General features: G+C 33.8%; 2 protein-coding genes and 1 long non-coding RNA gene across 4 annotated transcripts; all 3 read right to left on the bottom strand.

The window, feature by feature from the left end:
• Positions 1 to 18,071: 18,071 nt before the first annotated feature.
• On the bottom strand, positions 18,072 to 30,965 carry LOC128243829 (ecdysone-inducible protein E75-like). Its single transcript, XM_052961799.1, has 6 exons — positions 30,816 to 30,965; positions 28,853 to 28,938; positions 22,385 to 22,529; positions 21,791 to 21,939; positions 21,122 to 21,476; positions 18,072 to 20,935 (listed from the first exon to the last, which is right to left on the bottom strand). Exons 1-6 carry the CDS (start codon positions 30,829 to 30,831, stop codon positions 20,739 to 20,741), a joined length of 948 nt encoding a protein of 315 aa, XP_052817759.1. The 5' UTR covers positions 30,832 to 30,965; the 3' UTR covers positions 18,072 to 20,738.
• A 6,106-nt stretch (positions 30,966 to 37,071) lies between these two features.
• LOC128243881 (ecdysone-inducible protein E75-like) lies at positions 37,072 to 66,081 on the bottom strand. 2 transcript variants are annotated; one of them, XM_052961869.1, is made up of 6 exons: positions 65,944 to 66,081; positions 56,695 to 56,780; positions 40,808 to 40,952; positions 38,581 to 38,729; positions 37,935 to 38,289; positions 37,072 to 37,745 (listed from the first exon to the last, which is right to left on the bottom strand). In XM_052961869.1, the coding sequence occupies exons 1-6, from the start codon at positions 65,957 to 65,959 to the stop codon at positions 37,549 to 37,551; spliced, it is 948 nt and encodes a 315-aa protein (XP_052817829.1). In that variant the 5' UTR covers positions 65,960 to 66,081; the 3' UTR covers positions 37,072 to 37,548. The 2 variants fall into 2 exon arrangements, with proteins under 2 accessions (XP_052817829.1, XP_052817836.1); XM_052961876.1 differs by lacking the exon at positions 65,944 to 66,081 and adding an exon at positions 64,878 to 64,948.
• On the bottom strand, positions 42,110 to 51,551 carry LOC128243891 (uncharacterized). Its single transcript, XR_008262931.1, has 4 exons — positions 49,202 to 51,551; positions 48,490 to 48,618; positions 48,069 to 48,183; positions 42,110 to 44,893 (listed from the first exon to the last, which is right to left on the bottom strand). It is a non-coding gene; the product is annotated as an uncharacterized LOC128243891 (long non-coding RNA).
• Positions 66,082 to 67,075: the final 994 nt, after the last annotated feature.

Below are 67,075 nucleotides of genomic sequence, written 5' to 3'. Positions count from 1 at the left end.
ATACTTTACATATTAGTAATAGAAAGAAAAAGCAATCTGTTTTTTTATTCGTGGAAATCCTTTTTATTTCTTAATATTTAAACCAAATTGTGTATGTTAACTTTCTTTACAGTGTGATTTAAAATGCAAATAAAACCTAGCTAAATACACTAAAAATATGTATTCAAGCGTTTTAATTGCTATCAAATAACTTTTTTTTTCAAGTTGTTCCCAAAATTCTAAATCAATTTAATTTACAAGAGAATATGATTATAACAGAGATTTTTTTTAAAATTCTTAACCACGTAAGTGGTAAAAAAAGTTATTAAGTAATAACATAAATATTTTCGAGTAAATTGAGCCTGCCGAGCTCTATTTTGATGTACAGAGTACATTAAGACTTAGACAACAACATTAAAGTATTGTTCTTTATTTTCTTTTTGGATAGAAGCATTTAACGATGCCTACAAATGACTAAACTGTGATTAATAGCACAAATTGTAAACAAATTGTTAAAAAACATAGAATACAATGTATAATAATTTTGCTTAAAAATGTATAACCTATTCAATGATCTTTTCCACAAATTTTCTCACATTGTTCCAAAGTCCATTAAAAAAATTAACGTTTTGATTGAACGTTTCGATAACTAAAAAAATCACAACACCAAAAACTAACCCGTGATAAATCTACTAATAGTAAGTCACTGTAACCCCACTGGAATATTTATATGGCTACCTACCACGGGACAAACAATATTTCACTAATGAAACTCAGGGGTGTTCGAAATCTTGAAAGTTTGTGCCCAAGCACCGAAAATCGCTAGACGAAGCCAGGTTGGTACACACATTTCAAGTATTTGCTCAAACTTTTTAAATATTGAAAGTGATTAACGCCTTTAAATCATCGCTAACTAGTGTACATAAGAGATTTTATCCGTAATTTAAGTGTTTAAAATGTCTCTTAATCCCTGATTGTTTGATAGTTAAACAAAAGACGAAGCTGCAAATTTCAGCTTGGAGGAGCTTCCTATAGTGTTCGTTGGTACGGGCATTATCATGTTTCCCCTCGTATGTGTCTCAATATCACCTCAAGTGCCCGAACCCCTACCACCCATGCTATACAGAGGTATAAGTAGCCCTCCACGAGTCTTAACTGTATTTGCTTCTCCTAATCCGTTTGCAAAAGAGCTCAAATTAGCTTACTTTTTTCCAAGTGAAGTCCCTCGTCCAGTGTATTGCTTTAGTTCTTAAATTTTAGCAAGTACACACAGCCGTATGAAAATTTCCACTTAAGCATATTTCGCAAGGATAAGTTACGAGTAATGACCATTTTAACACATTCTTATTCTATATTAAGTGATCATTATAAAAATGAGCATACGCTACATAAGGAACGGCTTTTATAAATACTTGTTCCAATATTAAACCCATTTAAAACTATATGTTTTTATTTCCCTGTCACCGGCTCATTGTTATATTTGGATATGTTATGTTTGTTATTCATGTCGGAAAATAGCACATTAAGCTAATGTTTCTTGTTATCATGTACACGACTTTAAATAAAAATTATTGCATTTCTGTCTTGTATCTTGTATTGGGATGGCACAAGCTATGTTTTCTTCAATTTAAAGCGTTTTTAAGAAATTGCAAAATGAGATGGCATATAAAAGTGACACTCGTATTTAAAATCAATGCATACATAATACATATGTATACCAAACATAATTTTTTAGTAATAAACCTTTAACTACTTATTAAATAATGCATTTATGGAACATATTAATTACTGATAACAAGATTGTAACCGTGTATTTAATAGCTGAAACCGCACAAATATTAAATGACTGGTGGGTCCTAAAATATTTACAGTGATCAACTATCTTCTTATAAGGTAGGAATACCGTGTTTTCTGCACATTTCTTTCAAATTAAACACGACATCGTTCATAACAACCATTGTTTTCGATATGTGTTCATCCTTTTCGGTAAATAAAAACACTTGTATTATTAGTGGTCAAGAGTGCATCTTTAAACAGTCACATCTATGGCATAAATAAAATGTTTTGTTTCATCAATCCCGACCTACCTTATTTTCTTTGTCCCGACCCTCAACCTTTCTAATGCCTTCAGAAATATTTTTATCACTCGTTGGATTTTTTTCTTTCAAATATTTAGTACAAACATGAAGTGGTTTTTTTTTTTTTTTTTTTCTTAACATTTCCAGTGATACTAGTACTGATTATAAGCATACAATTTATAGTTTTTGGAAACTGAAAAGTCTCAAGAAACAATTCTCATTATGAAATAAGATTTTCCGACCTAGCTTCCCTATTTTTGGGGCATGTCACCGAAAACAAACATAATATTTTGTTACGCCTTATCCATCATTGTTTCAAAAAGTACTACTAGACTATGAATAGTAGTAACTACTAGATTTTGTTAAATAAAAAAAAATGTCTTCAATTAACCCAATCCTATTTCGTACACGCTGTCAAATAAGAACATTATGTTCCTTTTAATATGTATGTGTTCTAAAATGCTTTGAAAAATAAATAATTATAAAAACATTTTGTAAAGTTTTGTCAATATTCAAAATTATAAGCAATATGTTAGCCCATCTTTGCGAAAGTTTTTAATTCTTAAGAGTCATTCATATTAATAAAGAAGAGTCTTCAAGAAAATTGAATTCGGTTAATGTGTACTTCAATTGCTAGTAGAACTAATTCTTGATATATCTCCTACTTACAAATAATGATTATATATTTTTTATTCCTCCATTTCTGAATAGTTTAACATACAATATATACACATATACACATACATTAAAATTCCATTATACTAATAAATATCACTTATTTACAATTTTCTGACATAAGCTACATTCTAAACATGTGACAAATAGACTTGTGGTTATTTTGCCAGTAAAAACAATATATATTAATTTTTCTTTTGAGTGAATATTCTCTAGGTTAGAAAATGCTAATAAAGGATGCCATGTAAAGACCCAACTTGAACAGATTTGACAAAGATATATATCACGTTGTGATTGTTTCTACGGCATAGATGAAATAAATTTTAATTCCATATCTTTAGACAACATAGGGTCGACCTTGCACGAAAACGAAAACACAAAACATATGCGGTGGAATACAAGGCATTTCTATTACGTTATTATATATATAATAAATAAACATATATAATATTACTTTGTGAATATATGTCTATTTGCTATTATATGTGTTTTTGAACTTATTATATATTATCAAAATAAATACCAAGAAAATAGAAATCGTACCTACCCTTTTTTATGATGAAGGTGTTTTCCTCTATCAATTTTATTATGACACTGCAGGGCCATGAAATATTGTATTTATGATTTGTTTGTGGAAAATAACCGCCTTCAATGAGGCCCTGCAAGTGGCTGCGAATAATTATGATACCTGTCTTAAAGAAATTTACGATAACATATCATTAATTCGATTGGTATGCATTTGTTCTTATAAGTATGTATTCTTTAAACCACCATATGTATTGGTATATCAAATTGGTATGTCTTTGTAAAATGAGAATGCTTTTCTTGAATTAATTAAAAGTTAACATGAACATAATAAGTTCTTCTCATGCAAATTTGAACCACAAATATTGTTACTGCTGTACAAATAAAATTTTATCCTCTGCAATGTTAAATCTTGATGCCTGGTGGCCTTGTAAAATAGTTTGATGACATGAAGTAATATCTTAATGATTAAGAATGGGCAAAGTGAGCGTAGCGAACGAGCCCTTTCTTAATCATTTAAATATTTCTTCAGGTCATCTAACTATCTTAGAATACAACCCCTATTGCCTGACATATTGTCACCGCAAAATCTGACGCAGGGAGTGAGTATCGGATTAGTGGCAGTGGGCGGACCCTTAAACACCCGCGAAAGTTGAAATTCTTAATGATTAAGCCTAATACTTAATGTTGCCTATCTGCAATTTCACTGGCTGAAAATGTAGGTTGTATTCTAAATAATGTTGGTATTATTCGATATGGTATTTCTCACTGACCACTTACATGTTATATGTAAAACAAATGACCAAATATACGATATATCTCAAGTCCGAATTCAGACTCAAGTGGCAAAACTGTAAATCTTCATTTCAATGAAACTTTCCTTCTAATGAATTATTGATGATGGAATTTGCTGAATTTTACTACTACATGTATTTGAAACTGAGATTTATTATGGTAGAGGAATGAAACAAAAATAATTCTTTGTATTTTAATAAAAGTTCTTTGTTGAGTCTGGGTCAAGACTTGCGTTTGAGCTTAATACTGTTCGTAATCATTAACCCTGGAAACACAGGTTTGATATTTCGTTATAAAAATAATAAGATTATTTAGTTTAAATATATTATTCCAATAAAAATATGATTATTATAGAGCTCTATCTATGTCTTTAAGTTTAATTTTATATCATCAATTGTAGTAGAAAATTAAATCCCATCTACTAGAGTTCCAACGCGTATTTCTTGTAACCCCAGCTAAATAATACCTTTAATGCGGATTCAAATAGCTATTAAAAAGATATAAAAAGTAATGTTAAATTATTAGATAAAATAATCGCCAAGTTCAATAGTGATTTCAGGCACCTCTTCCTGGCCTCCGCTTAGACGCCATGCACTTGCAGTCTCAGATTATGACATATCTTCAATGTGAAGAGGCCCCTTAATCCGCCTGATTGTATACTTGACGAAGCCTCAGTCATACACAACGATTACCGAGCGCACTGCTCTATTTATTGTTACTTTTTTGAAAAATAAACTCTATAATGCCGGGATATTCTTAGCCGTCTTGAAATGCTCGCTAAGATGGCTGGATTCCGACGACGCCAGGTTTTATGTGTGTACTGCCCGTGCATTTGGCTTAGGAAAAATCAGGATTAAGTGGTAGATTAGTGCATTGTGACATGTTTACACAATACCCATTAGTTTGGGCAAAAATCAAATTCATTTTGACAAAATCAAGAAGAGTGTTGTACAACACTACTGCTCTTAACTTAATGGACACTCTTCTTCTAAAATATAGGGCCTTGAACGTAGTTCCTTTAAATATTCCATCGGACGTATTTCCTTGGTCTTGTATATGCAGATTTAAGTGATTCACTTTTCAATCTTCGCTTAAAATGTTTTTACTATAATGCAATAGAAACCACAGTGGCGAGCATATATAATATCTGTCATGTGTTTCCGGTCCGGATTAATAATATCTGTCATGTGTTTCCGGTCCGGTTAATAATATCTGACATGTGTTTCCGGTCCTGTTAATTATATTTGTCATATGTTTCCGGTCCGGACCCGAGGGCATCTGCGTTGTCAGGTAACGAGGCTTGCCGAGTTTCCGACTAGGCAGCGTGCCCGAGGGTCGGATTTTTATCCGGACCGGACACAGGTTATTGATATATTTTCTAGCATACCTTTACCTTCTTTTTTTGTAAAAAAATACATTGAAAAACGCCCTTTTTGTAAATTTTAGCGCGTGCGATGATGTTTACTGACGTCATGGCGCGCATTTTTTTTTATTCAGTGCATACGTTAAGTAGTTCTTTCAATATAATGTATTTTTAAGGGTTATTTTGATTTGTTTTGAAGCTATATCATGTTTTTGTAAATGTAAAGTTATGCTTACATAAAGTGTAAAATAAAAGAAATAAAAAGTATTACGTCACAGCGCGTGACTCATTGCATGGGAGTGCCAGATGAATTCACCGGAAATTCCTATCCGGTGCGCTAGGAATAGCTGTCTTGACAAAACGGCCGGTCGAACTATCTGTTTGACTTTGCTTAAAGCTGCACTCTCACAGATTTAAAGTTTTGACAACTTTTTTTGTCTTGGAACAAGCCAATTTATGCGAAAATGCAAGTAAACATTGTTTATTTTATTCTCGAAATCTTATGCTCAGACAATTCTCTATTGTAATGGTTAATAGTATATGCATCGTCATCTTGCTGAGCAGAAATAATATTTGCCAGCATATATCCCGTGCTTCAAATGACGTAACCGCTCTCAAATGTCCAAAGTTTGCCTCGACAAAGCAATTGTTACCGAACGATTTACATACATTTGCCTGCCGGGGTACTATTAAGGTATGATGCGATGTAGTAACAGACCCGTATTTAATATGTTTATTTATATATAATGTCGAAACTCGCTATGTCGAATCCTATTATCTCGATGTTACGGTTATGTCGAACGTTTTAATGAAATATTTTTTATTTAGTTAGGCATGTTTGGTATTTCGGTTAAAACGAACGCTCGTTATCTCGAAGTATTTCCCGAGATCCCAATGACTTCGACATATCGAGTTTTGACTGTTAGTATATTGGTATTTTATTGTTTTATAAAAAGCTGAAATGTCTTAAATAATAACCTTAATTCGAAAGAATGGCAAAAACGTTCTGATTGGCATATAGCAAAGAAGCATATTTCGCTGTTCTCTTTCGACTCCTGATTGAACTTTGTAGCAAACTTGACTCGGACCTCTACGTGGCCAGGACAAGCGCCCACATTCCTTTCTCCATGCAAATGAGAAAAGTCTTTATTTGAACTGCCCGCGAGTTTGTCTTCTTACACCATTTAAGACGATTCATCGGCGGACTTCATATCAATTTTTGGATTATCGACAGTCGAATCCTTGATTTCTCCCACTTAATCCTTTTGAAATAATGTATCCTTTTAAGTGCCAGTATTTTCCCAAACAAATCAAATTTAAATAAGCATTTTTATCCATTAATTGCGCTGAACGTAAATAACGATAAGCGCTCAAAATCTTTTCAATAACATGCTATTTAAAATTTATTTTGATAAAATCAAAATAATTTGTTTGTGTACACGTAAACTACCTGACCTTAAACTTGCTGTTAAGAGTTAAGTATATTGCCTCCGTAGGCACTATTAATCGACGGACAAAATAAGATTAAAACCTCTTTTCACTATCTTTTACTGCCATATCTAAACCCGTTCGTCGTTAGCATACTACACCGTCATCATCGTCATAATCATCATCCGCAACACCTACTTCGTCCTCCTCCTCCTCCTCATCTTCACCATCACCATCACCACCACCACCACCACCACCACCATCAACACCATCATCATCAGCAGCAGCAGCATCAGTAGCAGAAGCAACAGACGCAGAACCTGTGGCAGCAGCAGCTGCATCATCATCATGTATAACAATATATCTTTCACGAGAACATTTTGAACACAGAAAGAAACGTCCGAATTTGAAGTTGTCAGCATTATACATAACGCCAGTGGCGTAGCTACATGTAGGCCTGGGCCTACAACTTTTTAAAAAAATGATAAAATTTAAATAACCAAAATATGCAATAAAAACTAATAGCTACCCAAACACTTTGTGTTATTTTAACCTTGACAAGTTTGGTGTTTATCCAAACTACGTGTCGATTGTATTACTGGGTTACTGCGTTCTTCGGGGGGGGGGGGGGGGTTGTCTCACCCCTTCAATATAGAAGAAGTTGGATTTACTTATTTACGTTTCGTTAAAAGGTGTGAATATGATATGCAAAATGAATCCCCAGAGCCGGAGTTCCAAACGATGGAAAATGGCATAATAAAGAAAATTAGTGGTACCATTGTTTTCAAATTAACTGTTCATAGTAATTGGGTTTTTTTCTAAAACGTATCAAGGTCTGTTCATAAGTAAATTTTTATATTCGCATCTGATTTAATATCTGTATGATAAAATTTCGTGTTTACATATTCATGAACCGGTCGACCTTTCGTGACTGTAGGCGGAGTTTCGCAAAAAAGACCTGGATAATGAATATGTAAAACACGAATTAAAATATCTCGATATATCAAAACAAACAAAATACTAATTCCCACAAAAATGAAAGTAATGAAAAGGGGGAATGTAATATATGATTTAATTCTTCTTTTTCTTGCGTTCATGCAGAATGAACGCTCTGTCGCAAATTTTCCAAGCGTGCTTCATGGAATCGTAAAATCGCGGTCGAGCGTGTTTACTGTTTGAACGCATGCAAAACCAATACCAAAAGCAATTTCAATTTTACATTTACAGCCGGTATTCTACTTCAGTTTAAAGTCGTTTTTCATTCGCGGGTATATTTCGCACCTTTCATTGAAATGCCCAAACGTGCTAAAGCATTGGTATGAAAATAAACAATTTATTAATAGAACATTTATTAATAATTCATTTGAAGTAGACTGATGAAATAACCGAAAGACAGAAAAACATAAAAAAAAGTCCCTTATATATGATAATTAACAGAATTTTAGGTACTCATGATTATGGAATAAAAAGTTAAAATTATAATAGTAAACTATGTATTATTTTGTATTACTACGCTACATATTTGAATTTTCTTATTTCCACGGAAAGTGATAAAAAATAGTATGTTAATACTCAAAAGTTTTATTTTATGGCAAATAAAATCCTAAGATTTTCAAATCTTTGGAATATTTTCACGGAAACTAGCGGTGCTGGTTTTCGAGCCCGGCTCTCAGAGCCACCGCTCGTACGTGTGGTCGTGCATGGTACGAGATCTGTCTTCTCTTTTCTGTCTTTCCCCTTTGCACCCAGAGCCACTATCATCCATGTGTATGTGGTCGCACATGAAATGAACACTGTCCTATCTACGTTTCATAATACTATAAACAATCGCCTTTTCTCACCCCTCTCCACTTCTCTCTATCTCCCATCTCTCTCTCCCCTCTCTCTATCTCCCATCTCTTTCTCCGCCTCTCTATCTCCCATCTCTCTCTATCTCTCTCTATCTCTCTCCATCTCCCATCTCTTTCTCCGCCTCTCTATCTCCCATCTCTCCCAACCTATCTCCATCTCTCGCTCTCTCTACCCTAGCTCTACTTCTCTCTATCGCCAATATCTCTCCCCGCCTCTCTATCTCCCATCTCTCTCTCTATCTCCCATCTCTCTCTCTACCTCTTTCTCTACTTATCTCTCATCTCTCTTTCCGCCTCTCTATCCCCATCTCTCTCTTCCCCTCTCTCTCCCCTCTCTATATCTCCCATCTCTCTCTACCTCCCATCTTTATCTTCTCTATCTTCCATTTCTCTCTCTATCTCCAATCTCTATTCCATTTTCTACCTCCCATCTTCCTCTCTCTCTACCCCTCTTTCTACTTTTCTCTATCTCCCATCTCTATCCATCTCCCATCACTATCTATCTCCCATCTCTATCTATCTCACCTCTCTCCAATTTCCATATCACTTCCACCCCACCCCCTCTCTCTCTCCCATCTCTATCTTCCCTTCTCTCTCTCTCTCGAACCTCTCTTTTCTACTTCTATCTATCTCCCATCTCTCTCCCCTCTCTATATTTCTACCCCCCTCTCTCTCACTACTTCTGTCTATCTCCAATCTCTCTCCCCTCTCTATTTCCCATCCCTCTCCCCCTCTCTATCTCCCATCTCTCTTCCCTTCTCTCTTTCCCCCTCTCTATCTCCCACCTTTCTAGCTGTTTCTGCCTCTCTCTGTCCAATTTTTCACTCTCGATAATAACATTTCTGAGCACTTCTACATTAGTAATTACGATATAAGCGTACTTGTGTAAATTAGCCTATTATACTAACAATTTATATAATATATTATGTAATAAATGTTACTCATCCGAAAGTCAAGTTTATTTTTCGAATGTATTCTCCCGACAATTTTCAACATAGACACTAAAGGCCAAAAAAATGTGTTAAGAACTTTGCGTACATGAAAGCTGCATTCTAACAAATTGAGCGATTTGGCATAGTTGTAATTTTATCGTAGAATATGTTGGTCAATATTTTAAGGGGAAATATTCTACAGCCAAAATTGATATCATTGTTTTATGCTCTAGAATAATTTTTCTTTGAAATATTGACATCTTTTTATCAACACATTCCATAAAGTATAAAAACAAAATTTTGATTCATACTGTGCTTTTATATGAGATTGTCAATTTGTCAACTGTATTCAAGAAAATATGCAAAGTCGAGAGAGTAGAGACTGGGTAATTTTAACATGCTGAATAACTTGACAGTGTCATTTCAAATGCATCAATCACTTAAGGAAACTTTCAAATACTTCAAATTACAGAAAAAAAATAATTATAATGAATAGTTATCACAAAACAGAAAAGGAAAAGAACCAGACATAGAACAAGTCATGATACATCATGATGATTGAAAACAATCTAAGGGTTAGAATTGTACCGTTAGCAACATGTACAATGTACATCTTGAGTATAGAATAATAAGAATTACAAAAAACACACACAAGTAAAATGTTTCATATTATTTTTTGCCAAAAATACTAAGTTTTTGAATATGAGACGTATTTTTGGTATAAAAAATGTTCTTTAAGCTTTTTTTGTGTGATATTGTGGCCAGGCATACACGCTCCTGAATAAGGAAGTCAAAACTAGTATAAGTTAGACCACATTAAATCATTGTAACAACCCATTTTTAACCATGCATCTGCACCCCCTCTCTCTGCTAGGTATATGTATCAAACTCCATTGATTTAAACATTTTTATTGCATTTTTTCTTTCAACATGATCGGTATTTACAACAATGATATAGAGTATACAAAAAGCAAATGGGTTGGACACAAGTTCTAACAACATTTATTAGTAACATTTCCCTCCATGTTCTGCTGTCGCGCAAATCGCGTGATGCTTTAAAAAAATCGATTGACTTTTTTATAAATCTGAAACTGCCTTTGTTAGAAATAAATTTCAATGTTCACTATATCTAAATACTAAACAAATATTCCATTTTGAACACATTGCAGTAAAATACAATTTATAAAATTGTGCTAACATGCTTGCCAAAAGTGTGACACTGAGCCTCCACTGGAAGTGAATCGTTGCATTATGCAACCCGAACAATAGTTATGGTCTCCCAATTTACCGGGACTGGCCGCTTCTCTCTTCTCGTTTGGTAAGGATGGTTGTAATGCACTAGACAATTGTAACAACGGCCCCCAGGTCCGAGAGTATACCGGGTAAAGCCGGGGAAATGGGCCGTGTTTTTACCTTCCAGGTGGCCCCGCAGTGCCGGGTGAATGCGGTGGTTTTGTCTTCGCGCCAAAAATACCGGGGGGTGGGCCTTACCTAGGGTCCCTGTGGCGCGGGGGCATTTGGCGGGATTTTACCAACAGTTCGTCCCCGCATGGCGGGTATTTTACCCGGGCTTGGCTGGACGGAAAGTCCCGCTATTCCCCGGACCTGGGGGCCGTGGTTACAATTAACTGCTGCATAACACAACCTTCTTAGGCTCTTAATTATTCTCTACAGCTTAGTATCTCATCGAAGGTGAATTATTTCTCCTCTAGAGGATTCTTAATTTCGCTTTATTATCACACGAAGGTTGCGGTGAAGTAAGCCATAACACAACAGGTTGGCGCAGGCGTACCTTGAAAGAGATACTCCTATTTCAAATGTCGCTTTATTACCACACGAAGGTTGCGGTGGAGTAAGCCATAACACAATAAATGGGCGCAGGCATACCTTTAAAGCGATACTTCTATTTCAAATCTATACATACACATGTATAACAAACATACATTTTGAGTGATAAACCTTGAACTACGAACGAAATAATGCATTTATGGAAAGTATTAATTACTGATACCAAGATTGTAACCTTGTATTTAATAGCTGAAAACGCACAAATATTAAATGACTGGTGGGTTCTAAAAGATGTACAGCGATCAACTATCGTCTCATGAGGTGGAAATTCCATGAAATACCGTGTTTTCTGCACCTATTTTTCAAATTAAACATGGTATCCTTCATAAGAACCATTGTTTTCGATATTTATTTATCCTTTTCGGTAAATTAAAACAATTATTTTAATTGTGGTACTTCTTATTTGGGAGTAAGACTGCATCTTTAAAACTATAAAGAGAAAGGGAGAAAACATGAAGAGACTGAAGAATGGATTGCGGGTATTTTACCCGCTTCTTATTTTGGAGTAAGACTGCATCTTTAAAACTATAAAGAGAAAAGGAGAAAACATGAAGAGGCTGAAGAATGGATTGCGGGTATTTTACCTACGTAGATATAGTCTCTGCTCGTTATCGGAGATCATTGCTTCGAACAAAAGTTTTAAATTTGACTATGCTGCATACGATCAAATTTAGAAATTGGTGTTAGAGGGGGCTTAACTCAGGAGCCTAAACTTTTGACATTTGCCTCTCCCGCAGAACCAAAATTTCAATGGTTTTATAAGATTCTACCCCATGCAAACTTTAAAATTTCTAGCCCGAAATTGTGCATTTTGAGCGTTTTTTCCCACCCAAAATACACGTCATATCGTATCCATTAACAATAAGTTTCATATTCAGACATCTTAAATTCAGTTTTGTCCACTTAACGATAAATCGTATATCAGAGTTTAACTATACACGTCAAACATGTTGATACTTTTCTAAGCTTCATAAGTATATACAAATATGATAAATACTATAGCACTTTATCGTTGCAATTTGATATCAATTCAATATAATGGAGATATGAAACAATTCCATAATGTACAAATATAAATAAAATTAAAGAAATCAAGAATCCCCACTTTTTACATGTTTAACCTACCTCACTTCCAATCTACAGAATAAAAGGGAAAGTAATAGTAGCATAATGATACTATTTGTTAAAGATTTGTTCCCCTTTACGTGTCGCACTTACAATCAAACATATATCGATGGATAGGTTCAGGAAAAAAGCTCAACCGCCTCGTAATCAGTGTGTACAGACCACGTGGTACATGACGTCAGAGCTGCTAATTTGTTCTCGGTGAACATCTTTACACGAAGGTAACTTTTAAAGCTGCACTCTCACAGATTTACCATTTTTACAACTTTTTTTTATTCTTTGTCTTGGAAAGAGCAAATATATGCGTAAATATCTGCCAACCAATAATATGAGATTGCTGATAAAAAATCAGATCGTAGATTTTCATATTTCCGTTCGAAAATGTTTTATGGCCTAACCCGTTACTAAAAAAAACTTGTTTCTTAAAGAAAAATGCATAAAACATCAACTTTTAAACTTAAATATAAAAAATCTGCGATCTGCAAAACGTTGAACTGGACGAATTAGAAGAAGTATATCTTTCATGCTGCTAAGATGGACGAATATTTTAGTTTGATTTGGACGTGATCTATTTTCCAGTTGTATGGAAATGATTATATATTTCTGATACATAAGGTATTTTTTTTTGTCGCTGCTTTTTAGAAGCCATTGACGACATGAAATGAACGTTCGACCTGCTGCGACATCGCATAAGTTAAATGTATAGTGAAATCAATATACTTTTACACTCATTTACAATTTCAAAATATGAAATTACAATAACGAGTTGCAATGTTGTTTTCTACCTTAACTTTACAAAACATGTTTTTAGCAGTAGTAATGTGTTAAGTAATGGGTTACAATAAAAAAATGCTTAATTAATTTAAATATGTTGAAAACACTGGCACCGGATTTTCAAACTTAATAAAAAAAAAAAAAATCTTAAAATTCCAAACTAAAAATATATATTTTTTTTTTAAAAAATGCATGTTTAAAACAATAGTTTTCAATATTTTGTTCACATTTTTTTATATATTAAGTTTTAATTTGGAATTATTAGATTATTTTTTTTATTTAAAAAAAAATGATTTAGTTTGAAAATCCGGTGACAGTGGTCGAAGATGTAAAAAAAACCCAACTCACTGAAACAATCATCTTCTGTAAACTACATGAACAAATACACAATATGCAATATCAAAATGGATGTTCATGTTTATTGTGAATCAAAACAATCGTTCAGAATTGGACATATTCGTGCATTATATCCTTAATATCTCTCTTTGCTTTCATTGATATTAGAAGTTCATCAAATCTATGCTTCTTGTTGTCTCATAACCATAATCTTTATGTTCAACATACTTTCGCATTATTTTGTCTGTTTGTCTGTGCAGTTCATTTTCAACTTTATTTAATAAACAACGATAGGGACAAATAAAAGCATAGGTAGGCATAACTTTTTTCTTTTTTCAATTGTAGAACATTTTAAATAAAAAATGGTTACATTTTAATATGTGCACTTAACAAATGTACAATATTTAAGGAAATTACGAAAAAGAATCCACATAACGGCAAAAGTGTAATGTCGGGAAGAAAAAAGGGTTTCTCGGGGTAGTTGTTTTTACGCCTTTTGAAGAAGTTAAATAATTTATGCTATGCCATTCTCTTTGGCACGATGATGCCGGAGGGTCTCGTATGGTCTTGTAGGGGAGACTTGAATGAAACGGCGAAAGATCACTGGGCTGGCTTGGTGACCACCACCAAAACTCATTAACTCCGGAGACACCTTGGTGAGAAGCGAGTGTAAAAACCCCTGCGCTTACCGAACAACCTTGATTGTTGTTCCGTTTTACTATTAAGATACATTGTGCGAAGATGTATCTCCCATCTCTCTCCCTCTTCTCTATCTCCCAACTCTCTCTCTCTCTCTCTCTCTCTCTCTCTCTCTCTCTCTCTCCCATCTCTATCTCCCCCTCTCTATCTCCCATCTCTCACCCCCTCTCTATCTCACACTGTTTCTCCCCCTCTCTATCTCCCCCTCTCTCTCTCTCTCCCACTCTTTATCTCTATCTCTCCCTCTTTATATCTCCTAACTCTCTCTTCCCCTATCTATCCCCATCTCTCTCTCCCTCTCTATCTCTCATCTCTCTCCCCCTCTCTATCTCCCATCTGTCTTCCCCTCTCTATCTTCCATCTCTCTCCCCCCTATCACCCCCACTCACCTTTACTTTCCTTCCCACCTTTCTGCTTCCATCTTTCAACCAGTCCCCTCCACTCACTCAGCCTCTCTCTGTCCAATTTTTCACTCCTAATAGTCACATTTCTGAACGCTTTTACATTGTTGTTAATCCAATTCGTATTAGTAAATACGATATTAGCGTACATGTGTAAATTAGTATATTATAATAACAATTTATATAATAGATTATATTTTAAATGTTACTCATTCGAAAGTCAAGTTTTTTCTTCGAATGTACCTCCCGACAATTTTCAACATAAACACCAAAAGCCAAAAAATGTGTTCAGAACTTTGCGTACCTTAAAGCTGCCTTCTAACAAATTGAGCGATTTGACATTGTTTCCATAGTTTTGGCGTCAGAATCAGCTGATTTTGGGATCCGTGTTTTCAAATCAGCCATATAGGATATCACACAATAGAACAGATCTCAATTGTCTGGAAAACCGCCGAAATGTTCATATTCTCTTAAAGCGTTACTAACGCTTATAGCCATAAAACATCAATTTTCGAGCGTAAATATTAAAAACTGCGATCTGATCTTTTATCAGTAGTCGTATATCACTGGTTTACAGACATTTACGCAAAATTTGGCTCATTCCTAGAGAAAAAAATAAAATGTTGTATTTTTATCGTAGAATATGTCGGTCAATATTTCAAGGGGAAATATTATTAAGCCAAAAGTAGAATTCATTGTTTTCTGCTGTAGAATAAGTTTTTTTGAAATATTGACATCTTTTTATCAACACATTCCATAAAGTATATAAGCAAGATTTTGATTCATACTGTGCTTTTATGTAGAAATTTTAATTGAGATTGTCAATTTGTCATCTTTGTCAACTGTATTAAAGATGCACTCTTACTCCCAAATAAGATTTACCACAATTAATAATATTGTTTTAATATTTTAAAGATGAGTAAATGTCGAAAACATTGATTCTTGAAGAATACCGAATTTAATTTGAAAGAAATGTGCATAAAACACGGTATTTCTACCTTAGGAGACTATAGTAGATCGCAGTAAATCTTTTAGCATTCACCAATCATTTAATATTTTTGCGCTTTCTGCTATCAAATACACGGTTACAATGTTGTTATCAGTAATTAATATTTTCCATAATTGCATTATTAAGTAAGTAGTTAAAGGTTTGTCACTCAAATTATATGTTTGCTATACAAGTGTATGAACTGATTTTGAATAAGAGTGTCACTTTAAAGAAAATATGCAAATAATATGCAAAGATGAAAGAGTAGAGATTGGGTAATTTTAACATGCTGAATAGCGTCATTTTAAATGCATCAACCACTTAAGGAAAGTTTCAAATACTTCAAATAACAGAAAAAAAAATATGTATAATGAATAGTTATCGCAAAACAGAAAAGGAGAAGAACATGGAACAAGTCATGATACATCATGATGATTGAAAACAATCTAAGGGTTAGAATTGTACCGTTAGCAACATGTATATTTTAAACTTGAGTAAAATATAATCAAAAATAAAAAGTCAAGTAAATTGTTTCATATTAAGTTTGCCAAAAATACTAAGATTTTGAAGATGAGACTTAGTGTTGGTATAAAAAATGTTCTTTAAGCTTTTTGTGATTTTGTGGCCAGGCATACACAATCCTGAATAAGGAAGTCAAAACTATTAAAAGTTAAACCACGTTAAATCATTGTATTAACCCATTGTTAACCATGCCTCTGCACCCCCTCTCTTTGCTAGATAGATGTATCAATCCCCATTTACTGCTGTGACGCAAATCGCGTGATGCTTTAAAAAAATACAATTACTAAAACTGTGCACACATGCGTACAACAGTTTGACCCTGAACCTCCCTTGGAAGTGAATCGTTGCATTATGCAACCCGAACAATAGTTATGGTCTCCCATTTGACCGGAACTGGCCGCTTCTCACTTTTCGTTTAGTAAGGATGGTTGTAATGAACCAGAAAATTGTAACCACGGCCCTTAGGTCCGAGGGTATACCGGGGAAAGCCTGTGAAATAGGCCGTGTTTTTACCTTCCAGGTGGCCCCGCAGTGCCGGGTGAATGCGGTAGGTTTGTCATCGCGCCAAAAATACCGGGGGATGGGCCTTACTTAGGGTCCCTGTGGCGCGAGGACATTTGGCGGAATTTTACCAGCAGTTCGTCCCGCAGGGCGGGTATTTTACACGGGCTTGGCTTGACGGAAAGTCAAAATCCCTGCTATTCCCCGGACCTGGGGGCCGTGGTTACAATTACCTGGTGCATAACACAGCCTTCTTAGGCTCTAAATTATTCTCTACAGCTTAACACTTCATTGAAGGTGAATTATCCCTCCTCTAAAGGCTTCTTAATGCCGTTTTATTACCACACGAAGGTTGCGGTGGAGTAAGCCATAACGCAACAGATGGGCGCAGGCGTACCTTTAAAGTGTTACTCCTATTTCAAATCTATACATACACATGTATAACAAACATACATTTTGAGTGATAAACCTTGAACTGCGTACTAAATAATGCATTTATGGAAAGTATTAATTACTGATACCAAGATTGTAACCTTGTATTTAATAGCTGAAAACGCACAAATTTTAAATGACTGGTGGGTCCTAAAAGATGTACAGTGATCAACTATCGTCTCATAAGGTGGAAATACCGTGAAATACCGTCTTGTCTGCACCTATTTTTCAAATTAAACATGATATCCTTCATAAGAACCATTGTTTTCGAGATTTATTAATCCTTTTCGGTAAATTAAAACAATTGTATTAATGGTGGTACTTCTTATTTGGAAGTAAAAGTGCATCTTTAAAACTATAAAGAGCAAGGGAGAAAACATGAAGAGACTGAAGAATGGAATGGGGGTATTTTACCCGCTTCTTACTTGGGAGTAAGACTGGATCTTTAAAATTATGAAGTGGAAGGGAGAACACATGAAGAGACTGAAGAATAGAATGCGGGTATTTTACGTAGATATAGTCTCTGTTCGCCATCGGAGATCACTGCTCAAAAAAGGGCCGCAGAACCGCCCATATGCAAAACAAAACTTTTAGCAATTTGTAGTCCGAAATGGTGTATTTTTAGCGTGCGTGATTTTTTCTTTTTTTCATCTCCGATATTGACATAAAACGGCAATTGTTGGGAGTGCAAAGGGGGCGCCGGGGCGACCCCAATCCCCTTAAGCCGCTAGTGATTTTAACTTAATTTCTGTACCCCACACAAAAATAAAAGTCATATTGTATCCATTAACAATAAGTTTAATATTCAGAAATTTTAAATTCATAACAGTTTTGTCCACTTATCGATATATCTTATGTAAGAGATCAACTTTACACGTGCAAACATGTTGATATTTTTTTCAGCTTCATAAGTATATACAAAAATACAAATATGATAAATACTTTAATACATTAGCATTACAATTTAATATAACTTCAATATATAATGGAGATATAAAACAATTATAATTCCATAATCTAAAAATTTAAATACAGTATGAAGAAATCAACAAGCCCCACTTTTTATTATACATATTTAACCTACCTCACTCACACGGTACAGAATTTAAGGGAAACTATTAGTAGCATAATGATACTATCATTCGGAACTCCTCGGCCATTTTATCGAAAACAACCTCGGATGTATGCCGGTACATCAGTTGAAGTAGTTCGTATATTTTTGAATAATATCATTAATTAAATGTAGTGTTTAGAGTTGTATTTATTGATCTCAGTTTAAATTGATTGCCGGTGAAGTGTTTTATTGCAAACATAATTAAGATTCCCAAGAGTTAAATCATAAAGTTTAACTGCTAAATAAGATCACTACGCGATATATTTGCAGCGGACTTAAACGTACCACTTTTTGAGTATGTAAACCGTCCAAATACATCCGAGGTTGTTTTTGAAAAAAAATGGCCAAGGAGCTCCGAATGTGATACTATTTGTGTAAAGTTTGTCCCCCTTTACGTGCCGCATATACAGTCAAATATTTATCGATGGATAGGTTGAGAAAAAAGCTCATCCATTTCCTTATCAGTGTGTACAGACCACGTGGTACATGACGTCACAGCTGCTAATTTGTTCCGACGAAGGTCAGTTTAAATATCTTAAACAATTTTAGTCAAAGAACGCTGACTTAGGTTCGTTTCTCAAGTTTGTTCTTGAAACATTTTGACTCAGTTCTCAAAAGCTGATTTTGACAATGCTCCGACAGTCGGCAATTTCATATGTGTTAAATGTTTTATTATTTTGGTCTCTTTATTGTAAATGCATAACATTAATGCTTTTTCTAAACAAAATTCAGATATTTTCTATTTGGAAAACCAAGTAGTATATCTTTCATGTTGCTAAGATGGACGAAATATTTCAGTTTGATTTGGACGTGATCGATTTTCCATTTGTATGGAAGTGATTATTTATTTCTGATATTTAAGGTATTTATTTTTTGTCGCTGCTGCCAGCTGCGACAACCAAGATTTACATGTATATTGAAATCAATATACTTTTTACACACTTTTACATTTTCAAAATATGATATTACAATAACGAGTTGCAATGTTGTTTTCTATCTTCACTTTATATGTTTTTAGCAGTAGTGATGTGAAGCAAGGGGTTACAGTCAAAAATGCTTAATTAATTTAAATATGTCTAAAACACTGGCACCGGATTTTCAAACTTAATCATATTTTGAAAAAAAAAATCAAAACAAATCTTATAATCCTAAACTAACATTTATAATACCAAAAATGTGAAAACATATTGAAAGCATTTTTTTAAGTACAAAATGCATATCTTAAAAAAAAAATCATTTTTTTTTCACATTTTAAGTATAATAAGCTTTAGTTTGGAATTTTAAGATTCTTTTTTTGGAATATTTTAAGAAAAATGATGAAGTTTGAAAATCCGGTGCCATATCAGGGTATATCCCTATTGCAGAATTTTTTTGTTATAAAATGGTTAAATTTTAACATGTGCACTTAACAAATGCACATTTTTTAATGAAATTACGAAAAAGAATCCACAAAACGGCAAAACTGTAAGGTCGGGAAGAAAAAAGGGTTAGTCGGGTTAGTGGTGTTTACGCCTTATGAAGAAGTTAAGTTAATTTATGCTAAGTCATTCTCTTTGGCACGATGTGACCGGAGAGTCTGGTATGGTGTTGTAGGGGAGATTGGAATGTACGGCGAAAGTTAACTGGCCGGGCTTGGTGACCGCCACCAAAACTCATTAACGCCCGAGACACCTTGGTGAGAAGCGAGTGTGAAAACCACTGCGCTTACCGGACAACGTGTTTGTTGTTCCGTTTGACTATTAAGATATATTGTGTGAAGATGAAATTCAAGATATCATTTCATCGGTATTAATGTGAGGATCAATAAAAGTGTACGCTCCGTTTAATAAGTAAGAACATGTTAGTGTCATATCCTAGAGGCTACTTACTTTATGTTTTCGTTAACACATATGCTTTGCAAACAATTTATTTGCTGTTATAATATATACTCAATTGAGTGGTGATATAACACATTTGAACTCATATAAACATGTTTATCAAACTTAATGTATTGATTGAAAAACAAATACAAGTAGAATTAGTGGCAATTAAATACTATTTTAACAAATAAATAAAGTAAGTGGCATGTTAGTGACAATAATATATTTTTAACTCGTAAGGTAAAAATGTTGATTAAGAGCTATCAGCAAAATTGATAACTAAAAGTTAAAGGCTTTCCGGCTAGATATTGATTAATCATTATTCCCCTTTAACCGCAAAAATAACTTAACATCACAGGCAAGAAAACAAAGCCAAAGTGCAACTCTCTTACTTCCCTATTTCAATCACATACGGAAGTATTTTAACATGGCGATTGTGTTTGTCAAGGTCAGCTGTGTCCCTCTGCTCCACAATATCCGTAAAGTTACACTCAACATGGCACATGGAGATCTGTCATACAAAGCATTTCAAAAACGTGTCTAAATGAAGCGCAGTTAGTCCCCTTAGTATGCAAAGAATTTCAATAACATGCGGAAGGATTTCAACATGGCGGTTGTGGTTCATGACAATCTGGTATTTCAAGGCTAGCAGAAGAGCGTGCTCTGTTTGCATGACGACATTAAAATCTTTACAGTCATTGGATACTCGGTCTGAAAAGAATATATAAATGTTACACACTTAAGGAACACAATTAAATGAAAATGGTAGTAAAATTTACCTTGAAATAAGCATAGCTAAATGTTATCAAAATTATGGACATCTCACTATTTCATTCTCATTTCTAAAGTACAGTATCTGTATAAGTTAAGAAACATTTAAAACATATGTTTACTCACCAGAACAGAACAATATCAATCCAAGAAACAATCCAATTTCCACGAACGTCAATTTTATGCCATCTAATTTATGCTTTACTTTTGAACCAGTATCATGAAGTGCTTCAATCACTTTGTCACATTTTTGGTCCGCCTTCATAACTTCAAGGTTCTGGCACTTGCTGCTGTTGTTATTTGTTGGTTCAAGAATATCTTTGAATACTGCCAGCTCAAGCAAGGCTGATTTTAGCAACAAGATCTGTGTCTCAGTTGATAGTTTCCTAAACATGTATTGTTCTTTTGCAAAAATAGATGAAAAGTTGACCATTCCAGTTACAATGTAATAACTCCAATCAGATTCTGTAATATCAGCATCCTGCAAAGCGAAAAGAAAACATATCCTGAGCTGAAACATTGGTTCTGTAATATTAAAAAAAACGGTTTTCTGTGCAACCAATTGGTCGTTTTATTTCAGATTTAACATTTCGAAACAAAACGCACCGGGTTTTGAAATAGAACTGTTAGCCTGTCTTGTTGTATTTAAGAACTGTTGACTGACATCCAAGGTCTTGTAAGAGCTGTTTCACATATATTTCCAAAACGTTAGACCTTTTCTATAATCAAGGTCACGGTTTGTCTTAAGATACCATAAAAAATTAAGGTTCTGTGATCTTTAGAGTTTTGCCTTACCTGTCTTGCCGATTTGATACCTTGCATGGCTTTCATGAAGGCTGAATAAACGTTCAGAATGAGTTTGTCCTTCGTTTCGTTGATTGACGTTGTTTTGGTGATTGTGAGCGCCTTTTTGTCATTGTTTTTTGGTCGTCCCATCTTTACAGCTAAAATGTTAAAATGTGTGAATAAACGAATGCACGTTACTTTTAAAGAGGATGAAGAACATAATTGTGTTTTTATCATATTTATTATCATACCCATAATTCATCCGTGTTATAAAATTAATATATAAGTTATTTAAAACTTCAAGTCTAACTAAAAATAAAGTAACCAAGTTATTGCATTATGACTCACGTGCTTGTGCGTCTGTAAAACGAGTTTACAGACAAGTTCATGAATGAATGATTGGTGTTCGCAAATGTTCTTCAATATTTAATTTAGTTAAAGGTAACTTCATTCTGGATCAAGTTCTTGTGGTTTAATATTTGCAATTAATCTACACTTGTGCAAAGCGTTATTTATGTCTGCCCTGAAAGCTAATGTGTGCTAATCTTGTTTTGGTCCATTAAATACGGGATTAAACAATGACAGAATGACATCACGTTCTACCTTCATAGCTCATGCCAAGGTCAAGGCATCGTTGCATTCGACAAAATTTACAGCCGTTTCGGCTTGATTTCAGGACAATGCATCGACCCGGTCGGCGGCATACGTCGTACTGTTTATTTTTACGGACGGTTCTGAAGAAAAATCCCTGAAACAGATGAGAACAAAATTAGGTGTGTTATTTTACTACCGATATATTAGATATTTATTTGATTGGTACAAAACGGCGTATTACAAAACTGTAATAATGTATTGTACCACTCTGTAAAGGTGTATGCTATCACTTTTTAAAGGTGTATACTATTACTCTGAATGGCTGTCTTAATATATCACTCTGTTAGGGTTGAATAGGTGTATGATATCACTCTGAATGGGTGTATAATATCACTTTGAATGGGTTTACGATATCACTTTGAATGGGTGTATGATATCACTCTGAATGTGTGTACAATATCATTCTGAATGGGTGTATAATATCACTTTGTAGGGTGTATGATATCACGCTGAATGGGTGTATAATATCACTTTGAATGGGTGTATGATATCACTCTGAATATGTGTAAAATATCACCTTGTTTGGGTGTATGATATCACTTTGAATGACTATATGATTTCGCTTTGAATGGGTGTATGATATTACTTTGAATGGGTGTATACTATCACTCTGGGTTGGTGTATGATATCACCTTGAATGGGTGTATGATATCACTCTGAATATGAGTATAATATCACTTGGAAAAGGTGTATGATATCACTTCGAATGGGTGTATGATACCACTTTGAATGGGTGTATGATATCACATTGAATGGGTGTATAATATCCCTTTGGATGGGTGTTTAATATCATCTAATTGGGTGTATGATATCACTCTAAATGGGTATATGATATCACTCTTAATGAGTGTATAATATCACTCTGAATTGGTGTATGATATCTCTATATTGGCGTGTATAATATCACTTTGAATATACGCCGGCATATCAGAAGAAGTTGTTTGTGAAATTAATCATAATATTATAAATTAATGTATTAGTTAATTGAATTGTTTTAACGTGTATTTTATATAACTAAGTTCAAATTGATTCCCAGTGAAGTGCATTATTAGAAAGATAATTAATATTTTTTAGAGTAAGGTCCTTAGTTTTAACTGCTTAATTGAAATCACTACGAGATTTACTTGCAGCGAAGTCAAATGTAAAGAAATCTGACACTGTAAACTGTCTATATACATCCGAGTTTGTTTTGGATGGAAATTTGCCAAGGAGTTCCGATTGGAGTCGCATACCCCCCCCCCCCAATCAATACGTAGTTTTCATGACTCTGTTATACATCCTGTTTATAAGAATGCCTGTACGATTGTACGTAAACTGAGCAATGAACTGGGAATATAAGATTCACATGTCTGCGTAAAGTTAAACTGCACCACTTCATGATTTTTCAGATATACCCACGCTATCAGTCTATGCACCCGCCAAACAGGCAGCCTTGATATTTTTTTAAAACCTCAAGTAATGCAAGCCCGTATAGAATGACTGTTTTCGTAGAAGTAACATGATACGTCTATACAAAATGAAACAAATAACCTGGTTCAGTAAATAATGCCATGGCCTTTTTGGGGGGGCTTAGCAGAAAACTGTTATAACGCCTTAAATCTCTATACCGAGTTACAACCATCTTGCACTATAAGCCGTCAAATCATAAACTTAAGTCTGTTAACTGTTTCATGCGTCGGGCAGAATTCAATTACGCAGGCAGTGAGCTAGTACAAGTATTAAATGTTCTCTTTGAAGATATTCACCTCCTACACACCATCTAGTGCAAATTCAGACATAAAAGATGTATATGAGCTGCGTGGATTTTTTTTTTAATATAAAAACTTAAATCCGTAATCGTTATTTTTAGTTCAAGCTTGAATAATGAGGTAAACTTTGTTAATGCTTCAAATTTATCAACCATTTGTGACTTTCATGAAAGGTTTGCAAATGTTTTAGTTTTTTTTTAAATTTATTTTCTATTATCGCGTTTCAACATGTATTCATAAACGTAAATGGTTTTGAACTTAAAGATGCACTCTTTCTCCCAAATAAGATTTACCACAATTTAATACAATTGTTGAAATGTACCAGAAAGGATGAATAAATGTCGAAAACAATTATTCTTACGAAGGATTCCGAGTTTTATTTGAAAGAAATGCGCAGAAAACACGGCATTTCTACCTTATAAGATGATAGTATATCAGTCTAAATCTTTTAGCATTCACCAATCTTTAATATTTTTGAGTTTTCAGCTATTAAAGCTGCACCCTCACAGATTTACCATTTTTACAACTTTTTTATTTTTTGTCTTGGAAAGAGGAAACTTTTGCGAAAATACCTGCAAACCAATGATAAAACATTGCTGACAAAAGATCAGATCGCAGATGTTTATATTTTCGTTCGAAAATTAATATTTTATGGCTTAAACCGTTACTAACGGTTTAAGAAAAATGCATAAAACATCAATTTTTGAACTTAAATATAAAAATCTGCGATCTATTTTTTTGTCAGCAGTCCTATATAACTGGTTTCCAATGATTTTCGCAAAAATTGGCTCATTACAAGAAAAAAATGAAGTTTTCAAAACGTTCAATCTGTGAGAGTGCAGCTTTAAATACACGGTTACAATTTTGTTATCAGTAATTAATATTTTCCATAAATTCATTTTTTAGTAAGTAGTTAAAGATACATCACTCAAAATTTATGTTTGTTTAACATGTATATGTATTGATTTTGAGATTTTGATTTTAAGAGTGTCACTTTAAATAATTGGAAACCTGTATTTCATGTTAAATGTTCACTTGCTTTGTATTATTGACTGACAAATGAAACTGAAAGATACATACTACAATGCAATATAATAAAATATAATGGGTTTGAAAATCATTATATTGAAAACGTTTGTTTTACATAATAACAAAGCATTCAAATTAGAGAATGTCCCTACAAAATATTTCCAAACAACATAGCATGTGAAACATTATAAATCCCTACACAATATTACAAAACAAAACACTAAACAAACTATAGTCTATCCCTACAAACTATTACAAAATCACAGCATAGTAACTGTTTTCCATAACTTGTTGATGATATCACTGTTTTCAATGCTTTAACCAATCTTATTTTTTGTTGCATGCATGAATACAATAAGGAAGGGTTTTTGTAAATACTGCTTCCAAATTTCTACTTATCTTAAACTATATGCTTTTATTTCTAGGTCACAAGCTCATTGTTATGTTTTGTTATGTTATGTATGTTTGTTATTCATGTCGGAAAATAGCGCATTGAGGAGCTAATGTTTCTTCTTAAGATAAACCCGACCTAAAATAATGATTCTTGTATCTTGTATGATTGTGAATTTCGACAAAGTCAACACATCATAGACTCAACTTGATTCAATCCCAACTATATAGTACAGAACACAGACTACGACTTGTAGTTATTCTCCACAAATTATTGAATATAATACAACAAGTAAGTATATATTGGTATTTGTTAATAGCATAACCTAAAAGGTACGTTTACTGTATGTATATTTTACTGTAATTAATTAGTTTCAAGAGTATTTGTCTTGTTTAAAGTGACACCCTTATTCAAAATCAATACATACACATGTATAACAAACATCAATTTCGAATGATAAACCTTTAACTACTTACTAAATAATGCATTTATGGAAAATATTAATTACTGATAACTAGATTGTAAAGGTGTATTTAATAGCAGAAAGCACAAAAAAAAAATAAATGATTGGTAAATGCTTAAAGATTTACTGTAGTCTATTATAGTCTTATAAGGTAGAAATACCGTGCTTTATACTCATTTCTTTCAAATTAAACTCGGTTTCCTTCATGAGAATAATTGTTTTCGACATTTATTCATCCTTTTGGAATATTAAAACAATATTATACATTGTGGTAAATCTTATTTGGGAGTAAAAGTAGATCTTTAGATAAATGCAAACATTTTGAAGAACCATTTTATTCTCATGCTTTGTGATTTGTTTCGAATGAACTATAATGTCATTGCACTGTGTCTTGCTACATGCTGCTGCACATGTGGTGTATCTGTCTGCATCTCGCATATGCTTTAATGAGTCTGACTTAATGCATTGCATATGTTAATCGATCATAATAATATAATTGTGTTTTTATTGCAAATCATTGCTGCTTTTTTGGATTTTCTTTAAAATTATATAATTATTATGACGCAGATTTTACATGTTAAACATGAGTCGATAAAAGCTTTATAAAACTTAAACATATATATATATATATGCGTTGTGTTTTTAATTTAATTTTCTCAAATATACATGTATGGTGTTTGCAATAGTTCTGTAACAAAATAAATATTTAAGTTTTCTTGTTTTGTTGGGTGTAAGAGGAATAAAAAGTAAGAAATCTTATTTGGTAGTAGAAATAGTTTAAAGGGACAAGACACCAGATGGTCCTAAAACAGGCAAATACAGTATTTCCTCAAAACAAGCCTTAAACTGTCAATGCAAACTATTAGGAAAATAATGCATCATTTCACATTAAATTAAAAAAAATAAACTCATCAACCATGTCGCTGTCTCAGCTGAATGTTCTCGTTTAAAGATAGCGCGTATAAGGTTTTACACTTTAAAAAAAGCGCAGAATTTTTTTTTTTTTTTTTTTTCGAACACCTTGATGGTCATAAGATAGTTCACACACTCAACTCGCTGTCATTTTAAACAGAGTTTACCTCTTTCAAAAGTTGTTTTGATAAATTGCATCAGCGATGTTGATCTGTCGGGCTTTGTGTCTACATTATTTCGCATACATTTTCCACTTTCCTGCAAAGTCAGCTCTTACGGGATGCCATGAAGTATGTAAATATAGCATTTGAAAGTCACGTGACATATGTTATATGCATATAAAAACGCTATTTTAAAACTAAAGAAGAATAACGTGGTACACAGGTAAATTTTGAAATGGAAAAACGTGCAAAATCTGCCCTAGGTACATCGTCGGATACTCTCAATACACTATAACGCACCTCCACAATTAATATAATATGTATATAATGCAGTGTATTTGGGATTGCCGACGATGCACAACATCAATGCTTATAAGATCTGGCGAATGTCTACCAAACATATCACATAACAACAGAACATACAACTCCTGGTACATGTCTACCAAAATATAACATTATAAAAGAAAATACAACCTCTGGTATATGTCTACCAAAATTTCACATATAACATAACTTAAGACTTATGCTAATTATATGTCTACCAAAATATAGCATAACAACAGAACATACAACCTCTGGTATATTTCTACCAAAATATAACATTTCAACAGCCCATACAACCACTGGAATATGTCTACAAAATATAAAATTACAACAGAACATACAACATTTGGTATATGTCTACAAAATATAACATTACAACAGACCTGACAACCTCTGTTATGGGTCTACCAAAACATCACATACAAGTTACAACACAACCTTCGACATCAGGTATTTGTCTACCAAAATATGACATAATAACAGAACATTCAATATTTGGTTTATGTCTACTAACATATCACATAACAACACATACATCTCCTGAAATAGGTAAACCAAAATATATATTGACAACAAAACCTATGACCTCTGATATTGGTCTACCAACATATCACATAACACCACAACCTACGTCTTCAGGTATATGTCTACCGAAATATGACATTATAACCGAACATTCAATCTCTGGCATATGTCTACCAACATATCACATAACAACACAACCTACGTCTTCAGGTATATGTCTACCAAAATATCACATAACAACACAACCTACGTCTTCAGGTATATGTCTACCGAAATATGACATAATAACAGAACATTCAATCTCTGGCATATGTCTACCAAAATATCACATAACAACACAACCTACGACTTCATGTATATGTCTACCAAAATATGACATAATAACAGAACATACAACTTCTGGCATATGTCTACCAAAATATCACATAACAACACAACCTACGTCTTCAGGTATATATGTCTACTGAAATATGACATAATAACAGAACATTCAATCTCTGGCATAATTATGTCTACCAACATATCACATAACACCACAACCTACGACTTCATGTATATTTCTACCAAAATATCACACAATAACAGAACATACAACTTCTGGTATAAGTCTACCAAAATATCACACAGCAATACAACCTTACTTATGGTACATGTCTATCAAACATGATATAACAGTACAACCTATGATTTCAGGTAAACACCGACATGATATAACAGTACAACCTATGATTTCAGGTAAACACCGACATAATAATACTAACAGAAAAATATGTAACATGAAAATATGATTAATAGGCTCAAAGTAAAACAGTATTTTTCAATATTCACTCGAAAACACAAACATACTTTTTTGGAATGTCATACCTTACAACCTTCACAACACAGAACCCCATAATGTAGCCCCGAGCTCCTGTCACCGCAAACCCGGCATATGTGGAAACCATCGGCACCTATAAAACAAAAACCTTATTTTTCTTTCATGCTTTTTGATTACATATCACCAAAGATTGCAATTGTATTGTATTTATCTGATGATCAAAATCGCTTAAAGCTATTTATTGACTGGCTTAATCATATAGTTAAAATGTTTGTGTGAAAATTCTAAAAATAACCCGAAAGTTTTGCACTGTTTTTTTTTACAATCTTGCAATGCACTAGACGGGTTACACTATGACTAACTTTCTCACAGCATTAAATGTATTGCATTGATGCTTATTTCCAGCACTAAATAAAATACATTAAGGCTAACTTATTTTTCATTAAATAAAATATGTTAATGCTAACACTGTAAGAATTAAAAGCTATTAGTTAAGGACTAGAGAAAATACATTTAGGCTATTTTTCTCATTAGTGAGTGGTGTACATTTAAGCTTACTTTCTTAGCACTAAAAGGAATGCATTTACCCCTTTTCACAAAATAACAATTCACTTTACTGAAAAACACTATAGCTAACTTTTTCAAAACAAAATGTAATACATTAAGAAGTTTCTCAGCACTCAATTATTTTAAATTAGGCTAACTTTCTCATCATTTAATAAAATAAAAAAATTCTCATCACTAAATAAAACCATTTAGTTTGAGTTTCTTAACTATTATAGTGTATGAATTTACTAAAGCATGAATGCATGAATGAATAAATATGGTGGATAGATGCATGCATAAATAAATAAAAAAAATGAATAAATAAATAAATAAATAAATAAATAAATAAATAAATAAATAAATAAATAAATAGATAAATGAATGAATGCATGAATGAATGAATGAATGAATGAATGAATGATCGAATGAATGAATGAATGAATGAATGAATGAATGAATGAATGAATGAATGAATGAATGAATGAATGAATGAATGAATGAATGAATGAATGAATGAATGAATGAATGAATGAATGAATGAATGAATGAATGAATGAATGAATGAATGAATGAATGAATGAATGAATGAATGAATGAATGAATGAATGAAATAAAAAAATAAAATAACTAAATAAATATATATAAATAAATAAATAAATGAATGAATGAATGAATGAATGAATGAATGAATGAATGAATGAATGAATGAATGAATGAATGAATGAATGAATGAATGAATGAATGAATGAATGAATGAATGAATGAATGAATGAATGAATGAATGAATGAATGAATGAATGAATGAATGAATGAATGAATAAATAAGTAAGTAAATAAATAAATAAATAAAAAAATAAATAAATAAATAAATAAATAAATAATAAATAAATTTATTAATTAAATTTAGATATAATTTTAAAGCTAGTACGGTCTTCCTTGAGATTCGATTCTTCGGCAAAATCAAAATGAATTAGGAAAACTTTATACATTTTCTGTTAGGAAAAGTTTCAAATAATACCAAAGTTTTGTTACTTTTTGTTTTTTGTTATTTTAGCATAGCATTATGAATCACTTATAACAATATAGTATGCATTTTTTCACTGCAACTTTTCCATTTTTATTTCCTCGGTCGGATTTTGTTTCATTTATGTCTGTAGATATATACATATATCCATGTACATTGATTGATGGATAATACTAAAGCTGAAGGAAAATGATATGGAAATATATAAACAATGATAACAATTTTAATCATCGCCTTAGTTTATACCAATAATCAAATAATTGTAATATCATGTACTGATATTCATGATTAAACATTTTTTATATGATTAAATTCAAACGTATAGTGAGAAAGAACACATACATATATATGAAAGGAATTGTATACGAATAAGAGAAGTTTTATCTAAGCTTAAGGTTAGTACGTTATTAACTTATTGATTAAATGTGTTAATTTATTACCATGTAAAGCCGACATCGTTAATCCTGTGAATACAAGAACACTCGAAGGAGACTTAAAATGATATTATACACGTAGTGTTCGCATATAGAATTACAATCGTTTTACAATAAATGCACAACTGCACAACTGCACAAACATGCATGTCACTCTGACATTGAATGTGTCTATTAAGAAGTATAAACTTGGCATACTAATGTTACAATAGACTTTGGGAGTCGTTAATTCATGCATTTTGCGTTTGTTTTAAGAAAAGTTACGTTAAGTTTAGTTTAATTTGAAATTCGTGATATAAAAACTATATCTAAATTTACCTTATCATTCGTTTGATGATTAGTTTAAATTAGTTTAATTTAAAGCTGCACTCCCACAGATGGACCGTTTTGACAACTTTGTTTTGTCCTAGAATGAGCCAATTTTTGCGTAAAGGTCTGGAAACCAGTGATAAGAGACTGTTGACAAAGGTCAGATCACAGTTTTATTTATTTACGTTCGACAATTGATGTTTCATGCCGAAAAGCGCATTTTTTTTAAAGCGTTAGTAATGCTTTTAGCCATACAACTTCAATTGTCGAACGTAAATGTACTAAGGACCCTGTCACACTGTGACGACTTGGATCCGCGAGTTACCACGAGTGCTGGTGAATTATAACTCGCCAAAAATGCCATGAGATGACCGCGGATTCTGATGCTAGGAACATCAATTCGAGACCTGCTCGAGTTCTCTTCCATGTGAATACGAGAGTAGTACGAGATTTTTCTGTTAAGCTCGAGTTTAAGCAACATCGGAACGATCTGTGAACGAAACTTTTTCGACAACCACAGAGATTTCTACGAGTATGCCGATATTCCTGTGCACGATATCATGACGAGTTATTAAGAGTGAGTTATTAAGAGTGTACGATAGAGGACGACACATGGCGAACTGGTGCTGCACATCAGGACCAAATCCCAGTTGATCAGCGTAGGTTACGCTTCGTAGCAATGGCAGATAGACTTAGAAACCACGAACTTCTTGCCCAGATGGAAGAAGGTGATCAGAGGATGGTCTTGCCATTGCTCAGCTTTCACAGTACAGGCAAAACAGAAGAAGGAGAGCCAGCAGAAGGTATTGGGTGAGGCCATAGATCATGACTAAGCGTAACTAGTCATGTCATGACTAGTCTAACAATGTTTTATCTCTTGTAAAACAGTGATTTTTACTAGTTGAAATCTTCAGGAGAAATGATGCAGTGCTTTTTATTGCCGATATATATATATATGAACTCGCCGGGAATCGCAGTCTCGAGAACATGTCGAAGGCGTACGTACAAACTCCCAACAACTCGAACGAATCTCGAGCAGAGATCGTAATAATGTCCTCCTGAGTCGCTGCTGAACTCATAGATTGTCGAGCGACTTTAAGACGCGGCGAGAAGCTGCGACAAGTGACGACATGTCTACCACAAGTGTTCGAGTTTGTTCGACGCACCTACCACATGTACTCCTGTACGAGACGAAATCTCGTACGACAATTTCAAACCGTTAAAAGTTCTTGCCACTGCTTGCCGAGTGTTTTCTTTATGGGAAGACATGTCTTCGATATGTTACGACAAGGCTTCGAGTCAAACATGACACCTGAAGAGTTTAGGCGAGTTCGATCTCGCAACAACTCGTAGCCGAAACTCGCTATAGTGTGACAGGGGATCTAATATTTTGTCACCAGTATTATATCACTGGTTTCGAGATATTACCGCAAAAAATGGTTCATTCCAAGACAAAAAATGAAAAAGTTGTCAAAATGGTCAATCTTATTAAGAATAAGCGTACTAGTAGTTCCCGACCCTCCACGTCAGGCAGCACGATGCAACATTATGATATCCATAAAGACACGGCCTCTCAGTCAGTACAAATTATTTTGAGGACGTTATAAGCCTTAAAGTTATATCGTCCACAAGTACAGGGACCCTTTTTCTGACATGGTAATGCCAAAGCTGTCACCCGGCCTCATTTAGACACAATTCTGCTTACAAAATAGAAACAAAAAACACTTTTAAATCACAATTTCCGCATAGGTCAAGCATCTGATCTTGTGGCCTAGGGTCCATATCCCGCAGCCATTATGCGGCTTGGCCGATGGAAATCGAACGCCTACAAAACGTTGAGCTCATGCCAACTATAACGCCTACCTCAACATGTTCACACACTTACACTTGCTCAATCAATGTACTCCTTTGTTTTAAACAATTTTACAGATGTCTGGATTGTTGGGGATTCGATCCCATTCTGGGCTGGGCAACAGTAAACCCACCAAGGGCGGGACAACCTTGGGCTTGACAATTCAGTCGCTTGCCTCTGTTTCCGGGGAGAGAAGATCTGCGACGGACGATAATTTATTGAGACCCGAGTTCCCTTCCTAGTTAAACAACAAGAGGTCGTCCTTCTTCATTTGAGCGGATATGACCTGTTTTTCCATACACAGCCCTTGTTTGGACTTCCATTCTTTTATACTGGCATAAGAATTCCCCTTTGTATAAATAAAAACCGTCAACGGGTAAATCGGTTCGGTGAGGATAAAGTTAGGAGGACAGAAAACCACAGCTTCCTCAATGTTGACATTGCCCTGGATGACCATGGTTTCTTTCGCCCAGAGGGAGTTCATCTCAATTTTCTTGGGCTAGAGCTCTATTTTAATGTTGTTTAAGGACGCTATATCTCCATTTTAAATTTGTTTGGTGGAATATTGCATGCAATTTTGTGGCGTGAAAAAAATCGTCAGTCGTGAGTTAGTCGGACTAAATGCAATGTCAGTTTAATCAAATCGAAACAACTTTTTTTGTTTTATCTGGGCTTGTGACATTCCAGGCGATTGGAGGAATTCACAGTTGGGCAAACAATATTTAAAAATGGGATTACAAACTTAATACAACACACCATGCATATAATCCAGTATCTGGAATTTCAAGGTTCTTTAAGGAGCCTGCCGCATATTGTTTATGGCTGGGACGTCGTAGTACTTGGCGTACAAGTGGTTGCGTTCTTGCGTTATTGCCGGTCTATATAAAAAATGCATTGCCTCATTGTTAGCAATCAGTTCATTTTATCTGCAAGACATATTTGCTGTGTCAGTTGTTGATTTCAGCACTTGGTATTCTTTATTATACACTGGTGTTTTCAGGACATTTGCGATACATAGTTATCACACTAAACATATAGCATCAGCCCGACCTTCACTCGGCATGGGGTCCGTGTCCATGAAATTAAAGTATAGATGATATTGGTTTACTTGACAGCAGATTGCGTACGACTTTCAAGCAGGACTGAATCGTAGGGGGAGGGGGGATCGAATCAAAACAATGTAACCCGTCACTGACTAAACTGAAACAACGTTGAACGTCATTCGAACTTGATTTTCTGTACAATGAAATTGGCGTTCATTTTGCAGCTTATCAAGGTCATGCACATGTAATACACATACTAAACATTCTTGATCAGTTTTCTTTATACACGCGATAATTACTACAACCCAAATCATTATTACCACAACAAATTTAGAAGTGAAAAGGGGAAATGTAAATATAAGAACTGATTCTTATCTTATTTTTCATGCGGTCAAACAGTTTGAACAATCGGCCTCGATAACGTAAAACTGCCAACGCGCATTTTAAACATGCAACATGGCCGAGTGTTCATACTATATGTACATGACACCAAATACTTAATTGTAATGGTTTCTCCGAGTAGGCAATCAAGGCCAGGACATATGTAAGTCTTCTATATGCTCGAATACGCTCACAACTTCGCGCACACTTAACAAGAAAGCACGGGAGGGCATGCCGCTCAACAATTTGTAACATGAAAGGTTTACATGTTCCCAATGCAGAAGGGAATTTGAAGACACAAACACATCATCAAACCATTGCAAAAATGAAGTTTAAGCCATTCCTCCGTGCCCCTTCCCCTTCCCTCTTCTATGTATATGTATCAACTCTATTATCTGTTGTCATGAAAATCGCGTGATGCTGATAAAAACTACTTGACTGGTTTACAAATATGAAATTGCCTCAGATATAACTGTCATTGTTTACTTTATCTAACTACCTAACATACATGACTTTCTGGCCACAGTGCAGTGTTATTTCAATTATTACCATTGTACATTCATTCGTGTAAAAGTGTGACCCTGAGCCTCCCTTGGAAGTGAGTCATTGCAACAGTCAACCCGAACAATATATAAGGGATCCCATTTGACCAGCACCGGCCGCTTCTTTTATTTGGATTGATTAGGATGTCAATCCGGTTGTAACACAACCTTTCCAGGCTCTAAATCTTTTTATTTCATGGACGATGCCTTGGGGTAAGGCCAGTACGGGCACACCTTTCAAACTTTAAAAAGGAAGGGAGAGAACTTGTAGAGAGTAAGTTGATAACTGGAATACGGATATTGTACCTACGTATATATTATCTGCTCGTCCTGCGGGACCACTGCGTAGGAAAAAGGTTTGGAAGTTGACTTTGCTATATACGATCGACATTTAATAAGATAATCAACTCTTCAAAGCCCGGTGTGCAAGTAGATAAAGCGTCCACTTCCCGCTGTTTGAAGTAATGGTGCATTACGATTATCAAAAAACACGACACTTTAATGTCTGTACTCCACACAAAATCATCAAGCTATGTCGTTACCATTAATAACATTAATTATTCAGACAACTTAAATTCATTCAAACTAGATTCAAGTGCAGTCATATTTATCGATAAATTGAGTTTAACTATACACATGCATGCTTGCAAATACTTTTAGAATTTACACGTTTATACAGAAATACAAAAGGGATAAATGCTGATAAACTTCAGCGTTAAAATTTGGTTTTAATTCAATACATAAGAAATATAATAGTATAAAATTCTATAAAAAAAACATAGGTCAAGAATTTAAGAAGTCCCACTGTTTACGTGTAAAACATGATAAACAAGGTATAGATTTAAAGGGAAATGATGAGTAACTTAATGATTTGTTTAAGAGTTAAACCCCTTGACGTGTCGGTTTACAATAGAAGAAGTTAAAATTACCGAGCACCGTTAAGATGGACGGGATATTTCAGCTTGGTTTAGACGTTTTGATTTTTTCTGGTTGTGTGCAAGTGGTTATGTGTTTCTGATATAATATTTATTCATTTTTGTCGATCTTTTTAAAGCCATTGACGACATGGAAAGAAAATGTTAGACCAGCTTCGAACCCAAATAATTTATGGTGAAATCCATAGAAATGTTCATATATTTACATGTTCAAAATAAGATATCACAATAACGAGTTGCAATTTTGTTTTCTTCCTAAACATTATCAGAGTAAAAACCATGTTCTTCAGCAGTAGTGATGTCTTCAGCGATGGGTAAAGTTCGAAAATGCTTAAATGATTTAAATGTGTCGTAGATTTTAAATCGACTCACTAAAACAATAATTTTCAATTAGCTACAATAAAAGTTCGACAATATGTAATGCTAAAATGGATGTTCATGTTTTTTTGTCAATCAAAACAGATTTGGTTATAGTTGTAAATAACAGCCACATAACAGAAAATATTTTTGTCATTCTATACACATTCGATTAATGTATTCTCTTTTATCAAAAATGACAAATTAGTTACACTTTTTGTGCCAAATTTAATGGTTCCTCGGCATCTTCTTTGTTGTTCGTTCTTGACACTTTAATCGTTTTTTATTTTATTTTTTGATGTTTTTTTTTTATTTGCTGTTAAGTAGATCTTCTTCAACTACTAAACATTATCTTGTTTAATATCTTATATTGCTTACATTGATAATTAAGCAACTTGTCATCCCATAACCATGTTTTAATGTTCAGAAGACAAACACGTTGTTCTGTCTGTTTGTTTTTTGTGTGAAGTTCAGTTTAAACTAAGACGCGAGCCGCCGGTCTTGTCCTGTTTGAGAAACTGGAGAGCACGGAAAGATCCCACTTGCCCAGCATGATGACCACAAACCAAACTTATACACGCCAAGGACGGGACTCAATCCGGATCACCTTGGTGAGATGTGAGTGTGTTAACCACTGCGCTTACCGGAACATGCTCTGTTTTACTATGAACTTATATTGTGTCAAGATGAAATTCAAAAATGTATTGCATCGGGATTGGATTTGGTTGTCAAAGTACGTGTACGCTCTGTTGAGAAAAAACGGATATGACAGTGTCGTAACTTGGATATAACTTATTTTAATTTAACACTAACCCATATGACTTTGAATACAATTTATTTGTTTTTATAACATCCATATTTTTGGGTGCGTGATATGATAATTTGAATCAACTTATTGTTTGAAAAGCAAATATTTGTAGAACGATAAACAATAGGAGGCAATGAAACAAGATACTAACAAATGAGATAAAAATTGGCATGTTATTAAACATTAATTGTCTTGGTTCGTTAAGAAAAAATGGATAATATGTCATCAGCAAAAATGTTAATATATAGATTTCTAAAAGTTATTAGCATTCCCGGTAGATATAAGTTAACGATTGCGCTCCCTCGAACGTTAAAGTAACTTTACATTACAGTAAAAAAATAAGTCAAATTCTGGTCCAAGTGCAGCTCTCTATCTGCCCTATTTCAATCACATACGAAAGTATTGTAATATGGCGGTTGTAGTTCATAACTATCTAACATGTCAAGGCCAGCTGTGTCCCTTTGATCCACAAGATCCGTGAAGTGAGAGTCAACATGGCACACGGAGATCGGTCATAAAAAGAATGTCAAAAACGTGTCTAAATGAACCTCACTTAGTCCCCTTAGTATGCAAAGAATTTCAATAACATGCGGAAGGATTTCAATATGGCGGTTGTGGTTCATGACAATCTGGTATTTCAAGGCTAGCAGAAGTGACTGCTCTGTTTGCATGACGACATGAAAATCTGTACAGTCATTGGGTACTCGATCTGAAAAGTATATCCACCAACTATAACATAAGAAACACAGTTTTTTTTCTCAGTTTTTTTAAATATAAGGGCAGTAAAATAACTTGAAATTAGTAAAGCAAGACGTAAAATGTAGCCATTACATTATCATTTTAAACGCGCATAATGTTTATAAGTAAATACACATTTAAAATATATTTTCAAACTCACCAGAACAGAACAATATCAATCCAAGAAACAATCCAATTTCCACGAACGTCAATTTTATTTCATCTAATTTACGCTTTATTTTTGAACCAGTACCACGCAATGCTTCCATCGCGTTGTCATATGTTGGGTCAGCCTTCATAGCTTCAGCGTTCTGGCACTTATGGCTATTATTTTTTGCTGGCTCCAGAATATCTTTGAAAACTGCCAGTTCGAGCAGGGCTAATTTTAGCAACGACACCTGCGTCTCTTGTGCTAGCTGCCGAAACATGTATTGTTCTTTTGCAAAAATGGATGAGAAATGAACCGCTCCAGTTACAATGTAATAACGACACTCGGGTTCTGTATTATCCACCTCCTGCAAAACGAAAAGAAAGCCATTCTGAGTTGAAACCTTGGTTCTGTACTATCAGAATCAATGGTGTTCCTTTATAAACAATAAGTCTTTTTATTTGAAATTTAGCACTGACGAACGAAAGCACTTGGTTTTGAAATAGAAATGTTGGCCTATCTTGTTGTAGCCAATAGTAACATCAAAAGGTCTTAAATGAGATGTTTAACTCTCTTTCTCGGAACGAAAAAAGTCAGAGTTTGTCTTTACATATCATAACATTTTTAAGAACGTGTGCTCTTTAGAGTATTGCCTTACCTGCGTTGCTTCTTTGATGCCTTGCATGGCTTTCATGAAAGCTGAGTAAACGTTCAGAGTGAGATTAACCTTCGCTTCGCTGATTGACGTTGTTTTTGTTATTGTGAGCGCTTTTTTGTCAATTGTTTTTGGTCGTCCCATCTTCACCGCTGAAATGTTTGTTAAAAAGTGTGAATAAACGAATGGATGTTAATTTTACGATTAATACAATGAGTTTGTATTTAACATTTCCATTATCATACCCATAATTCATCCATAATAGAAGAAGAAGAAGAAGAAGAAGAAGAAGAAGAAGAAGAAGAAGAAGAAGAAGAAGAAGAAGAAGAAGAAAAAGAAGAAGAACAACAACAACAACAACAACAACAAGAAGAAGAACAACAACAACAACAACAATAACAATGATAAAAATAATAATAGTTATAATAATAATAATAATAATAATAATAATAATAATAATAATAATCAAAAGTAATTTAGTTATAATCTTAAACTTCAAGGTCTAACTATAAATAAAGTGATCCACTTATGCATTAAGACACACGTACTTATGCGTCTGTAATACGATGATAAAGACAAGCTCATTAATGCATGATTGCACCTTGATGTTTGCACATTTAAATCAGTTAAAGGTTACTTCTATCTGGGCCACGTCTTTGTGGTTTAACATTTGCAAGTAATATACATAATTATACAAAAAGTGCATATCGTTTTCTATATCTGCCCGTGATAGCGGGTTGTTCACCGCTAACCATTGTATGCACTACGATATAACAAAAATACTGTAAACTCATTTATATTTGTGGGCGTGAAATTTCGCGGTTTTTAGAAAAAGGGACAATTTCGTTGGTACATAATGTCGTAGATTTTACTTTTTGGAATAAAAAGTCGAAACCGCAATCCTAAATTGTCTACAATTTTACTGCGCGTCGATTTCTATTGTGGTTTGCTAGACTATGGTGAACGACCATATGCATTGACTGCGAACTCGGTGCAGCTTTCTTGAACGAAAATCGTCAGGGCGATTTAAATGTATTGTCAAAATATTGCAACAAACATGCTAACATAAAATACCTCTAAAAGGATATATTAAAGACAACGCGTGTTTTATAGCTAAACCTGATGGCATCGTTAAAGATGCACTTTTATTTCAAAATAAGATTTAACAAATCTATTACAATGGTTTTAATATACCAAACACAATGAATAAATGTCGTAAACAATGGTGCTTATGAAGAATACCGAGTTTAATTTTAAAGAAATGTGCAGAAAACACGGTATTTCTACCTTATGAGACGATAGAAGATCGCAGTAAATCTTTTAGCATTCACCAATCAAAAAATGCGTGTTCGGCTATTAAATACACGGTTATGGTTTTTAATATTTTCCATAAATGCATTATTTAGAAAGAAGCTGAGTGTCTATCACTCAATTTTATGTTTGTTATACATGTGTATGTATTGATTTTGAATAAGAGTGTCAATTTAAAAAAAAGTCTTACCCTACAGACTCAGTAAAATCGGCCGGACTCAAAAACAGTTGGCCTTATATGTCAACATTCGGAGCCCCTCGGCCAATTTTTATCGAAAACAACCTCGGAATTATATGGACGGTTTACAATATTAGAAACCAGTACACATCAACTACTCTTCAGGTAGATCATGTAGTCATTTCAATTTAGCAGTTAAATTTAATGACTCAACTCTTGGGAACTTAATTATGTTTGCAATAATAAACTTCGCTGGCTATCAATTTATACTTCGATCTACCGATACAAGTTAAAATACTACTTTTTATAAATAATATAGTTCAAAGTGTTATGAACTACTTCTAACAATGTACTTGCATATATCCGAGGTTGTTTTCGATAAAAATGGCAGAGAAGTTCCGAATGATGTGACAAATTTCTACTTAGGGGCGTTCATACTACACAAAATAGGATCTTAAAAAACATTCCGGTTAACCTACTCGTTTCCAAAATTGTGGGTTAAATTGCGGGTAAGGAAAGCGCATACAAACGGTTTTCTTTATGTTTAGATATTTTGACTGGTATAACTGACTGACGAGATTGAATGAAACTGGGAACTCGAAATCCGTACAGTTTTTAAATTGCAAAGTGTGCTTAAGTTTTGTAACGTATATGTTTTCTTGTAAGTTCGTGTATTTATGTCTCCTGTTTTGGTCCATTAAATAGGGGATTAAACAATGACAGAATGACAACACGTTGTACCTTCATAGCTCATGCCAAGGTCAAGGCACCGCTGCATTCGACAAAATTTACAGCCGTTTCGGCTTGATTTCAGGACAATGCATCGACCTGGTCGGCCGCATACGTCGTACTGTTTATTTTTGCGGACGGTTCTGAAGAAAAATCCCTGAAAAATAGAAAGTTACTGAATTTAGTGTTGTGTAGCCACTATTGAATTTAACATTTATTTTGATAGGTACAAAACGGCGTATAACTGTAAGGGTGTATAAAATCACTCTGTATATGATATCACTCTGTAAGAATGTATGATATCATTCTGTAAAGATGTATGATATCACTCTGTAAAGATATCTGATATCACTCTGTTAAGATGTATGATATTACTCTTAATTTTAGGCATGATAACACTCTGTAAGTATGTATGATATCACTCTGTAAGACTGTATGATATCACTCTGTAAATATGTATAATATCACTCTTAAATGGTGCATGATATCGCTCTGAAAGGGTTTAAAATATCACTCTGAAAGTGCGTATGATATTACTCATTAAATGTGTATGATATCACTCATTTAAAGTGTATGTTATCACTCTGTAAAGGTGTATGCTATCACTCTGTAAATGTGTATAAAAACACTCTGAAAAAGAATAAGATATCACTCTTTCAAATATGCTATCAAATATTGCAGTCATGCCGTTAAAAATAGATCGTAGCACTTCATCAGTGGGGTGTATATTTTACATATAAATGCAATGATTTTTTTACCATTATGAGAGAAGATGCATGCGCACATAAAAAAGAAGAGTATACAATTTGAGAGCATACCTAAACCGCGCACACTTCGGCGGCATCGACGGCGTTTCCACTAACATTGAGGTGAGCGAATAATGTTTCTGTGGTATGCGACCATTGCGACAAAATTGAGGGTATGTTTTGTCAGTTTTTTTTATTTGGTAATTTTATACTATTTTACCACATATGAAAAGAATCAAAGCTTACACATAACAAAGCACGATGATGACCCGATCATGGATTTTTTTTCCAGATTTAGATTTTATTCGGCTTGCCCATAGTTAAATCGGAATCTGCAAAAAATCCATTCGAATCATATACACCCTCCTCTCATATCAAAACGTAGTTTTTATAACCCTTTTATATATCCTGATTTAACGGATGCTTGCACGATTATGCAATGAACTGATCAATGCGTTTTAAATGTAAGGTACAATCGCCTGCATAACGTTTATCTGCACCTGCTTAATAGCCATGCAGTCTATTTATAGAAATGTAAACATTTCTGCTAGCCCATGTAGACTGACTGTCTTCTTGGAGGTAACATAATATGTCTATCCAAAATGAAATAAACTAGTTCAGTAGATATTTAAATATTGGCCTTTTCGGTGGCTTAGCTGAATACTGTTGTAACGCATTAAATTTCTATCGTGTGTTACAACCATTTTGTACTTTATATTAACCCATGTTTTGTGTGCCAATCCACATAAACCAAGTCTGTAAACTGATTATTTGGCAGATTATAATTAGGCAGACATTTAGCTAATGCAATTATTTAGTGTATAATGCAGACGACATTTTAGATGTGGAGTGTCAAATAAAATAAAACCGTATCCGTTTACTCTAATGCTTGTGTGTCAGTTTTGTTTCAAGCTTGAATAATGAGTTCGATTTTTCCAGATGGAATTTTTATAGACTAAGATTTAATTCGGCTTGCCCCTAGTTAAATCAGAATCTGCCGAAAATCCACTCGAATCAAATACACCCTCCCCTCATATCAAAAAGTGGTTTGCATGACCCTATAATATATCCTGTTTATACGGATGCGTGCACGACTTTTCAATGAACTGATCAATGCATGTAAGGTACAATCGTCTGCATAAAGTTTATCTGCACCCGCTTAACAGGCATGTGCAGTCTATTTATAGAAACGTTAAAAATTCTGCAAGGCCATGTAGAATGACTCTTCTTGGAGGTAACATAATATGATAATACAAAAAATCAAAGCGCTGAAAGCGCTGAGGAACGGTGGCTCCGAGAGGATAAGCAATTTATTTAAATGATGACAGGAATTTCAGAAACAAATTGATAGGAACACACAGGAAAATTGAGAGGTGGGGTTCATTTTATTAGGCGTGATATATACATATAGAACATATATATACAGTGTAAGATAAAAATAACGTATGTAGAATATTTTTGAACATTTTAGGGTTAGGACGTTTGTTATTTCGTCTAAGTAGTTGAAAGGGACATACAGATACACAAGTTGATATGAAATGTATGCCATTGTATATTTTCATGCAGTAAGTATGCATAATATGGTCAATTTTTAAAACTCATCCAGGCATGTATGCTGAAAGATGTTAATATTGTTCACAATGGAAATGAACATCACGTTAATGTTGAACAAGAGCTGTCACAGAGACAGCGGGCTTGACTATACCGCCGCTTTCAGTGTAAGGATTGAAAAGTTTTGGCGAAACATGCATGGATCACTGTTAGATAAGATTTCAATGCAATTCATGTGGTGAGATATTAACATAAATGTAGTTACATGGAAAATTTCAACCAGAATGTTTAAGTCTAATAATAAAGGGCAATTATTTGCAAAATACAGTTATATATCTTGGTTATTCAATTACATTGAGTAGTTGGATACCATTCTATAAAGTCTCAATGCAATACATCGAGTAGTTGCTGAGAAATTTACCTATGTGTGCTTTCACGCAAAACCTTAACCAAAATTTCTATGTCGAATAATAAAGGGCAATTATTTGCATTAAATGAAACTAGAGCTATCTTACATGGGGAAGTTTGATGGTTGAGTACAATTGTATGAGTCTCAATGCAATACATGAAGTAGTTGCTTTGATATTTTTATAATGTGTGCTTGCACGCAAAACCTTAACCAGAATTTCTAAGTCGAATAATAAAGTCCTATTATTTGGATTAAATGCAAACATGATTCAGTAGGTTGGATTGTTGAGTACCATTGTATCAAGTCTCAATGCAATATCTCAAGTACTTAATGAGATATTTACCTATGTGTGCTTGCACGCAAAACCTTAACCAGAATTTCTAAGTCATATAATAAAAGCCTATAATTTGCATTAAATGCAAAGAAGAGTTATCTTACTTGGTTAATTAAGTAGGTTGGATGGTTGAGTACCATTGTATTAAGTCTAAATGCGATACCTCAAGAAGTAACTGTGATATTAACGTATGTGTGCTTGCAAGCAAAACCTTAACCAATGTGTGACGTTGACGCCGACGCTTGGGTGAGTAGTATAGCTCTCCATATTCTACGAATAGTTTAGCTAAAAATTGATATGAAAATACCATCTGCATGCAGACAGAACATGGAAACAAACAACATAGCAAATGAAAAGTGTTTTGTAGGAGTAGTACAATGTTTTATTTAAATATCAAAATCAACGTAAAGTAGTAATACATTCAGTAAATATCTGTGTTGGAAATATGTATGTGAGCAAACTATGCATGTTTTGATGTGGTTGGCAATAAACACATGTGTAAATGCACATGAAAAATGTATCAACATTATCAACATAAACACTGAAAGAACATGTACAAATGTATGAATGAAACATTTATGTGTTATCAGTGTTTATGCACCATTTTCAATAAAAGTTTCAGTATAAAGCAACAACTGGTACAAAAATTGTGGTCATTGCAGCATTGCTATATTATGATAGATGGCACAGTGTAATTGCAAGCATGTTTAGTTGTGGAATACGGATGAGTAAGAGATGCTTATGAGTAAGAGCTGAGCATCGTTAATAAAGATTGTTTGTCATTATTCAGTAAACTATACATCGAAATTGGCAGATGAAATAAACAGAGCATCCGAAAAGTTTATGGTCAGTATGTGGTACATCTCGTATTAAAAACAAGTTAAAGCTTGTGTACTCCTCCTCATAATGATTTCCATGGCAACAGGGCAATGGTCCATTTAGAACGTCTGAATGTTCTTCGGATAGTGGCTTGAAGGCATGTTACATCACAGCTGAGTACATCAGAGCTGAGTAAATCAATATCATGGTGGCGTTGACTTCCTGAAGGCTTCAGTTTTCTGAAAGTACATGTACCACATACATAGTCATTAATATTCATTGCATTGTAGAATTAGGAAGTGACTACAACACATTTTTTTGGAAACTAATAGAAACTTCTATTTTTATTTTATGTGTGCTGAAATTTCTAAGTAGTTGTTCATTTTATATGCACACACAAACAGGTCTAGATGAACAAGAAACGTCATTTGAAGGTGAAATGGTGGGAACTGATTCATTTCTGAAAAATGCATGCATTTAAAATATGATGGAAAAAGAAATGCAATGCAATGTAAAGCATTGTATGAAAATAAATAGTAAATAAAACCTGACCTGTTGGTATCTGAATTACATGCAACATGTCAACATTTAATGTTGATGAAAAATATACCAAACCCTAACAATACATATACGACAGATAACTGTGGTCTTGAGCCTATTTAAGCTACATTTTTTCAGAAACAGACTTCAAAACTCCTATAGTTCATCTTCAGGCTATATGCAACACATACTGAAAGTTTGGAAATGATATATCAAACAATAAATGAATGAGACAAATATAAGCACCTGTGGTATTTTCATAAAAAGCAGAAACAGCCATTTCCCTCAAATGGTAAGCTGCAAACCTTTGAAGAGCCATTATTTTCTTATGCATTGGAATAATTTGACCAAGTAAAGTTTTCCTTGTAGCTTTCAATGGTGTCTATAGAACCACAAAAATGGCCTGCCTGCTCTTTTAAGATTTTTTCTAAGTAAAATAAGGTTTTTGCACTTCTTTTGCGCTTAGAGTTTTATATAAATATGAGGCCAAAAGGGCCTATGCTCTACTGGCTGGGTTTGTGTGGTCAACATCACTGTTTTCGAAAAGAACCAACCCCTTATGGGTTTCTCAATACTCAAAACTGAAGACTGTATCATGTTCGCAAGCATTTATTACACAATAGCATTTTTTTATACTATCAAGGCCCATAATCTAATGATTTCAAGGCCCATAATCTAGGCATGCATGGGCAGATCTAGCTGGTTTTCGAAAGCAACCCAGCTCTAATGGATATCCAAATACTGTACAAGTTCCATCAAGATACAATCAAAACTGAAGACTGTATCGTGTTAACGAGCAATTGTTTACTGACATATATACTGATTTTTTTAACTATCAAGGCCCATAATCTAGACATGCATGGGTGGATCTGGCTGGTTTTCAAAAAGAACCGAGCTCTTATGGATATGTAGATACTTTACAAGTTTCATCGAGATACAATCAAAACTGAAGACTGTATCGTGTTAACGAGCAATTGTTTACTGGCACACTGATTTTTTTATACTATCAAGTCCCATAATCTAGGCATGCATGTGCGGATCTGGCTGGTTTTCGAATGGAACCGAGCTCTTATGGATATGTAGATACTGTACAAGTTTCATCGAGATACAATCAAAACTGAAGGCTGTATTGTGTTAACGAGCAATTGTTTACCGATACGCTGATTTTTTTATACTATCAAGGCCCATAATCTAGGCATGCATCAGCGGATCTGGCTGATTTTCGAATGGAACCGAGCTCTTATAGATATGTAGATACTGTACAAGTTTCATCATGATACAATCAATACTGAAGACTGTATCGTGTTAACGAGCAATTGTTAACTGACAAACTGACTTTTTATACTATCAAGGCCCATAATCTAGGCATGCATGGGCAGATCTGGCTGGTTTTCGAAAGCAACCCAGCTCTAATGGATATCCAAATACTGTACAAGTTCCATCAAGATACAATCAAAACTGAAGACTGTACCGTGTTAACGAGCAATTGTTTACTGACATATATACTGATTTTTTTAACTATCAAGGCCCATAATCTAGACATGCATGGGTGGATCTGGCTGGTTTTCAAAAAGAACCGAGCTCTTATGGATATGTAGATACTTTACAAGTTTCATCGAGATACAATCAAAACTGAAGACTGTATCGTGTTAACGAGCAATTGTTTACTGGCACACTGATTTTTTATACTATCAAGGCCCATAATCTAGGCATGCATGTGCGGATCTGGCTGGTTTTCGAATGGAACCGAGCTCTTATGGATATGTAGATACTGTACAAGTTTCATCGAGATACAATCAAAACTGAAGGCTGTATCGTGTTAACGAGCAATTGTTTACCGATACGCTGATTTTTTTATACTATCAAGGCCCATAATCTAGGCATGCATCAGCGGATCTGGCTGATTTTCGAATGGAACCGAGCTCTTATAGATATGTAGATACTGTACAAGTTTCATCATGATACAATCAATACTGAAGACTGTATCGTGTTAACGAGCAATTGTTTACTGACAAACTGACTTTTTTATACTATCAAGGCCCATAATCTAGGCATGCATGGGCAGATCTGGCTGGTTTTCGAAAGGAACCAAGCTCTTATGGATATGTAGATACTGTACAAGTTTCATCGAGATACAATCAAAACTGAAGGCTGTATCGTGTTAACGAGCATTTGTTTACAGGATTTTTATACTATCAAGTCCCATAATCTAGGCATGCATGGTCGGACCTAGCTGGTTTTCGAAAGGAACCGAGCTCTAATGGACATGTAGATACCGTACAGGTTTCATCAGATACAATCAAAACTGAAGGCTGTATCATGTTAACATGAATCGTTTACAGATGCACGGACGCGCATACTACATACAAATTACCATCGCATAAGCTCTACTGGCCAAAAAATGACATAGAGCCAAACTGAAATGCTTCAACTTGTCAAAATTTTGCTTTTCTTATCCACTTATTATAGTTATATACAAAGGTAACAGAACTGTTCAGTTTAACAAAATAAATTTAGTGATAATGTATTTACAGACAGTCTAAACACCACTTTATGCCAAATTGTTTGCTTCCGGGACAAATGGCGCAACAAAAGAAATGGCAAGAAAACACCCAAACTGAAAGATTCATGACAACTGCTAGTGTTTTCATGTATGAGGTGGCTACATGATGTAGAAAATGCAGAGATAGCATTCATATGCCCATTTTTAATTTTTTTTTACTTTAAGTATCTGTTTTGAAGGCAAGATTTGGCATTAAATTCAAAGTACAGCACTTCACCAATGTCTACAAGTTGCTTATCTACACCTGATTTGCTATAAATCTCACTCTTTTGATCATTTACACACAAACAAGTACTACAGAGTTGACTTACATCTTCATTCTTCTGAAATATTGGATTCAGAGCTGTATCTCCTGGATTCAGATTGCAGGACTACTGCCGGGAGAAAAAAGGCGCAGCTAACTGGAGCTTATTAGCACATCATGATCTGCAAGCAAGACACAAAAGCAATGTTTTACACTTATAAAACTATCTGCCAATACTGTTAAAGTTTGAAAAAGGCCTGTAAACACTCATTTGAGGCATACACAACCTTTTATGTGGTCATAAATGTGATAAATATGCAGAAAAGCTTATGAATTGAAAGATTTTCAGGACAAATTTTATGAAGTATGTAGTCTTTTGGACATTTTGCTATCAGTTTTTAACAATTCAAAGGTTAATCTCATCTTATTGAGTACCCAGATGCATTTTGAAAGAATTAAAACCAGACAGGCTTAGAATTTCTTCTTACTTGGAGACGGTATTCCTTTCTCTTAAATCCTTGCTGAGAGCCGGTATGGAAAACCACATGAGACCACATTTTTACCAGCACTGGTTCTTGTCCTTGAAGATTCCCCTGTGGCTACAGCAACCAGGCTGGCTATTGAAATAAACAATACATTAGGGTTTTAAGACATTTATAATGTATTAAGGTTGTTTTTATAATGCATGAGGGAAAAGGCTCTAATCTTTATGAAAGCGGCTCACTTTTTATTTCTTTTGCCTTGAGAAATGTCAAGTTTTTCAATGTATAAACTGAATAAATAAATGAATATATATGAATGATTGATAGAATGAATTAATGAATTAAAGAAAGGTGGCGTTATTTCTTTAAAATAGGGATCTCATTGTGTTGCTGTGATTGTTGAAGTAATTATTTCTTGTCTATAAGCTGAAAATCATATGCACACTAAATAAAACATCATTCTGCATCAAATGTGCAGTAAGTTTTGTTTAATTCCTTATAGAATTTTAAATTAATGTAATGTTGCTTAAAAGAGCAAACAAAATGTGCGAATAGATGCACAATACAGATCAAAGACTAATACAAGTCAGCAGTTTCATTAGAAAATAATATTATTATAAAAGCCGCACCAGAAATGATCGACAAACAACATAAAAGAAATTCATTTAGGAATGGAACAAACAGTATCAACGGGCTTATATGACACAAACTTACTCACTTTATACTTCAGTTTGGATACAATTTTCCATTATATGATCTTGAAGTACTAACAAATTACATCATGTCGGCATGTTGGCATACACCAAGTACAGCTCGGCCGGGTGGGCAGCTCGGCGGGTTCTTTACAGTTCCTCCCGGGTCTGTTTAAAATAATAAGAAAGGAAAATAAATAAATCAACAACAAGGTCTACCCAAACATACAATTATTGACGCCCTTATAGCCTATACAACATACTCAATTAACCCATCTCTGGCATGCCAGTTTAAATTGATGGGTTCAACTTTTAAGTGTTGCTCCACGACCAAAAGCTGCTCATGACAGGTGCGATGAAGCCAACACTTGATGATAAACAAAATATCACGTTTCAGTCTGAAAACTACAGATGTAACCTAAATCTGGCATTTTTTCTGGGCTTTATTTTATATAAACACTTCTTTATTACAAACTGTAAACATATTTGAGAACGAAACGGTACGAAACTGGGGACGAACACAAACTTTGTGAAAAAACATGGTGTTTTTTTTTACAAATATTTAAAGAATAGACATAAAATTTATTCATTCTTAATGTTTACACTTATTTACACAAGGTGTACTTGCAGTTTGAAGCTGTCAGCAACAGTTTCATGCATTAATCATCAAACATCTGACTTAGTGAAAACTGTAGTTTCACTTCGCGGCAGCCATTTTGGATTTTTGTTTACATTTTTGCTAAGTCTATAAATGGTCTAAGAACGTTCATAGTCCAGTTGTTTTCGTATCAAAAGTGATAAAAAACTATGAGAGGCCCCTCCCATGCTTAAAAACAAACCAAATAATCCTTTGTACTTGCCTTAAAACATGAAAAAAACGTTTAATCAAATTTTCACTTTCGTTTTTCTTTTAGAAAAACCACGTTTTCAGTTAGTTTTCAGTGAACTCTGACTGGATCCCAGAATATTTCATCATCTAATTTTAACTATAAATAGCCACATGGTTCTCCGCAAATGTTGATATATATTTTAAAAAGGGTATAAAACCGGTACCAGCATGTGGTCGCCTTCCGTGGAAAATTAATATTCATGAGATTCAGAAGGGGAGATTACTACAATAGACTTGGCATCACTACAGTAGATTCTTACAACTACGTAGTAGGTCACGAAACTGTGTGAGCCACGAACGGCACGAATGCATATATTAACGAAAAGCATGATATACGTCATCAAAATTAGCTAAATGAACTACACAAATTCACATCCTAATCTAAACAAATTTAATAATAGAATAAACACGCAGGTTCATGATTTAGGCCTCTCAATTAATGTAGGTCACGCACATAAACAGGTAAATATACAGTGTACATAATGAAGCAATTTCAATAACTGTCATGCCACGCACACATAGAGCCGTTCATGTGTAGCAATCTGATTATAAAATACTTACAATACACATTTATTCCAGCTGAAGTCCATGAGACACTCTTAGGCAGGGCGCTTACAAAATGGCGACGATCGAAAAGTGAAATGACTAGAATCTATGCTAAATACAAGCGGAGTAATCTGTATAATATACTTTATCGATATACGGTTTCAAAAAAGCATTCACTTTGTTCATTTGTTTATTGATCAGTAAAATAGCGTTTAAATATCCTTTCATTTTTAAGGAAATTTTAGAATTGTTTGGAATCGATTAATCAATTATGGTAACTATTTGTTATACCGACTCACACCTGTAACAATACATTTAGTTTTTCGCCGTTTTAGAGCGGTTGCGTATAAATATATTGTCGTCATTTTGTGATTTTTCAAGCTGTATTTTCAGGGATATGCAAAATGAACGAGTTCAAGTGTACATTACTATACATCAATTCAGATTTGATGAAGTTTAAAGATGTCATGTGTATTCAATCATTCAATGAGCGCATTATTTCGACCGCTTCACCGTGTAATCATTTGTAGTAACGATCCTGATGTGCCTACTATGAACGTGGCCCTGAAGGGCCCTCGTTCAAAAATAAAGAAGTTCAGTAGATAATGAAACATTGGCTTAGAAGAATACTGCTGTAAAGCATTCAGTTTAAAGAGTGTGTTACAACCAGCTTGCAGTCTGTAAACTGATTCATGCGTCGGGCAGATTTCAATAAGAGAGACAGTTAGCAAATGCAATTATTTAAAATACGTGTGTTATAAGTTTTTCTTTTCTACAGACAACCTAGTTCAAACGCAGACGACATTTTAGATGTGGAGCGTTTAATCTAAAAAAAAAACAAAACCTAAAGCCGTATTCGTGTACTCAATGTTTGTTGGTTTGTTTTGTTTTAAACTTGAATAATGAGCTAAACTTTGCCAACGATTCAAATTTATCAACCTTTTGCAACTTTCTAGAAAGGTTTTCAAGCTGCTTATTTTTTAATTTAATAATTTGTATCCGCGTTATATACCAGATTCAAATGATTTATCAGTTTTGAATGTAAAAAAATGAAAATTGTAGAAATGAAACATGCTTTGAATAATTTACTGGCAATGACAATAAAGCATTTTGTAGACCAATTCATTTCGATACTCTATGAAATGGAAAAAAATAAATATTTTAAAATATGTAAATTCTGACATATTATATCAGATAGGTTATCAGATACACAGCGTATAAACCATAAAAATCCCATATCAATATCACAAAACATCATCCGAACTGCAATATATCCTAACAAACTATTACGAAACACACAGCATGTGAACAATAGTACATCCTTACACAATAGTATCAACAAAACAACATACAAACTATATTCTTTCCCTACAAACTATTACAAAACAAAATAGCATAAGAACCATAATAAATCTCTATACGAATATTACAAAACATTAAAATACTGTGTATTTCCACAAACCAGTATTCTAATCCACAGCATATGAACCATTATAAATCTCTACATAATGTTACAAAACAAAACAACATACAAACTATAGAATATCCCTACAAACTATTACCAAATAACACATAATATGAACGCATACAAACCATTATAAATACCTACATAATAATACTAAACAACACTGCATACAAACTTTAGTATATCCCTATAAACTTTAGCAAAACAACACAGCATATGAGCAATATTAAATCCCAACACATTATTACGAAACATAACAGCATTCAAACTTAAGTAAACCCCTACAAGCTATCAATAAACAGCACAACATATTGCCCCATTATCAATCCCAATAAAACATTACAAACCAACACAATATACAAACTATACTAATCATGTCTGGCTATCCCGACAAACTTTTACCAAAAAAAAAATCATTATACGAATTGCAGGTAATATGTGCATACAACACAGGATACGATCTATAGTACATTATACCTACAACATATTACAACAACACAGCATGATTATGCTGCATACCTAGTTATTTTTTATATATATAGTATGTATGCACTGTGCTGTTTGTGGAGTTTTGTGCTGTTCTTCCATGTTCCTTGTTTGTGATTTTTTGTTTTTGTGTTCTATGTCTTTGGCGTTTACCCAGTGCCATTTAACTGGGTTTATGCTTAAACTTTTTGCTACTGAGCTTGTTTCTGTAGTTTTTCACATGAGTTTTCATAGCAAATCCTTTCACATTACTACTATACAACATCATATTATGAAATTATGAACTAATTAGTTATAACAAAACAACACAAAAGACAAACTTTAGAAAACCTATAAGGCCACACCAAATTAATAACTTGTTCATCGGATTTCCCGCACCTATTTCTTCAGAAAAGCAAAAAAAATTTTTTTATTATTTTTATCACTTGCGCCCGCACCATCTAAAAAAAATAGTGATTTTTTTTTACAAGCGCTAATTTATTTAGTAGAATGTAGCCTATTCCCTTATCGCGTTTTTCGATCGTAACAATTATCAATGCACCGGCTCAATCATGCAGCCGCTCTAATTAGAGTCTATGAACGATATAGAACCAGATACAAGCGTCTAGATGACCGAGACTAAAACACTTCCTGATTCTTCAAAAATTACGTCAACATTTCAACAAATTACAATTCTACTACCATTTAAAGTTTGATTAAATTTTGGACAAATGTTTTTGTTTTAATTTGGCTCCCGCTAAAAGTAAACGTATATATACTGGGCAAGAGTTGCTGAATTTTATCGTGAATGACAGTGAATTTGGTTAGGACATGTTTGACGGGAATTCGGATGACCGTTACAGTGAAAAGACAGTTTCCAATCGGTCATCTATACCTACTACACCTGTCCAGGTAAAACTTCAGGTTTGTATTTTAACGTCTTTGTTGTTTTGCTGTTAATATAGCAAATATGATGTATGTTTTGTATTATTTGTTTTCTTCAAAAATATACATTTCATGATTTATGCATATTTGTTTTTATTTTGCTACAGATCAGAGTATAGTGTTTATTTAATTCATATGCAATGCATGTACATTAATAGAAAAATATCGAAAGTTTGGCCAAGAAACGAGCACCACCTTTCTTGTGTTATCATCAAACTGTTTCAGTAATGCATACAACATTATACAACAAAGAACATTAATGTATAATATTGCTTATTAAAATTTCAAATTCCTCCGACGCAGCGGATCATGAAATTCCTGTCCCCATAAGACAACGAGAGCGTGCTCGGGGTGGAGGCCTTGGTCGCCAATGAGTCAATGTTCGTGGACAGTAGGATGACGCTGAAAATTAATCTGACTGTCATTCATGTGTGCTTCATGCAATCCCATGAGTTTTACCATTCACACAAAAACATCAAACAAGCCGGATTGTGTATATTTTGTAAATATTAGTCAAAAACGATAAAAAAGGTGTCAGACTGTGTGATTGGAAAAGGTTCATGTGTATATTTAAACTATATATGGAAATCATTCAAGTGTTAAATATTTATGCTGATTGGTTTTTGTCTGTGAAAAAAATATTGCATATTCTTGTATTTTCTTGAAATATTGTTTTGCTATATATGAAAATTGACACAATCAGTATTTGCAGTACAACAGAAGTAAAAGTGTCTTTTGTATACATGTTTATGTTTTCTATTACTTGTCCTATATTTGAACAAGATATCTAAAAAAAATAAGGAAAATCTGCAAGTTTAAAAAAGATAGGCGTTAAATTCTGAGAAAGACTAAAATCAGTCTGGCGCTGGCTGGAATTTTCTGTGACATATTTTCAGCTGAAATGGTTTACAATACGGTGCAGGTTTTTTGTAAATTCTTATCTTCAAACTTAGATGGCTACCAATGCCAATCGTGTAGTCAAAGCAAGAGTGATAGCTGTAGTTTATATTTGATTGCAAATGACTATATTCATTTTGTGAGTTATTTTTCAAGTCACCTTGTCTAGTCATTTCCATGGCATGAGATACGATAATGTATTTTAATACAGAATTATTTTTAACCAAGTTTTCCTTAGGAAAAGTGGAAAACCTAGTTAATAGATTTGGATATGCCATTGGGCAGGCAGGTGGCTGTGACCACTGGCGCTTGTGTCCAGGCTTTAACTTAGCCATGCGTAGGGTATTTTGAAAAAACTAAATTCAAAAAGGTTTAAAAAAACTTGAAAACTGTGGTTTGGGTTCTCTCATTTATGAAATAATTTAAAGAAATACATTTGCTTGATCTCAAATAGCATTTGTTTGATCTCAAAACTAATATTTGTATAGAATTATCTTTTAGTGTTATCATTCTTTCACTGGATGTTATCCTTGTACTGTTTACAATGTCATTGTTTAGTGAATAAAATGTGAGCAAAAGTGAGTTAAATGACTATAAATATTTGTTCTCTCTTCGCTTGCTCATCTTTTTTGCTAAATGCAAAACAAATATTTTTATTATTATTTCGCTCGTTCGTCCCATTATTTTTTGGAAAAAAATCCGATGAACAAGTTATCAATTTGGTGTGGCCTAATAGACTATTTCTACAGAAAGATAACAACACAATTTACGAACAATGGAACCTTATTAAATCCCAACTAAATAGTAAAGAACAACACAGAATACGACATGTAGTAATTCCCCAAAACAAATTAAATATATTACAATAAATAAGTATATATAGCTTATAGTATATATATAGTATATATATTTGTCTGTAATACTGTGTGAATATTTGTCTTGTTTAAATGAATGCGAACGTTCTAATTAAGGTACCATTTTATTATCATGCTTTGTCTCTGATATGTTTCAAATGAACTATAAGGTCAATTTGTCCTGTTGCATGATTCCGTACGTCTGCTATCTATGTCTGCATCTCGCAAATGCTCTAATCAGTCTGACCTTATGTATTGCATATGTTACTCGATCATGCTAATACCATTGTTTTGTTTTTTTATTATTGCAACTCTTTGCGGCTATATTGTTTTTACTTTACTATTACGACGCCGGTATTACGTGTTTAATATGACTCGTTAAAAGCTTTATAAATATTTAACGTACATCTATACATTGTGGTTTTAATGTTATTTTCTCAAATATACATGTTAATCATACATATATAACTGATGTATACAATAATCGTGTAAAAAAATAAATCTCGATATTCGAGTTTTCCTGTTTTACAGGGCTTTAGAAGAGGAAAGGGTGACACATGTTAGTTGCTAGTAGAAGTAACTGAAAAGAAACCAATGTGAATTTAATCTATGTTATTGGTATTTCCGTTGCATTAAATTATATATTGCAGTAATCGAAAACTTAGACTGTTGAGTGAGTGTGTTTATATGCCATCAAATATACCAATTCATTTTGGCAACTGCTTTGGTTTCGTATGTTTGTAATCGATTCGAACAGTATGAAAAAAAATTGTTTCTTTAAAACTTCGATTTGAAAAAACAGTACTTAGCAACAAGTGTTATAACTTAGTTCGTCATCCTGTACACACACATCGTCGGATACTCTCAGTGCACTATAACACTCTGCAGCATTTATTATAAGTTGTATATAAAGTAGTGATTATAGGATCGCCGAAGATGCACAACATTAACACCCTGTCATCCAAGATCTATCCGATCACAACATGACCTCTCTAAGAGGACACTGTACTGTTTTTGTCGAGATTTATTTTATAAGCTATAAGCTTTCACAACAATCGAGCCAAAATAAATAAGTGACAACTAATTTTAAAAATAATAGAACATACAACATTTGGTATATGTCTACCAAAATAACACAAACAACAAGGTCATACAACAATTAGTACACATCTACCGAAAATTCAAATAATAACAGACCATACAACATCTGAATTATGTCTACCGAAATATCATATGACAACACAACCTATGAACCTATGGTTTATGTCTACCAAAACATTACATAACAGTACGACTTACGATTTCTTGTAAACACTGACATAATAATACTAACAGAACAACACCATACCCTACAAAATGTTACATGAAAATATGATCAATAAACTCAAAAGTAAAACATTATTGTTCAATTTTCGCTCGAAAACAAGACGCAAAAACTCAACTTTTGGAATATCATACCTTACAACCTTCACAACATAGAACCCCATAATGCAGACCCGAGCTCTTGTCACCGCAAACACGGCATATGTGGAAGCCATCAGCACCTATAAAACAATAATTATATTTATGCTCTTTGATTAAATATCAACGAATATTTTAGTTGAATTGCAAATATCCTTTGATCAAAATTCGTGTTTAGTAATTTACTGACATTCATGAAGTTAAAATATTTGATGTTTGTTTAAAAATTCTAAATATAACCGATGTTTCTTCCTGTTTTAACAATCTTGCAATGCACTAGAAAGGATACACTATGACTAGCTTTTACAACATTCAATGAAACACATGGAGGCTTATGTTTTTGCAATTTACTAAATGAAATTATAGCGTGGAAAGGCTTTCGGTCTGCTAAGTTTCATGAGTAGGGTATCGTTATTGTAAAACACTTTAACATAAACATCAAAAGAGAGTACATGTATGCTCATGAATTCCTTCGGAAAATCAGTTTTTATGCTGATATTCAATTTAATCAAAACAATTGAGTATCAGTCACTTAAAATACTCATTCAATATGTGGAATACCAATTAATTACAAAAGTATGGAGTAATACTCGATTGCATATGTAACCTTATCTGGAACTTTGGTTTCGTAAACAATGCACTGGCACGGATAAAGCATTAAGGCAATTTAAAGTAAAATCTACACTACACTTCAAACTTGACTGAGTCCTGTTTATTTTACTACCAGGGTATGCTCGTTAAACCCAATGCGTTCAACAAAATGCATTGCACTTGCTAATGCACACTTTTAAGGCATTTTTTACAATGACAGGATCCTTGCGCAAAATTGCTCTGGATCGAATCAGCCGCATACTTTTTATTCCCTGTATGTACTGATGCGTCATAATAATGATCTCAATCTTTTTCAGTCATGCAGAAAAATAACAGATTTGTATAACTGGTTTATAAATATGCATATGCAACATGCTCAATACTCTCTGGGCTGTAATTACTGAATCAAACTGAGAAATCTTCACACACTTTCCATTCCATTCAGCGTTTCATGACTATACTCAAGTAGCAGGCCGAAATCGAAGCAGGCTTAATGTCTGTCAACGCTTTGAGCGCTTTGATTTTAAATGTAAAAAAAAATATATAACATTCATTTTGCAATGATTAAAGGTTGTTAGTATGTACCTAACCAAATAAATGGTTTAATAAAAATATGTCAAGTTGGAGCCAATTTGAGGGTATATTAAACATTCTATACTTATGAAAGAATTGCAATAACTGATGAAAGGATAAAATGAAGTATAATAATTTCATTTAAAACGTTTCGGTTTGATATCTTACGCTAAGAGGCTTTAAGGGAGCCCTTGACCGCACATTCAACAGCGCTGGGGTTAATTCGCCCGTGCGCGCATTCATTCGTCAAATGTTAAAAGTGTTATATCGATCTGCCGATGGAAGATTCAGATTCAGATTTATGGAAATCAAAATTTGCAGGCCTACAGCCTATAAAGTAATAACTAAGCCTAATGATGAAATACATAAAGGGCCGAATTCAGAACAACCACTCTTACTCACACTTAATGAGTTGATCCACCATAATCACATGAGTGAAAAGTGAAAGGTAGATCTGTATTCACAGGTGTGAGTGAGACTCAAGTGTTTTACGTGAGTGGGACATGAGGACTTAGAGGATTGGTTGTGAATACGAATTGAATGAGTATGAGTGTTAAATGTTCATGGCAAGTAGAAAAGATGGAATATATCAGATATTTGGAACAAATAAGGGAAATCCTCAGTCCCAGACAATATCATTGAGACCGGGATATTAAATATTATTATTTTTGTTATTATATTATTCTAATTATCATTATCATTATTGTTATTATTATTATTATTATTATTATTATTATTATTATTATTATTATTATTATTATTATTATTTTATTTTTATTATTTTATTTTTATTTTATTTTTATTTTATTTTATTTTTATTTTATTTTTATTTTATTTTTATTATTATTAGCAGAAGCAGTAGCAGAAGTAGTAGTAGTAGTAGTAGTAGCAGTAGCAGTAGCAGTAGCAGTAGCAGTAGCAGTAGCAGTAGCAGTAGCAGTAGCAGCAGCAGCAGCAGTAGCAGTAGCAGTAGCAGCAGCAGCAGCAGCAGTAGCAGTAGTAGTAGTAGTTTATCGTTATTTTTTTATTATTATCATCCAATTTTCCCTACATCTCTTGAGTTGTTTTTCACTCCATAGTGTAATTTCCCCATAATAAGATGATCGCTTATTCTATTTAAACATATTTCATTTTATAAATATTTAAATCACGTGCTACATGCTTAAAAAACAACAACAACAAAACATGCATTTAAATGCATGTCGCATCAGGTTTTGAACATTCCAAAATGTTTATCTTTTATTAACCAATTCCTTTAAAATGCTAAATTCAGTTTCAGAATAATATTGTCGTTTGTTTGTCGCCATTTCCAACAATAAGGTTCACAAATCTCAAATAAACATATGTTTATATTGTATCCTGTAAACACCCCATAATCAAACAGATAATCCGATATAATCCTGATACATACATGCATTGGTCACATGATAAATGGAGTGTGAAATTCGAACGGATCACTTGCGTGTCCCTTACGTTCATGTGATTGGAGTGTAAATGAGATTGGCTGTTCTGAATTCGGCTCTTATTGATTCCTGTGAATACGAACGGATCTCTTGAGTGTCGCTCCCCTTGTCCAACTCAGATCTTCACATGAGTGTCCCTAACGTGAATATGGTTGGTGCGTAAATAAGAGTGGATGTTCTGAATTCGGCCCAAAGACTAACGTTCTCTCTATTAAATGAAATACATTCAGGCTAAATTATACATCATTAAATGAAATACATTAATGTTTACATTTTCATCATTAAATGAAATTCAATTAAGCTAATTTTCTCAGCACGACATATGATTCATTTATGCTAATGTTCTGATCCTTGAAAAATGTACATTTAGGCATTCCCCAGCACTTAGTGGAATTAGTTTCCCGCCTTTTCACAAAGTTGTAATTCACTAAAATGAATACAATAAGGCTAACTTTCTCAACACTAAAGAAAATAGAATAAGGCAAACTTTCTCATTTTTAAATTGAGAGTATTTAGACATTTTTCTCAGTACTAATTAAATCCATTTAGGCTTTGTTTCTTAACTATAATAAATGAATTAGCTAAAAATTAATGAATAATTGATCGATCGATGTATGAATGTATGGATGGATGGATGGATGATATTAAATAATATTTTATTTGATATGAATAAATAAGGTTTGATTTGATTAACAATGAGTACATGTATTATAATGATGACACAGGTAATAGGAAAACTCCATTAAATGTTATTTAGTGTAAAAATTCAAAGCTTTCACGGGGAAACTTGTACATTCAACTTTGTCTATTTCATGAACAAATGCTTTTTAATTATACTTAAGTAACATATATGACCAATGAGTGTTTATTCATTTTTGTTGTTTTTTTATTTTAACATCACGTTTAAAACCACATATAACTTTATTATGCACTTTTTTCTCGGCAAACTTTCAATTTTTAATTCGTTGGGCGGGTTTGTTTCATACTTTGACCATATACAAATAGTAACAATAATGAAAGAAAATACTATATGAGAGAATAAAAATTATAATAATATTCTTATTTATCCCATTCATATATACCAGTAATTCTATAGTTGTAACATCATGTATTGATATTCATCATATAAATACTTTTATATTATTTAATTAAAACATATAGTAAGAAAAAAAACACATTTTATATCTATTTTTTAAGCTGCAAACTCTTTAAAAGGCAATGTTAACTAAGATATTTTGTAAGTTTTCATTCTAAGCTAAAAGTTTCCGTCGGTACAGCATTAACTAATTATTAGTTACTATGTGCATTCAACATCGTTAATCCTGAAAAGACAAGAACTCTCGCAGCAAACTCAAAATGAATTCATATAGAAATTGTAAAGAAATACGATCCCATTAAAAAAAATGCACAGCTGCACACACTGAAATTGAATATGTCTGCATTTATTTTGTTATTCGTGCAGTTGCATATGCCTGAAGCAAATTTAACGCGTACATGTGTTCGATTTTTCATGCAAAGCATTCCTAACATCCCGAATATACATGTAACATCAAACACGGTCGTTTTAGTCATGTTTCCGGAGAAAGCACAGTTTTGGTATGTGACTAAAATTTGGACAAATATATACACAACACAACAGTACAGAATAAAAGATACCACCAGGGAGGATTAAGGGCCCAAGAGGATGTATTCAATGACGAGAAACAGGCGGGAACAACGAACTTTGACTGGATGAACCACATCCGTGGTGTGACGATGCGATCTAGGATCCATCATATAAAGAGCGGCTATAAGGCACGTGAGCAACACACAGGGTAGACGGAAGAGATATCTGGTCGGGTGTCTAACAACAGTACTGAAGGTTTCTCAGCTCCTGTATTTTCACTGGCTGAAGGCGGTTCTAGGTCGGGTGTATCACAGGCGGTAGATTTCTCATTTGGTTTTCAGGGCAGTACACAGGGTACTGTTCATGAGGAGAAGGAAGATGATGGCCAAGAAAATGAAGATGACTCACCAATCTTCAGACATATCTATACTAAGGAAGTATCTCCAATATTGTGGATAACCACATCCCAGAACAGCAAAAATGGTCAATCAACAAAAGAAATGCCCCGACGTTTTGCCTTCCCTGAGGCGTGGCGCACATCGCCATACCCGGCAACTATTTGTAGTAAGGCGAAAGAACGCCAAGCCAAGGAAAGAAAATAAATCCTAAAAGAAGAGGCATGAATGACATGAGCTGGGTACGATTCAACGAGAACTTAAACATGAGCAGTTGAGAAGAAGTTGCGAGCACTACCTTTACTTACCTATGCCCTAGGAAAGGAGATATTTAGACCAGAGAAGATTCACCGATGGCATGACGGTCACCACAGAAGCCCATTTGAGGCGAGATGGATCCTCGTGGTCCCTTGCCTAGACTCATTTGGCCATTAATGGTCAACGAAATCCCTATCAGCATAACAAAATTGGAGCAGTCAATAAGCAAGCATCTGAAGAGATGGCTGGACCTCCGCCATCATTTACCAATATTGAACACTATAGCAAGTCATCAAAAGTACAGATTCCAAGCAGCTCCCTCGTCGAGTGCAAAGTCGCTAAAACACATCCGTTACTAACACTCAGAGATTCTAGCAATGTAAAGATAAATGGGACAGGCATAGAAATTAATTTGTGAAGGCATTGGTCAATGAGCCAGGCTGTAAGACCAGCCGAAAGCAGTCACAAAAACTAAGACATTGTAGGCGCTACAAACAAGGATAACGAATGTTTGAGGATCAGTCGTAAGCAGCGCTGAGAGAACTCTGATAACGCCGAGAAGAGAATCATGGTTCTGGGAGAAAATCGGTGAGCATAAAAGGAAGCACGGTCAGCAAAGGCGGTACAACTCGGACCCCAGGGGGATTGGACGAAATAGAACTTACTTGAAAGAAAGTTCACAAGGCAGGAGCTGTGGAGATATGAGCCACTTCAACTGAGTTTCCCCCTCCGATCCATGTATGACATGCTACATACTCCAACCAAATTGAAGCAGTGGAGGTTTTCAGAAAAACCTACCTGCTCGCTTTGTAAGGACATAGCATTGCTTCGGCATATACTATTGTCTTGTCCAACAGCCTTGGCGTAAGGGCGGTAAACATGGCGCCACGACAAGGTTCAAAGATAAAATGCAAAACCCTAGAAAATGAGAGGAGAGACCTTTGGATCAGACAGCGCCCAACAACGTGTTGGGGCATCTTGCAAGAATCTCCAAACTGGACAATGTTAGTAGACCTGGTGTAGAGACTGATTTTTCCGGAGGAAGTGGCCCATACCCCCTTAGGCCAGGCAAAGTTATCTGGTCCAGGTCTCCAAGTCTGATTAAATTGGTGCTTACAGAACCGTTGGAAGAGAGAAGTGAGGAGGTATTCGTGTTCAATGAAGAGAATTACCAAGTCTTGGGAATTACATGTAGAGAGAGAGGGGGTTTGGATGACATGGATCTTACCAGTGGACTTTGGGTGTAGAGGTTTTCCATCAGTCAGTGTGTAAAATGCTCGGAGCCGTGAACATTAAGGGATGAGTCAGAAAGACCGTCGTCCACGCTCTTGGGAGAGCTGCAGAGAGATTGTCCAATTGCCTCTGGCTTCGCAGTGAACAAACTTGGAAACCAACTTAGACGAAGTTGTGACTGATAACCACTCCCGGCCCTGCCATCTAGAGGGTTACCGAGATAAGGGGAGAAATCCATTGACAGATGGGCACTCGGCTGAGGACGACTGTGTCAAGCAGTACATCTGTATCTTCACAACATTTGGACCTTGCTCATGGTGCATCGACACGTATTTTAATTTCAAATAGCAAACTAGTAATACGAAAAAAAATTATACTCATGTTCATGTGTCATTATACACAAACAATTATGTCTCTTAATTTAATTAATCACGTTTTATTTTCTTCGAGAATATATCAATACATACATTAATACAATCATATACATGTACATACAACAAATTACTCAAAGAAAACACACGTTCACTGCAGCTATCCCCAGCTGGCAGAAGGTTAAAGTCAATGCCTCGAGTATTTAAAATAACTTAAATTTTTAGTGTTGTTATACAGATTCATGTATGTTAAGTATTGGGAAAGCTTATTTAATTAATATTGCCAAAAGGGGTTCAATACCGGGAAACAAGTATACATTATCACAACTCACATCAAAGGTCAAATAAAACAGTGTATAATCAATACTGTGTTTGTGTGTGTGTGTGTGTGTGTGCGTGCGTGCGTGCGTGCGTGCGTGCGTGCGTGTGTGTTTTAAATCTAGCTGAATTTTTAAACGTTAAGTTGCGTAATTCAGATTGATGTTTGTCGAGAATGGGGGGAATTGAATTATTTTAATTTATATTGCCCAAAGGGGATCAATAGCGGGAAACAAGTATTAAATCGTATGGTCAATATTAAAGCTGCACTCTCACAGATTGACAATCTTGACAATCTTTTAAACTGTTTGTCTTGGAATGAGCCAAGTTTTGCGTAAATGTCTTGAAACCACTGATACAATATTGCGTCTTGTGTCGGATTAAATCGCAGAATTTTTCATATTTACATTCAAGAATTAATGTTTTATGGCCAATGCGTTACTTACGCTTTAAGATTAAATAGAATGTTCGGCTCTTTCGAAAGAGATTGAGGTCTTTTTCATTGAGGGTTATCTGATACGAATGAATTGAAGGCATTGATACCAAAATCAGCTGCTTCTGAGCCAAAAAAATAAATATGTAAAAACTGTCAATCTGTGAGGCTGTAGCTTTAAAAGCCAAGTAAAGAACGGAAACAAAGATAAGAAAATAATATATATATATATATATATATATATATATATATATATATATATATATATATATATATATATATATATATGTATATACATCTAATAGTATGCACACTATTTAAAAGGCAATGTTAAGTAGGGAAAATATTTATATAACGCGCTATATAAAAGCAAGATAAACTCGAAAGGAATTCATACATTCATGGATTGCATATAGTGAAGAAGGATCATTTTACAATATATGCACAGCTGTGAAACAAGCCAAGACAGTATGTCATTAAGTGTGTCTGTAAAGTAGTTTTAACCGACTTTCGTTTTAAGATTATTGTCTCTAATTCATGAATATGGCGTGTGTTAAGATACATGTTATCCGATGGTCAATAACATGTATATTACTGTACGAAAGAGCATTGTACCGTGTTGGTATGTTATAATTGATAAACAATTAATTTTCTAACTTAAATTATTCAAGTGTTATTTTTTTCGGAAAATATCAATAACAAAACATACACAAACCACTCATAAAGAACACACATTGCCTTGTCAATGTCAATGCCTTGTTTATTTAAATTCTAGCTTAAATTTTAAATCGTAAATTTTTGTAATACAGATTCATATTTGGTATGTACAGTTACTTCAATTAATTCATGTATTGCAAATAGGGAAAATTGCTTTCTATGAAGCTTAATATTAAAATTGGTACAGTATTAACTAATTGAGTTTATGTTTTATTTAATTACCATGTGAAGTCGACATCGTTAATCCTTATGAGCCACATAAACTCGAACGAAACTTATTATCATATATACGTGCAGCGTGTGCATATAGAGAGGTGCAATGGTATATAATAGCTGCACAGCTTGTTCAACTTTGCATAACCATCCATATCTCTCTAACATCGATTGTGTCTGTTAAGGAGTTATGACCTATTTTTAGGCTAAGGTTAATTATTAACATTGGGACTCTGAAATTCATGCATTGTGTGCATGCAAAGTACACTTCGATCTGAAAATTGCAATTTATTTATATGGTTTAACTAGCTTGATCAATAATTAAATTAAGGAAACTCCATTTGCTATACTCTAGGTTATCAATTTCTTAATTCCTTTCATTTTCTATCACTGTTACCCCGTTAAATGCGTACATGTGTTTGATTTTTCAATGCAAATCATTTTTAACATTCTGTATGAAATATGAATCATGACCATCAGGTCATGTGCCCATAGTATAGGACAGTTTGGGCCGTAACTCAAAATTGGATCATATATTCTTGGTTTTGCTGCAGACAACACGTTTCCTTAGGTCAAACAGCAAACAGTTTTTATATACGAAATATAATTGTACAATATTGTTGTGTTAACATTGACAAAGAATTAAGTATCTTTATTTAATTTATCACGTGATATTTCATTTGGAAAAAAAAAACATCAGTGCATACATTAATATACATACATACAAAAAATCCATATACAATCAATGTAGTTTATCCCATGCAACGATGTGTGTATTTAAAGTTAAAATTTTAAAGTTCAGTTTGTTATACAGATTTGTCATTATTGAGTATAGGTTACACTTAATTAAATTAATTAATATGGACAATAAAGTTTGATATTCAGAACAAAAAATAACCTTACAACCAACATCAAAAGCCATATTAAGAGTTAAATTGAGGAAGAAGTTTTCGAATTTAATTTTATGGAAATATTTAAAAGGCAATTTATACATAAAATAAACATTTAAGTTTAACTTGAATATAAAAGTGTTGGTACAGTATTAACTAATTAATTAAATGAGTTAATTAATTACCATGTAAAGTTGACATCGTTAATCCGCAGAAGCCAAATAAACTCGAAGGAAACTTAAAATGAGTTCATAAGATTAATGTTCATGTTATGTGCACGTATAGACTTCGCGCATTTTACAATGAATGCACAACTGCATAACAGTCCGTATCAGTCTGACATTAACGTGTCGATAAATACATATTTTTTGAACTTAGTTTATTGGATTTGGGATTTGCACTACATGCATTTGCGTACGTTAAGAAAGTTAAACTTGGCGTTAATACTATATATAATTTAAATCAAAGATCAACTGATTTAAATATAATTTCAGTTGATCATTAATTTAATAAAGGTGACTCTATTTAAAGTACTCTTGTTTCGTTTTTAAATAAACTTTTTTTAATGTAATATATTAAAGCCTAATCATTGATTGAACAATATCAGTTTACTTCTTTGTCAATATTAGTTGTGATTTGTTATGGGTTTCTAAAAATCCATTAATATAGACCGCAGGAAGAACTGATCATTACGGATAAAGACAAACACAAACAAACAATCCGGTCATGATTCTTAAGAGAAGCATAGTTATGACCGGAGTTCAAATAGGGACAGAATATACTTGGTGGTGCTACAGACAAAGCCTTTTCTAAGGTGCTATAGCAAACCCTGGCGAAAGAAAATTGTACCATGTTGGTGTTTTATTTATTAACAAACAATTAAGTCTCTTGAGTTAAATTAAGAGAGAGAGAGAGAGAGAGAGAGAGAGAGAGAGAGAGAGAGCAATTCACCCCAAAAAGAACACATGTTCAATGCATTTCTTTCAAGGCAACAGTGTAACGTCGATGTCTAGTGTATTTATTTACTCATGTACTCTATTTAATTCTTTTACAGACAACTTATTTTCTCAGTTGAACTATCATATAGTTTTATGTACGAAATAACATTGTATTGTTTTGGTTTAACGGCACTCAAAAGCTTTTGATCGATGTTTTGTTGCCTCGGTCTACCTGGTTTTCTTAACCCGATTCTTAACCCAGTTTAAAAAGTACATGTGTTCGCATTTTCATGCCAAACATTGCGTAGACACTCAATGCAAATATTACTTAATTCATACTTAACTAAATAGCCACCATTAGAGCGCTCACAGTTTCTTG

This window comes from Mya arenaria, chromosome 2 (assembly GCF_026914265.1).
Source record: "Mya arenaria isolate MELC-2E11 chromosome 2, ASM2691426v1".
NCBI classification, from domain to species: Eukaryota; Metazoa; Mollusca; class Bivalvia; order Myida; family Myidae; genus Mya; species Mya arenaria.
This window is presented reverse-complemented; position numbering and strand designations above follow the sequence as displayed.

What these genes read in the sequence shown, in the direction of transcription:
- LOC128243881 (XM_052961869.1), bottom strand. An exon ending in TATGTTGTGAAGGTTGTAAG is followed by an intron (nt 40,953 to 56,694) that starts GTATGATATTCC and finishes TCTATTTTTCAG; the next exon opens with GGATTTTTCTTCAGAACCGT. An exon ending in CCTTGGCATGAGCTATGAAG is followed by an intron (nt 38,730 to 40,807) that starts GTACAACGTGTT and finishes CAAACATTTCAG; the next exon opens with CGGTGAAGATGGGACGACCA.
- LOC128243829 (XM_052961799.1), bottom strand. An exon ending in TGTGTTGTGAAGGTTGTAAG is followed by an intron (nt 22,530 to 28,852) that starts GTATGACATTCC and finishes CATCTGTTTCAG; the next exon opens with GGATTTTTCTTCAGAACCGT. An exon ending in GTATCAAATCGGCAAGACAG is followed by an intron (nt 21,477 to 21,790) that starts GTAAGGCAAAAC and finishes TTCGCTTTGCAG; the next exon opens with GATGCTGATATTACAGAATC.